This window comes from Vanellus vanellus, assembly GCF_965231255.1.
Source record: "Vanellus vanellus genome assembly, contig: HAP1_SCAFFOLD_67, whole genome shotgun sequence".
Taxonomy (NCBI): Eukaryota; Metazoa; Chordata; class Aves; order Charadriiformes; family Charadriidae; genus Vanellus; species Vanellus vanellus.
The window spans coordinates 683,932-755,639 of NW_028128775.1; the positions used below are offsets into that span (position 1 = coordinate 683,932).

The 71,708-nt window shown below is 48.1% G+C and overlaps 1 protein-coding gene across 1 annotated transcript; it reads left to right on the forward strand.

Moving 5' to 3' along the window:
* Positions 1-8,915: 8,915 nt before the first annotated feature.
* Positions 8,916-41,903, forward strand: LOC309684061 (sentrin-specific protease 2-like; the record flags this gene model as incomplete). The annotated part of the gene is made up of 4 exons (XM_082500022.1): positions 8,916-9,035; positions 9,499-9,579; positions 11,035-11,124; positions 41,898-41,903. The coding sequence occupies 4 exons, from the start codon at positions 8,916-8,918 to the stop codon at positions 41,901-41,903; spliced, it is 297 nt and encodes a 98-aa protein (XP_082356148.1).
* Positions 41,904-71,708: the final 29,805 nt, after the last annotated feature.

Genomic DNA, 71,708 nt, shown 5'->3' on the forward strand with positions numbered 1-71,708 from the left:
GTCAGGGCACCAGCTGGACAGGGGACAAAGGAGGTGGCTGTCCCCATCCCACCATCCCATGGTAGTGGTTGCCCACTCTCCCAAGGTGCCCCAGCAAAGATCTCCTGGAGAGGGGGGACAGGCACCTAAAGGGTGCTGATGTGGGAAGGCGCTGGCTGGGGGAGCTCCGCCGAGAGCTGGCTGAGAGCTCCGCCGAGGAGCTCTATGGTGGGAGAGAAAATGAGGGTCAGTGATGGCCCCAGCATGCCAGACCCTTCCCGGCCACCCCCAGACCCACGCACAGCAGCAAGACACCACCATGGGGCTGGGAGGCAGACGGGGGCTCCCAGTTACCCCCACTCCCCCCACGCTGTCACCTTGCCGCCCGTGTCCCGCATCTGCAGGGGAAAACCACGACACAACTCTCTCCTGCTCTGCATTCCAGCAAGTGCAACCGGATGCTACCTGCAAACCACCACTGCTCAGCTGGAGGACGAGCAGACCCGGCTCCCCTGCCCAGCCTGGACGCCGCTCTCGCTCCCAGCCCTGGAAAAAAAGCCTCTCCAGGACGGGGCTGCAGCAACAGCCGCACATTTCCACCCCACAGGAAACAGCTCGTTAACGAGGGGCGAGCACCGCATTTCAAAGCCCCCTTAGGAGCAAGGCAGCGCCCCAAGAGCCAGCCCAACCCCCCAGCACACAGCTCAGCACTCACCACACGCTCGCCGGCCCCCGCAGCAGCGGCTCGAGCGGGGCTGCCCGCGGCCGGCGGTCGGGCGCCGCTCCGTCACAGCCGCTCACCATGGTGGAACGCCGAACGCAGTCCGCGTCCTTCCAGTCGCGCCGCAGCCATGGCGCAGCCGGATGCAGCGAGCGCAGCTCCCCGCCAGAGGGGCGCAAAGCGCCGTGCGAGCGCGCAGGAAAGGGCTCGGTAAGCCCGGGATTGGCATTCCCTCACCCACCGAGGGCAGAGGAGGCAGGAGGGGGCGCGCGAGAGCCCGCGCCGCCGGCCGCTGTCGCTCGCCTCAGGCCTGCGGGACGCCGAAAGGCTTCTCCGCTCTCCGAGGGGCCCCTCCGCTCTCTGGGAGGCTTCTGGGGGGCCCCTCCGTCTCTGGAGGGCTTCTGGGGGGCCCCTCCGGCCTCCGTGGGGGCCTCTCCCCGAAGGCCTCTTCCCCTCCTCCGGGCACTCCCCGGCCTCCCGGCGCCCAGCTGCCAGCCGGGGCCCGGCTCGGGGCTTCCGGAGAAGGGCAAGCGCCTCCCCCAGACAGAGCAGGGCCGGGCGGGACGGCGCCGGCCCGGCCCCACCGCAGGGCAGGGGCAGAAGCGGGCCGGGCGGCCGCTAACGGCTCCCTCAGGCAGAGCACAGACGGCGGCGCGCCTGCGCGCGCGCACCCACCGCCCCGCCCCTCTCTCCCCCCTCAGCCTCCCCTCCACTAATGGCTGCGGGGGGCCCTCGGCGCCCTCCTCGCCGCCCCCGGCCCCGCCGCCGCGCAAGAGGCCGCCCCCCAGGGCAGCGAGCCGCCCCGCCGCCTCAGGGCCGCCCCCGGGCATCGCCCCGGCGCCCACTCCCCCCCCATCTCCCCGGCCAGAAGCAATGCTATCAGCAGGGGTCGGGGGCATAACAGTTCAAGAGAAATTCCTTTGTGTAAGAAAGACCAAAGAGTTCTTCAAAGGATCCGGCTGTCCTGACATTTGGGGGGGCAAAGAGAGGAAAAAACCCACCTCGGACCAACCTGTGTGCTCCATTCCCAAAGGACAAAGTGATTGAAGTGGGCGTATGCCCGAGTTGCTTTCCCACCTTTTATGTCCTGTCCTCCTTAGACTTTTCTTTGCAACTCAGTGTAGGGATTTCCGAAACGAACTTAATTTGTTGGCGATAGGAAGAAAGGTAAAATGTTGGGAAGCATTAACGGAATGAGCCAAAGAGGCCTAATGTGCTGCAGCGGGATCATTAGCTCTCTGCGAGCGGTCGTTGGCTGGGAGAGGTTGGGGGGTGTTGAGGAGGGCTGCAGTTAGGTGTATGTGCCTGAGATGATCCCAGGGGCGCTTGGAGGGGGAGACCTTTGGGATAGGAAAAGTAACTTGGGAAGTTTGGGCCCTGTGAAGGGAAGTCAGCCTGCTGGGAGCTTCCCTAGGGCTGCAAAACACTGTTGTGTGTGTTCTTTCCTCAGCGTTTGCATAGTTGTGGATGATGATGATGATGAGACTCCGCCGAAAAAGCAAAAATCAGGTATCGCACATTACACAAGTACTGAATATGCCCGATTTTTCTGAGGTTTCGTGTCCCTTGGAAAAGTCTGGCTTTTGTGCTCTGGCATTGTTCCTGAAACGGTGGCTTTTCAAGCTGTTGGCTTCTTGCCTTGTGGCTCTCTATGCCTATAGCCAATGGCTTGAGGGTGTCCGGTAGGGCTTAGCCCTATAGATGACGGACGTTCTCTGCGGTGACTGTGGCAGGGCCCAATACTTTTACTGCCAGCAGGAGATAGCCCAGGTCTCTGGCGCTGAGCCCGCGCCTGTCAGCAGAAAGAGTATCTTAAATCCAAGCTGTGTGCTCCCTCCTGTCTGTATTCGCAATGTACCTCTGTTGGTTTTCTAGCCTGTTCTTATACGGCCTGTCTTTGTTTTTTAGATTATTCCATCTCTGAGCAGAAAGAGAAAGTTGACGTTTCTGCAGTGCTGCAGTTGCCGACCAAGGCAACCAAACGCCCGGCGGCTTCCGTCAGCGAAGATGCTGCTGGCACAGAGTCTGCGGAAGAGGTTAGCGAGGGCTTTGAAATGTTAGGGTCTGTGCAAGGTGCGAGAGCAAGCGGCTCTCCCTACTGCATCTTGAGGTTGAGCCTGCTCTGAGCCTGTACAGCAGTAGGTGGTTCTTTTGCATTTCTAGCAGGCAGCTCTAATGTGGGCTGGGTTTGCCTTACTCAAGCCTGCGTCCTCTGCTCCGGCACTGGCAGCTGCGGGAGGAGCAAACTGTTTGTTGTCTTCCAGATACTTGAGAATGGTTCAAGTTTATAGTTTTAGTGTGTTTGCAAACTGTTATTCTCTTTCTCAAGCTTGTGGTTAAGGAATCAATATACACTACCTGACAAGAAAAACTGCATACTTGCTCTGGATAAACCGCTTTCTGCTCATTATCCACCAGTCCAGGAGAGCGTTCCTGTAGGACTTTGGCTCTGTAAAAATGAGCCACCTTGACTGCCTAGTTTGGTTCAAAGGTGTAGTGCAGTTTTTCTTATTGCCCCATGGGATTAGAGGGCTAAGAGACTGTCGGGCTCTAGTTCTTCGTTCCTGAGAGAGTCGTTAACTCTTATTTGTACAAAATATATTTCTCAAGGGCCGAACTATCACCCTTTGGAATGTTTAGAAGCCGACTGAGTGATAACTCAGTGACAAGACTGTATTCTTTTAATTGCTGCACATATGAGAGCCTGTATTCAAAATTTAAAGCGTACCTGTCAAAGGTCCTGCCAAGATTTGCCGCCTTCTGCAATCTGAACCAGCAAGTCATGGTCCCCAAGTCATAGTAGAGCTGACTAAGCCTCAGGAAGTGTGTTTGCTGGGATTCACATTCAGGTTACACTCACGCTGGTGCTTTTTTGTTGTTTTCTTTTAAGCCTGGGTCCACTTCTTTAGAGCCTTCCACTAAAAGACCACGATTTTCGTCACTCGAGGTAGCCGTGCTGCAAATTGGTAAGGCTGACATCAAGTTATACGACTTGTTTCATTTTCACCCTACCTTGTGTACTGTCCAAGTCTACCCCTAGGGTTCTGTAGGGATTATGGCAGGCACGGGACGAGGCAGCATCTGGGAATACTTGAGCGTGACCTCTGTTTCTTACCCGCATCCTTGCATTGCTTCTGGAGTGGAGCCGGGCGTCGATCTGGTCGTCTCGGTACCAGAGCTGCCTTGGATGCAGTCCTTCCGTTCTGATAGGTCCACTGTTAGCTTGCCAGAAGCAAATTGTTTTCAATGGTCCTTTTAGGTAGTAGATCCTGAGGAGCCTTTTGTATTTCAGGTTTCGGCTGGCAATACCTTGTGCGCGCAACTTGCTGCAGTTGCCGGTGTGAAAACCTGAAAATGTCCTAAAGTGACATAACACAAATCATATGATGATGTGAGAGAGAAAATGACAATTTATCTTTGGTGAAGCTCGTTACTGTAAACTCATAAACCTCTTCAGTTTCCTTTTATACTTACCCATGCCTTACGCTCTTCTCTCGTAGGTCAAATGCCGTGTGGGACCCATGCTCGCTTGACTAAGGAACCACTCTCTCGTCCTGACAAGACAATTCCCCGTCTGAGGTAAAAATCCTTCCGTTTTCTTTGACTTCTTCCCCGAAAGGTTTACTGCCTATGGTAAGGGAGGTCGTCAGCTGCTTCCCCCCTGAAGAACCAATATTAAACTTTTTCTTTAAATCCAGCTACTTAATTGACACAGGAGATTAGCTAGAGATTAAAGGTCTGCGGTAAGAGGAAGCGTTGAACTTGAGAGGAGGCTGAGGACACAATCAACAGCGTATCTTCAAGGCAGTTGTTGTGATTTTCACTTTTACTTCTCTCTACTTCCCCATTAGCCAGTTGAAGACAGCAGGTCTTCATCTGAAAGTCATAAACATCTCGTGTCTGTCTCCATCGTCATCGGTGTACATGCTTGACAAAGCAGGTGGTGGTGGAGGTGCACATTGGAATGTTCTCTTGATACCGTTTCTTTTGCCGTTGATGTTTTGAGCACAAGCCGGAAGGGCAAACAGAGCATCAAAGCTGCTCCAGACAGCTTCTTACCACTGAGGCCACCAGTTAAGGAGTGCGCTGCGCCAGAATCCGCCACTGCAGATGAAAATCCATACCATGAAAATGATACAGAAGAGAGTTTCTCATGTAATTTTGGGTGCGCTGAGTTTAAGCGCACTGCATTTGAGAGCAGGTCAAGACTCTGCTTTGGGCGTCTCATCTGCCAGTCGTTGCTTATTGTGGTTTGGCTCATATTTTGGAGCAGATCTGGAGCCTGAGAAAGAGATTCCTTTCAGAGGAAGCTAAACCAGAGAAGTTCCTGGGGAAGGTGTCTAATGCACTCCAACCGCTACTGAGCATATAGTCCCTGAGGTCAGAGCAGGGCAGGTCTGAAGTAAAATGTCCCAGCAGTATGGATGTTGTGGACATTGCCATTCTCAGCGTCAGCATAACCTTTAACAAATAGATTGAGCAGAATTGGTCAGGGCTGGTTGAAATGAACGCTGTCTTGTCCCACAGAGTAAAGTGGCCTCCTCAGGTTAATGCAGATATTTGTCGGATGTGCAAAGAATATTTTGTTCTTCTTAAAGAAAAACCCCAAAAGCCAGCGTGAATTGGTACGCACTGATAACAAATGCCCCCCGTATAAAAATTGTGATTCTCCTCTGTTGTTTGTTTCATGCCCCAAAGTGTTCAAGCCTCCTCCAAGGAACCAGTGGCGACTGTGAGTCACCGGGAAGAACCAAAATACGGAGGAGACGTCTATCCACGTGCAACACTCAGGACCGGTGAGTATCCCCATGATTCCAATCCGTTCCACTTTGTAGGTAGACGTCAAATCCGAATAGGGCATTTCTTACACACTCGCAGATGACGTTCCGAGTTCAAAGTGCTTGCCAGAATTCGAACTTCCTGACCATACCGTCATCCTTCAAAGTTTTTCCTTTTTTTTTATTTATCACTCAGAAATGGAGAGCTGTGTACATCTGATGGTGATTGAAAGTCGACTTCTTGTTTTCTTACTACTGCTTTTCTGTGCAGGTGTCGAATGTATAGATGTTTGCTGCCCGCAGCGGTCGCAGAGAGGTGATACGATCAGGTAGAGTCTCTTCTAATGATGCTTCTTGTTCCTTTTGGCTCTGCGCGTGTATCTCTTTCAGCCGCTGGTAGAGTCTCGAAGATGACCAACGGTCTTTGATCGTCTCAGTGCTGTGAAAGAGAAGTAGCTAGCTTGCGGCTCCGGAATTGCTTGCAAGCCAGTTGCATCTCCAACACAAGCGAGAGCCGTGCTGCGTGACAAAGAGGGTTGTGCTGGTGTGGTGTTTGCTGTGGGAAGAAAGCCAGTAAGGGTGCGAGTGGTGGCCGTCCCAAGTTGTCCTTGGATGTGCAGAATCCGTTTTTGTTTGTGAGTCGTTCTGCCGAGCCATCAAGGAGCTGACATTTCATTTCTTTCACTTGGAAACTCGCATCCTGAGCATAAGGATTAGAGAGCTTGTAAAGCCTGGTGGGACTTGAGGCAGTTTTGGGGACTTAGAGGATGTGTGGGGTTTGACTAGGAGGGGGAAAAAGGCAGCGTGCAGTTGGGTTTGAGAGACCAGTGGCCTCTCTCAAAGGGGTCTTTTGGTGACAACGCGGATTCTTGTTTTTGAAGCAGGGACATATATCTGGACAACTTTAATGTCTGTGTATTTGTTTGCTCTTCAGAGTCTGTGTGGTTTGAATGACAGTCCTCTCCAAATGGGGATAGTCACTCTCTTGACTGGCCTGTAGAAGGCAAGTAAACATCCTGTGGCTGTCCCATTTGGAATTCGGTGTGCTGGCCTTAGTTTCCCGAAGCTCACTCTGTTTGGATGCAAGTCTAGTTGCAGATGTTCCTGTTACACCTTGCAGTAGAACACCCAGCGTGCAGTGTTTATCAGCAGTAGATCACAAAGCACTCGATAGAGGAAGTGCTGGTTGCTTCTCTGTTTTCTAAATAATGCAACTGATAAAGAGAAGGAAAAGGAGTCTTGTACAAGTAAATGGGAAAAAAAAAAAATTGCAAAGCTCCCAGCTCTTCATTCTATCCCAGTCCTGCTGCTAAGAAAGAACGGTGCTGGAAGTTGAGACGATATTGTCACACGTTGATGTGTGCAACCGGGGCTGTAGTCAGAATAAGCCTTGAAAAAGCCTTTCTTGTCCAGAGGGTGAATTCTTGAGAATTCCATGGGACAAGACGGATACACAGCTCACTTCTCTCTCTCCCTCTCCTGGCAGGTACTGCACACCAGAAGAAAACTCTGCGGAAGAGGAAGGAGCAGCGAAACAAACCATGGCAGGGGTAAGCTTGTGTTTTTCCCAAGGAAAATAGAGCTCTTTGTGATCAGAAACTTCAGCACTCTCCACTTCACATGACTTACTCAACAATATCTGTATTTGCCCAGGTTGTTTTTCCCAGGGAAAGTGGGAGCATTGTTTGATGAGTAGCGCTGTTGCAAAGTGTTTTCCGCTGCCATTAATTTTGTTTCTGGACTATTAGGAGCACACTACACTATAGCATTTTGATTCTTCCCCTTTCATGTGTTGGGTATAGCCTCAAAATCTCTAGCACACAGCCTTAGTTGACCTGCAAAGCTGGACTGGGGTGACTTTAGTCGTATCTTGTTTGCTGGGATGGGAAGTACATCTCTGACTTCCACCTCTGGTCAGGATTGAGGTCAAAAATACAATTTTAATCATGGAAATCATAAATAGTAGTCTCACCCTCAACTTGATAACTACACGTGGAGGCTTTGCTGGGGTTCTTAACGCTAGCCCAAGCCAAACGAGCTCTCTGCCTCTCTTGCCTCCAAGTGCAGCACTCCATGGGTGCACAGTTGGAATGCAGTCGTCAATAAAAAGTAACTTTGGAGTTTGCTGTTTGGATGTGTGTACAAAAACCCTTCCAGTTTACTATATAAGCAAGATTTTCTGTCCTATCCCCAAGCAAACAAATCTGTGCTTGATTGCTAGCTTAACGTCCGTTTGTCTAACAGAGGCAGCGTGGCACTGAAATCTCAGAAGATGCGTTATTCCGAGGACACCCAACACGTGTTCAGTCCAAAAAGTCAGCCAGCCTCAATGTGGAAGGAAAGAAAGTGCCAAGCCTGGGAAAAACAGCGGAACGCTTTCCTCCGCTCACAGAGGTACCACAGCCGACAGTCTGTGAGACAAAAGAGAAGGTTGTGACAGAGCTGCAGGGAACTCCTCTTATTCTCGGTGGTTCTTGAGGCTTTTTGAAATCTGAAGAACTTGCATTGAACCTGTTAGCGAGTGTCTGCGGCTGTGACTTTGCAGTGCGAGGGTCAGCACTAAAGCTGGTTTGAAGGATTTCGTGTGCTCCAGCGCTCCTTCAGTTGTGCTGCCCTGAGGGTTTGTGGGCCTTCTGTTAGCAGGACAAAAAATGAGTCCAGGTTGAACACCAGTCTCCAGAGCAGTGCTAACCCGACTCATCCAGTTATATTGGATGTGCCTCTTGTCCTACCGTGGTGATAGAACCTGAAAGATCAGCTTGTGCTGATCCGTGGTGCCGTCCACCGGGGAGTGGGAGTTCAGTTTCCCCTGCTTGTATGAATTTTGGCTGCTTTTATTCTTCGGAGTTGCAGTCTAATTGAGCTCCCCCCACTTTTTTCTGCCTGTTGAGGATGGACTCGGAAAGGGCGAGCAAATGCAGAGTTTACAAAGTCTGCGGAGTTGATGCTGGGTACAAGGGAAACCGGGTGGTTTTCTTATTTTGCTCGCCCAGATTCAAGCAAGAAGGAGATGCTATTGCAGATCAGAGTATTTTATACCACCATCCGTAGTGGTTTCTTTGCATTCCCCGCTGGGGTTGGCTTAAACCTGGGTATTGCGAGGGCTGCGGCAGCACGTGGGAAAGGGGGTTGCCAGAGTTGTGTTCCATTTTCAGCTGCTTTAGCATGTTTGCTGAGTTTACGGGTTTTATCCCAACGTCCTTGGTGAAAAGAAATGGCAGCAAGCCTGGGCTCTAAAGTTCAAAGTTGGGATGCTGAAGCCAACCAAGCAAGGCAAAAGCGCTATCACTCACTGAGCCAAGAAACCGTCGAAGGCAGTTGCTCTGTCACCTGAGCTGAATTTACAGGCCGTGTTTCAGTGGAAAGCTGCCCCCAGGTCAGCGTGCTCCATGCTCTGTTTCACAAGTCCTTCCCCGTTGAATTGTTCCTTTCAGGCCATGGAGAGAGAGGTCAGTGCCGCATTTGGCAGAGGTGAGCCAGATGAGATCATGAGCAGTGCCTTCAAACTAAAGGTCACTCGTGAGGACATCCGCACGCTCAGGAACCTTTGCTGGCTAAACGATGAGGTAAAACCAGCTGCAGCACAGGGACAGTCTCATTCAGCCTTTATTGAAAAATACCCCTCCGCCCTGTACAGAAGTCCCGTCAACGTTCTTTGACGACCTCCGTGGCAGAGCCTAAAAACCTCTGTACAGGTCTTATTTGAGGTATTGAAGGGTCGATCGTTTCTGGAAGTTCCGTTACTTCTTGTATGACGCAGCTTCCCGGAGTTCGTCCGGGTTTTTGGTGTGGGGGGCAGGTGTTTTGATCAAACTGACGATGTAGCCCCGTGTGAAATTCTGGGAACAAAAGCTGACAGCTGAGGCTGGAGTTCTCTCCGCTGCGTGCTTAAGGGTGGCCAGAACAGAGGTGGTGCTGTATTTTTGGTTGGGGAAGGCATATGTTTACACCTCACGTTTCCTCTTTATGGTACAGGTGGTTAATTTCTACATGGGTCTGCTGATGGAAAGAGGCAAGAAGGAAGGATATCCAGTGGTCCACGCATTCAGTACTTTCTTTTATCCCAAACTAACATCTGGGGGCTATGATGCAGTAAGAAGATGGACCAGAAGTGTCGATGTCTTCAAGCAGGACATCATCTTCGTGCCTGTGAACTTGAAAGCGCACTGGACACTAGCCGTGAGTCCCACGGGCTTTTTCTTTAGAATTGGACGGGGAGCAAAAACTGGCAAGAGAAGTCATTTAGGTGTTGAGGGGTGTGCGGCAGAAGGTTGTGCTTTGTCTAATGGTCACCTTTTAATAACAGGTCATAGATGTCAGGAAGAAGACCATCACGTACTTGGACTCGCTGGGCCAGAAAGGGGACAAGATTTGTCAGACTTTGCTGTAAGTAACCGCTCCGTCACTGCTTTTCTGGTGTGAATGAGGAGAGGGGTTTTAGATTGAGTCCCTGTAAGGCGACTGCCAGTTTTCACGTGGCTTGTAGATAACCAAGCAGGAATCTTGGAGTTGCTTGCTGCGACTTGTCTGGCATCGACTGCTTATCTGCTGTCACAGCGTCCCCTGCACCCAGGGTCTGGGGTGCCTGGATTCTGCCACCTTCCCGTGAGAGGCACAGCCAAATACGCCATAGCCCCGTGGCACACGTGTGCCGACTTTGTTAGTCGGAGCCCAGGATGTGGGATCAAGGCACCCGGTGGAATTACGGCATTACAGTTCCTTGCGTGGTTTGTCTCTTTGTGCTCTGATAACATGTGATTTGGGGCTTTTTGACCTCTCCGAAGCAATGGAATTGTTGGCCTTGTTCTTGACCATTAGCTCACAGCCTCTCCCCGTGTTTGTAAGTTTCAGATTGGGATTTTTCCTCAAAATCAGCCTTAAATCAGCTGCTGTGAGGATCCTCTGACATTTTACTGTCCTGCCGTTTGTCTTCCTGTGATCCTTCAGCCACTTTATTTTGTTGTTGGCCTAAATTACAGAGATGAAAAGGGATTTTTTTTTCCCTTTTGTTTTAACCAGCCAATACCTGCAAAAAGAAAGCCGGGAAAAAAGAAACCTGGAGCTGAATGTTTTGGAGTGGACTCTTCACAGCATGGAGCCACGTGTACGTGAGCACCACTTGGGTTTGAAATGGGAACTGTCAGTGCTTCTTTGGGGCCCAGATCCTGGCACGTGACAAAGAAAGGGCTGAGCTGATGTTTCTCAAGGAGTTAATAGTAAAAAGCGGTCCCTACAGACTGGATTTAAGAAAGGTCACTTAAGAAAAAGGCGGTGCAAACCTCGAGAGGCCTCGCAGGGAGGAGGGCTGCTGCCCCTTCTGGGCCTGCCAAGAATTTGGATCGTAGTGTCCGAGTCCGGGAGGCAGAGGGGAGGGATGGTGAGCAGTGAACTGGGTCTGTTCCTCGTGGGCGGGAGTGGGTATTCGGGATTAGGCAAGTAGGGTCAGGAGTGTGCGGTGAGCGCAGTGTCGGTGTGGGTAATGTGCGCTGCTTCCAAGTTGCTTTTCTTTTGAGACAGAGGGAAATCCTCCATCTTCTTTGCATTCCTTAGGAGATCCCTCAGCAGCTGAATGGAAGCGACTGCGGCGTCTTTATGTGCAAATACGCAGATTACATCGCCAGAGAGAAACCGTTCAACTTTACCCAGGTGAGTGAAGGTCATAAACCCCTCCAGCCCCTTTCGCGCAGGGACAGGAGCCGGGGAGGTTAGGCAGCAGCTCTTCATTGTGTCCGGGGCAGGGGCTGAGGTTTCGTGCCCCGTTTCGGTGCGTAGTTGCTGGGGTCAGAACTTCCAAGTGGCCTGGGCAGGGCAGAGCTGTGGTTCTCCATCCCCGCCTTTGGGAGAGGCTGCCGGTGAGATTCCTCTTGGGCAAGATACTGCCGCCAGCGGGTTTGGCATATCTGGGCTCGGTATCTTTTGGAGAAATGGCTTCTACCCTTTGACCAGTCAAGACAGCGCTTATTTTTATTGATTTCGTTTTAGACCGGTCTTTTATTAGCGTGCTTGTAAGCTGTCGCGCGGTCAAGTCAATCTGGTTTTGTCGGGTTGTCGTGTCACCCTCTTAGGAACCGCGTGGGGTGTTGTACCCAAACGGTTGACAGTTCTTAAAGGGAACTTCATATTAAGGACTCCGCTGGGCGTTTATGCCTGTTTGCCGCCTCTTTCTACCGTGACGTCATTATTTAATGGATTTCTCTTCTCTTTTCAGACTCACATGCCGTACTTCCGCAAGAAGATGGTGTGGGAGATAATCCACCAACAGCTGCTGTGACACATGGACTATTAGAGTTCTTATTTTAATTACGTTTCTTAGACCTTAGTTACTTTTCTTAGACCTTTAGTTAGTTTTCTTAGACCTTTAGTTACATTTCTTAGACAAATTTTCCTCTTTAGGTTATGAAGTAGAAGTTAAGATGGTTTATTCCCCCCACCTCCCTTATTTTGGAGACAGTAACTCTGGGGTTTTGGGTTTTTTTTTTTGCCAACACCACCAACAGCTGCTGTGAGATGTGCACTATTAGAACAACGCTGTGATCACCTCCGGGTGACTCGTTGTTATTGTAGTTACATTTCTTAGACCTCATTTGGAACAGCAGCAGGCACACAAATTTTCCTCTTCAAGTTATGAAGTAGTGGGTTAAGACAGTTCCCCCCCCCCCCCCCCCCTTATTTTGGAGACAGTAACTCTCTTTGAAATTAGCTAACGCACCTTAAGCGAGAGCCAGAAAGATGGGTGTGACCTCGTTAAGGGCAGAGTGAAGAAGGAACATCGTCAACTTCCATGGCTGAGCCGCACGCTCGCGCCTCACAGCGCACGCGACCACATTACAGACAAATGGGAAACATCTGTGGTGGTGGTTACAGTCGTGTTTGCCCAACTTACCTTCCCAAGGACAACGTGCTGAACTACCGTCTCCTCAAAGAGAGTTTTCCTCTGTTTCTGGAATATCTACCATCTACTTGATTCCTAAAACTGGATTTGTCATGACCACGGAAAGAAAGCGTTTACCATCTCTTGATTTCTCACCAAAGCCCCTGTCATTTGGGCTGGTTTGGGGTTGGTTTTTTTTTTTTGCTGTCTCCAGGGAGTTATCTAATGTGAAAAGAGAAGTATTTATTTCTTTATATAATTTAAATATTTATTTTAATAAAAAGAGCCTTAATGGAACGAAACTCTACCTGTGTCCTGGTTTGAGGTAAAACAGAACCAATTTTGTTCTGTTTTACACCCTCCGACTCAAGACAAATCAAAGCTGATGCGAGATATCCTGTGGGTTTGCTTCTGTGAATATGCAGAAGACATGAAGAAGTGGGATGGAGAACCTACCTCAGCCCTACAGGCACAGGTGCTTGAGCTGCAAAATGAAGCCGATAGAAGAAAGGATTCTTACAGGAGGAAGGCTGCTCCGACCTACGGTAGGCGATTCTATGGACCAGGTAGGAACCAATCTGATAATCGTAGGTACTACGGTCAATAGTAGAGGTGCCCTGCCTCCAGCCAGGAGGAGGAGAGGGACAACCGAGTTTATTGGACTGTGTGGATTCGATGGCCTGGCACATGAGAGCCACAAAAGTATAAAGCCCTGGTGGACACTGGTGCACAGCGTGCCCTATTGCCATCGAATCATAAAGGGGCAGAAACTGTCACCATTTCTGGAGTGACAGGCGGATCTCAAGAACTGACTGTATTAGAGGCTGAAGTGAGCCTAACTGGGAATAAATGGGAGAAACACCCCATTGTTACTGGTCCAGATGCTCCGTGCATCCTTGGCATAGACTATCTCAAGAGAGGGTATTTTAAAGACCCAAAAGGGTATCGGTGGGCTTTTGGTATAGCAGCTGTAGAGACTGAGGATGTTACACAGCTGTCTGCCTTACCCGGTCTTTCAGATGACCCTTCTGTTGTGGAACTGCTGAGGGTTGAAGATCAGCAGGTGCAATTGCTACTGCCACGGTGCTTCGACGACAGTATCGCACCAACCGAGACTCCCTGATTCCCATCCATAACCTGATTCGCCGGCTAGAGAGCCAAGGAGTGATCAGCAGAACTCGCTCACCCTTTAACAGCCTGTCGTGGTTTAGGCCAAATCCACCACTGGGGACCTGAGGGACCCCAAATGGGACCGACAGATGCTCCCCTCTACCCCTCTTCAAAGAGAGAGGCAGAGGAGGAAAAAGAGACTTAGGAGTTTAGAAGGAACTAAACTACTTTAATGAAATATTAATAATAAAATAAAAAGAAATAATGAAAAATATATACAAAACTGTATCAAGCTCCCGAGATGACAATCACGTCATCGGCTGGCACTGGGGCAGTCCCAGGCTGGACTCAGTGACGGACGGGAACTGGATTCCGGATCGGCATTCAGGATGGGGATCACAGGCAGACGAACAGAGTCCTCCTCAGACATCGGCCATTGAAGGAAGAGCGCTGACCCTTTGATCCCTCAGCTTTTATACTGAGCATGAGGCAGATGGGATGGAATACCCTGCTGGTCGTTTTTGGGTCACCTGTCCTGTCTGCTCCTCCCTGCAGGTGGGACCCCACTATGCTTTTCCGCTTCCGACCCTCCAACGGGGCAAATAACAAAGTTGTTTGGCCGTGGGGGTTATAGCAATGAGTATAAGCAGAGCCTCTCTGCATCCCACGCCCGGGCATCAGCTGTAACCATTGGTCTGACCTCTCTGAGAGAGTGAACACTGTCTGCACAATATGCAGTTAACTTCAGGAGTTAGAAGAGGCCCAGCTAAGAAGCCAAGTTACTGAACAAAATTGGTTCTGTTTTACCTCAAACCAGGACACAGCCCTATATGGGCAGTGCGAAAGTCTGATGGGCACTGGAGATTAACAGTAGACTATCGTGGCCTGAATGAAGTTACACCACCCCTGAGTGCTGCTGTGCCAGATATGCTACAACTTCAGTATGAACTGGAGTCAAAGGCAGCCCAATGGTATGCTACAATTGACATTGCTCATGCCTTTTTCTCTATTCCTTTAGCAGCAGAGTGCAGGCCACAGTTTGCTTTCACCTGGAGGGTGTCCAGTGCACCTGGAATCGACTGCCCCAGGGGTGGAAACACAGCCCTACTGTTTGCCATGGACTGATCCAGACTGCACTGGAGAAGGGTGGAGCTCCAGAACACCTACAATACATCAATGACATCATTGTGTGGGGTAATTCAGCAGAAGAAGTTTTCCACAAAGGTAGGAAAATAATTAAGATTCTTCTGAAAGCAGGTTTTGCCATTAAAAGAGGCAAGGTCAAGGGACCTGCACGAGAAATCCAGTTTTTGGGAATCAAGTGGCAAGATGGCCGTCGCCAGATCCCAATGGATATAATTAACCGAATAACATCTATGTCCCCACCTACTAACAAAAAGGAAACACGAGCCTTTTTAGGTGTTGTGGGTTTCTGGAGAATGCATATTCCAGGTTATAGCCAGATTGTGAAACCTCTCTATGAAGTGACTCGAAAGAAAAAGGAGTTTGTGTGGGGCCCTGAGCAACGACAAGCCTTTGAGCAAATTAAACAAGAGATTGTGCATGCAGTAGCCCTTGGACCAGTCCGAACTGGACGGAACATTAAAAATGTGCTCTACACCACAGCCGGGGACAATGGCCCTACCTGAAGCCTCTGGCAGAAAGCACCAGGGGAGACTCGAGGTCGACCGCTAGGATTCTGGAGTCGGGGATATAAAGGCTCCGAGGCCAACTATACTCCAACTGAGAAAGAAATCTTGGCAGCATAGGAAGGAGTTAGAGCTGCTTCAGAAGTAACTGGTACTGAGGCACAGCTCCTCCTGGCACCCCCATTACCAGTACTGGGCTGGATGTTCAAGGGTAAAGTTCCTTCTACTCATCATGCCACCGATACTACCCTGGAGTAAGTGGGTTGCCTTAATCACGCAACGAGCTCGAATAGGAAACCCAAATCGCCCAGGAATGGTAGAAGTGATCACAAATTGGCCCGAAGGCAAAGACTTTGGGATGCCACCAGAGGAGGTGGTGACACGTGCTGAGGAAGCTCCACCATATAATGAACTCTCAGATAATGAGAAACAGTATGCCTTGTTTACTGATGGGTCTTGTCGTATTGTAGGAAAACATCGAAGGTGGAAAGCTGCTGTATGGAGTCCTACACGACGAGTCTCGGAAGCTGCTGAAGGACAAGGTGAATCGAGTCAATTTGCAGAGGTAAAAGCCATCCAGCTGGCATTGGACGTTGCTGAACGAGAAAAGTGGCCAATACTCTATCTCTATACTGACTCATGGATGGTGGCAAATGCTCTGTGGGGGTGGCTAAAGCAGTGGAAGCAGAGCAACTGGCAGCGCAGAGGTAAACCCATCTGGGCTGCTGAGCTGTGGCAAGACATTGCCGACCGGCTAGCAAACCTAGTCGTAAAGGTACGTCACGTAGATGCCCATGTACCCATGGGTCGGGCCACTGAGGAACATCAAAACAATCAGCAAGCGGATCAGGCTGCTAAAATTTTCCAGACAGACTTGGACTGGGAACATAAAGGTGAACTATTCTTAGCTCGGTGGGCCCATGACACTTCAGGTCATCAAGGAAGGGATGCAACATATAAATGGGCACGTGACCGAGGCGTGGATTTAACCATGGACGCTATTGCGCAGGGTATCCGTGACTGTGAAACATGCGCCGAAATCAAGCAAGCTAAACAGTTCAAACCTTTGTGGTATGGGGGACGATGGCTGAAATATAAATATGGGGAAGCTTGGCAAGTTGATTACATCACACTCCCTCAAACTCGCCAGGGTAAGCGCTATGTGCTTACAATGGTGGAAGCAAGCACCGGATGGTTGGAAACCTATGCCGTACCTCATGCCACTGCCCGGAATACCATCCTGGGCCTTGAAAGGCAAGTCTTGTGGCGACATGGCACTCCAGAAAGAATTGAGTCAGACAATGGGACTCATTTTAAAAACAATCTTATAAGTAATTGGGCAAAAGAACATGGTATTGAGTGGATATATCATATCCCCTATCACGCACCAGCTTCTGGGAAGATTGAGCGATACAATGGACTGTTAAAAACCACCCTAAAAGCTATAGGAGGTGGAACCTTTAAAAATTGGGACAAGCATTTACAACAAGCTACCTGGTTAGTTAACACCAGGGGATCCTTCAATCGAGCTGGTCCTGCTCAATCAGACCTTTTACATATTGTAGAAGGGGATAAAGTCCCTGTGGTGCATGAAAGGAATTTGTTAGGGAAAACTGTTTGGGTTTTCCCTGCTTCAGGCAAAAGCAAACCCATTCGTGGGACTGTTTTTGCCCAAGGACCTGGATGTACTTGGTGGGTGATGCTGAAGGATGGAGAAGTTCAATGTGTACGTCAAGGGAATTTAACCCTTGGTGAGATTACTCAATCCTGAGCAGTATGATGCTGATCACTACATAATACTAACGGTGTTCAATAAGTGTTTTTCAGAATAACACAGTGGTGATGAAACCTGAGCTAGCTTCATCAAGTGGCGTCCAGCAAGCTCTTCAAGATGAACATGCTACCCCATGGGCACGAACCAGAATGAATTTTGTACCATCTTTCCTGCCCTGAGATGAGATCCAGCAATCATGAACTAAATGGACTTAAAATTTTGTATATAAACATAAACCGTAGATGAGTGACCTGCATATATCCATATCATATATAACTGTGTGTGCGTAAATTTGATGTATAAAAGTAATAGTAATCTGAGCAAGATGCAAATGGTATGGAATAAGGGGTGGAATGTCCTGGTTTGAGGTAAAACAGAACCAATTTTGTTCAGTAACTTCGCTTCTTAGCTGGGCCTCTTCTAACAACTGAAATTAACTGCATATTGTGCAGAAAATGTTCACTCTCTCAGAGTGATAAGACCAATGTTTATAGCTGATGCCCAGGCATGGGATGCAGAGAGGCTCCTGCTTACACTTATTGCCATAACAGCCAAGGCCAACCAACATTGTCATTTGCCACGTTGGAGGGTCGGAAGCGGAAAAGCATAGTGGGGTCCCACCTGGAGGGAGGAGCAGACAGGACAGGTGACCCAAAACTGACCAACAGGGTATTCCATCCCATCTGCCTCATGCTCAGTAGAAAAGCTGAGGGATCAAAGGGTCACGGGTTCTTCCTTCAATGGCCGACGTCTGAGGAGGACTCTGTTTGTCTGCCTGTGATCCCAATCCTGACTCCGGATCCGGAATCCAGTTCCCGTCCGTCACTGAGTCCAGCCTGGGACTGCCCCAGTGCCAGCCGGTGACGTGATTGTCATCTCGGGAGCTTGACACGGTTTTGTATATATTTTTCATTATTTCTTTTTATTTTATTATTAATATTTCATTAAAGTAGTTTAGTTCCTTCTAAACTCCTAAGTCTCTTTTTCCTCCTCTGCCTCTCTCTTTGAAGAGGGGTAGAGGGGAGCATCTGTCGGTCCCGTCTGGGGTCCCTCGGGTCCCCAGTGGTGGATTTGGCCTAAACCACGACATACCCAAAGAACACACAAGTTAAAAACCGCACATGAGGATAACTCATCACTTTCTTATTGAACCAACATTATATTGATTCTGAACAAATAGTCCATGTTTGTAATTTCTGCTTATAGCAACTACCTGAATTTCTGCAAAATCCGTTATTTAACACAAAGTCCTTCAAAACAGATTTGTTCTTCAAAGAAACATTTATATTGCACCTGGTGAAAATCCGGGGGTGGGTGTAGGGCTCTCTGTCATTGCATCCATTTCAGCACTGGGGATTTAGGTGTTGATACCTGGGTGATGGCCTTTGGCTCCAGACCCCATCATGTCTCAGGGGATGGCCCAGTCGTACTGACTAGAGACCAAAAGCGGCGTGGTTTTGAGATGCTGCTCCTAGAGCCAGCTGTTAATGTCTGGAACTGGGTGAAACTGACCTTCAAATATTCAAATATTTTCAAATGTGACTTTGTTTTCCTCTAAAAAATTACTCAGAAACCCGTTAAGAAATAACTGGCAACTTGGCACTTACAGATGTCAGCTGGGATGTTGTTCATACCCAGGATACAAACCCACGTGTCTATTTGTCACCATAATACTGTTATACCTGGACTACTGAATCACCTCCCCTGTTAATTAAAACCAAGAATTTTTAATCTGCTATGCCAGCAAGTTGAAGGCAAAGAAAGGAATTGTATTGGCATTTGAATAGGGTTGCGTATGATTTTTTTTAGCTGTCATTTTAGGGATCTTCCTAAGTGTCAGTGACATGAAAGATGAACTCGCAAACAGCAATTGAGGTTGCCAAGGTCCACAGAGTAAAAGTGTTGCTTTACTTGGGTATTTGCTAGATCAAATCCTTCTAGTAGTAAAAGCGGTGAGTAGGCAGGTGATGATGTAAGAGAAACGAAAAGTAGTGTGTGTGGTGGTGGGAGGAGGTTGGTAGGGCCACGAGTAGCAATATCTGTTGACAGAGCACAACATGTGAGATGGATGAGACCCCCCTCAGACAGATAACATCAGATTACAATGCTGTGTGTGCAGGTGTACTTCCAGTTCATCGTTTCGAATAAATTTTTCAGGCTTGAACACTGGATGCAGGCTATTGAAGTACAGTACTAGTGTACAAGGCAGTATAATATCTGAAAATCAGAGTATTTATGGAAAAAAAAAATTATAATTTGGGATTTTTCCCTCAGTCCATTCTAAGAAGAGCTCTTGTCTACCAGGAGTCCTAGTAGACAGCCGGAACCTGGAACGGGGTAAGACTCCAGGGCAGGGAACCAAGACAGATGTCAGAAATCGGGGGAAGCCAAAGTGAGAGCAAGTCATCGAACCATAGAATAATATAATAGTTTAGGTTGGAAAGGACCTTAAAGATAATCCTGTTCCAAGTCCCCTGCCATGGGCAGGGACACCTCCCACTAGACCAGGTTGCTCAAAGCTCCATGCACCCTGGCCTTGAACACCTCCAGGGATGAGGCATCCACAACTTCTCTGGGCAACCTGGGCCAGTGCTCAGCAACCTCAGAGTGAAAAATTTCTTCCTCATGTCTAATCTAAATCTCCCCTCTTCCAGTTTGAAGCCATTACCCCTCATCCTATCACTACATGCCATTGTAAAAAGTCCCTCTCCAGCCTTCTTGTAGGCCCCCTTCAGATGCTGGAAAGCTGCTGTAAGGTCTCCCCCGAGCCTTCTCTTCTCCAGGCTGAACACCCCCAACTCTCTCAGCCTGTCTTCCCAGCAGAGGTGCTCTGATCATCTTCGTGGCCCTCCTCTGGACCCGCTCCAACAGGTCCATGTCCTTCTTATGTGGAGGCATCCAGAGCTGGACACAATAGTCCAGGTGGGGTCTCAGAAGAATGGAATAGAGAGGCAGAATCCCCTCCCTCGCCCTGCTGGCCACGCTTCTTTTGATGCAGCCCAGGATATGGTTGGCCTTCTGGGCTGTGAGCACACGTTGCCGGCTCATGTTGAGCTTCTCATCGGTCAGCAACCCCAAGTCCTTCTCCTCAGGGCTGCTCTCCATCCATTCTCTGCCCAGCCTGCATTTGTGCTTGGGATTGCCCCAACCCAGGTGCAGGACCCTGCACTTGGCCTTGTTGAACTGCATGAGGTTGGCGTGGGCCCACCTCTCCAGCCTGTCCAGGTCCCTCTGGATGGCATCCCTTCCTTCCAGCGTGTCAACCACTCCAGGCAGCTTGGTGTCAATGAGAAACTTGCTGAAGGCGCACTCAATCCCACTATCCATGTCACCGACAAAGATCCGTTCCCTTTAATCCTGACTCATAAATTCTCTGTCGGCTCCTCATCTATCCCTAGGTGGAGCTCCATGCACTCACTCCAGGTGGTCATGGACATAGAGGGCAACACCCCCTGCTTGTTTCCCCTGCCTGTCCTTCCTAAAGGGCCCGTATCCCTCTATTCCAACACTCCAGTCATAGGTGCCATCCCACCACGTCTCTGTGATGCCAATGAGATCATAGACCTGGAGGTGTGCACACGTCTCTAACTCCTCTTGTTTACTCCCCACGCCGTGTGCGTTTGCATAGAGGCACTTAAGCTGGGTCCCCGTTGAACGTGACTTAGTGGCTGGAGAGGCTGCAGTTCCTTTGTGCTGTTCTCCAGGTGGCCTTCCTTTGAGGTGTTTACCTGTGTTTCCCCATTGGCTCCTATTGCCTCAGGAGCCCCTGGCTCCTCTTCATAAGACTACGAGTGTGCTGCAGTATACCCAGCACATCTTGGAGCAAGAGGCTGAGGGCCCTCGCTCGCGCCCCATCCCTCATACCTTGGAGTGTCGTCCCTTGGCTTGTCACAGCCATCCTGATAACACCCCGCGAGTGTCCCTGCACTGGCCCAGCCTTTCCTGCCCCAGAAAAGCTCCAGAAAGGCCCGGTTTGCTGCCAAAAAGGGGTTCCGCTGCGGCCGTGCCTGTACCAGCACTGCTCATTTCAGCGAGTCGGCATGGCGTGTCATAGACGGATGAAGAAGTGGACTAAACCAGAGTTGTTCCTGGGCCTTATCTCCAGAGCTGTGGACAGGTGTCACCAGAGAACTCCAGAGAGACCTCTAGTCAGAAGCAAACACCTTGAGTTCCTGAAATTCCCCCAGGAAAGGGTAGCCTGTCATATCTGGGCATGTTGAGCCTAACTAACCCCATGGCAAGGGGTTGTGTGCTCTTTCTGTGAGTGCCCATACTGCTTTCAATGCAGTTTCCACTTCCCCCGTGTCGGCGCCAGGCAGCTGGTGCTGCCGTGCCCACCACATAGGCATGACATTGGGTCTGGTGTGAGTCAGAGACTGTGCCTAAGAGGCACTGCGGACAAGGGCATCCTGTAGAAGAGCAATGTTCAACACTCAGAAAGAGAAAATGGACGCAGGCCTTTTTCTTTTTACTGCAATATGGATGAATTCAAAGTTCGTGTGCTGCACAATAACATTGCAAATACGAAAAGTGCATTGATTCGTTTTAATACTTAGAAATCTTGTTAAACGAATTTAAGTTTGATTTGGCATACACTACCCAGGGCTAATAATATCCTATTCTGGACACTGACAAAGGCTCTATCAAGATAAAGTGTTGTATCTTACTTTCTCTGGCATGAAATACAACAAATCAGATCTGCAGGAGTGTTATTGAAATGGGTTTGCTAGGATACACATGCTGCTCCTAGGCAAGCAAGAGATGCGGAAGAATAACAGCAACTGGAATAACAGAAAATGCCCACGCTTCATCTTATTTCTTTGATATTTTTAATATAATGCACAGAATCCTGATTGTATATAGAGCTGCAAATTGGTCAGCTTGAACAGTACAAATAGACTTACCATTTTTCATCATTTTTATTTTCAGTCCGTTGCATTTCCTGGCTCTCAGAAAATGCTATCCCTGTACTGGAATGGTTTTGCTGCAAATATTACGGGTAGATATAAATTCCTAAGGAAAAGAATATCTTTTCTGATTTTCTTCTAATTAAGTGCAAATTATTTTGTGAACTTGATATTCTTTCTCAAAATCTACATTTTGTACTTAGTAAAGAGAATTCTGATTCAGAAAATTGATAGCAAAAGAACGTCTACAAGCCAAAAAAAGGTAATCTTAGCATTGCTAAATCCTCCAAAACTGATGCCATGAGGAGCGATACAGGCCTGCCTATTATTCAGCATGTTTAAACGAGTTTCACAGGTGGGGTCCTGAACTCACTCACTTCAGCCCAGGTATTACTGATTGTGTGTTTCCCTAAGCTGTAAATATCTTAAAAGGTATTGGAAGAAAGAAGGTTTCTGCCTCAAATTAATCTATCCACCAGCTGGAAGAGACAGCCAGCCTTTTTAAAATAGCGTAGAATGGTCAAAATGTTCCTCTTTTCAAAAGGCCTTATTCAACACTGCCTCATCTGTCCAGTCAGAGGAGTGAGTGCCCATGATTCTTCCTACTCTCTGTAGTTGGGAGATGCTCTCGGAAGAGAGCGTCTTTCCTACTTTCTTGTAGTTGGAAGACGTCAACCTCCGCAGAAGATTTTTCCTAAAAGGCACAATCTGTCTATTTAATGATTCCTTCAATATAATGATTTAAAAACTGTACCTGCTGGTCTGAACCTGGACTTGATATTCTAGTTCCCTCCTAATAAAATAAATATAATGTTCTTGTCTGCAGATGCCCCATTGCCACAGGGTGTACAAGAAGGGATTCTGCCTCATCATCAAGAATCACTCAGAAATCAAAAGAATATTTTACTACCCGTTCACCCTCCACTGATTATAAACCTCAATGACGAGGAGGAGGAAGAGGATGACGAAGAGAAAGAGAACTGTAAAGAGTTTTTTTCTCTCTTTTACAAGGAAGCAGAATGGGTTTTTTGGACTCTTGCAGTGTATACATCACAACTGATGTATTATAATAACAATTACATTGTTAGAAAAGAGTTGTTGACAGGTTTTGGAAATAGCTTCCAGCTAATCCTCAAAATATTGGAACTGGTAGTTCCCAGATGTGAGTGAGGCAATGTTTTCTAACTCCTGTGAATTGCCTAGCTGTATATTTCAATGGTGGTACAATTCACTTCTTTTTCATTCAATGAAGTTTAAAATGTGATCCACTATTCAGATGATGTGATCCACCATTCAAAAATTCTCAAAATTTGGGGATGAAATCACAAATTCAGGAGGTACTTCTTTCCCGGGAAACAAACTTTGGAACAGGGGCTCTACACACTCATCACTGAAGGTGAAGTCACAGGTTTGTTTACAAAAGATAGCTGAGTGACTTCAACTTAAATAATTTGTTTGACTGATTTCCTAAACTCTGAAGGCAGTCTCATTTTATTGCAGAAAGTTACTCTCGAGTCTAGCGAAGAGAAACCAGACAAAACTCTTCACTAGATTAACTGCAGTGTCTATATATATATATTTACATTATTATTTATTCCCTTTTTGTGAACTGTAGTTAAACCGTTGACTGTATCTCACTCAGAGATGAGAGATTCATAGTGATGGAATGAATTGCACATTCCCAGAGCGTAAGAGAACAACCTACTCTCCTGCGTGCACCCTGCAAATGACGGTGCTAGTTCTCAGGCAGCCCCGAGCCGCCTTTGCTTTTCCCGCTGTCCTTTGGGTGAGCGGGCAGGGCTGCCTGTTAGGGCCTCCAAACTCGGTTTCAGTCTGAGTTGGCCACGTTAACTTCAACAACAGAAAGAGCAGGGCTTTGCTCGTCTTAGTAGCCTGAACTGAGACAGATAAGGAGTGCTCATTTCACCAGCTCTGCTGGCAGACGTTACAGGACAGTAACTTTGGGCAGAGGTTTTGTGACAAGCGCTCCCTGGGGACATGTTTAGTCACAAGATTTCCTTTTGGGTGTAAATGAAGGACTGTTTTGCAAATAAGGACTGAAGATTTTTTTTAACTCATTTTAAATCAACAAACATTAACTTCTTAATAGGTGTTGTAACTGCAATTCCATTGCACTTGGCAATACCTAATATTACGGAATCATTTTTCTGTCCAGAAGCAGAGGTTGCAGTGAGAAAAGAAACACCCATGACAGAAATGAAATTCATTGTGGTATTTGATTATTAAGAATTATTGAAGGCCTTTGTATAGATAACTAGTAATCTTTTAAAAATCTATCCTATAGATGTTTCTAATTGGGTGCCTAAGACTGCTGCAGATATTGAAGAGGAAAGAGCAATAAAGGAAATGTGCTATAAATCTGGTAAGTATGGAATTAGTCACTCTTTCCTAAACAGCAGTGCTGCCAATATAGTAAACTTTGCATTTTTTTTCCCTCTTGGGATATATTTAGCTGAGTATTACAAGATTCCGTACCCTCACGAACACCAATCAACAAAACCTGTGTCTTCACCTCAGGAAAATGAGCTATTACCCTTGGAAGCGACCGGGCGAGACTTGCAGAAAGGCAAGTACTTTCCATCTTCTCAGACAATGTTTACCAGTTTTTAAATTACTGTTAGAGGGAGAAACTATGACATCATTTGCCCATCCTCCCCGCTTTTTGAACTTGGTGATGATGAAAGATAGCATATTACAAAGAGGATAGAAATACTTTTAATTTTTCCCCATATATATAGGGGATCAGGCCTAGTACCAGGGGATCAGGCCTAGTTACCAGGGGGTGAGGCCTAGTCAGCATGGGTTTATGGAAGGCAGGTCCTGCCAGACGAAACTCATCTCCTTCTACGACAAGATTACCAGAATATTGGACAAGGGAAAGGCTGTTGATATTGTATACCTGGGCTTTCAAAAAGCATTCGATACTGTCCCCCATACAATTCTTGTGGAAAAACTGGCTTCGCACGGCCTGGATGAGCATACGATCCGCTGGATCAAGCACTGGCAGACTGGAAGGTCCCAAAGAGTGGTGCTCAATGGATTTAAATCCAGCTGGCGGACAGTCACAAGTGGTGTGCCTCAGGGCTCAGTGTTGGGACCATTTCTGTTTAATGTCTTTATTGATGATCTCGATAAGGACATAGGGTGTATCATCAGCAAGTTTGCAGATGACACCAAGTTAAGCAGGAGTGTTGATTCCCAGGAGGATAGGGAAGCTCTACAGAGAGACTTAGATAGATTGGATCATTGGGCCAACATCAATGGTATGAGTTTCAACAAGGGCAAGTGCCAGGTCCTGCACTTGGGCCACAATAACCCCATGCAGCGCTACAGGCCTCGGGAAGTGTGGCTGGAAAGCTGCCTGGCAGAAGAGGACCTGGGGGTGTTGGTGGACAGCTGGCTGAACATGAGCTGGCAGTGTGCCCAGGTGGCCAAAAAGGCCAACGGCTTCCTGGCCTGTATCAGGAATAGTGTGGTGAGCAGGACTAGGGAAGTGATCATCCCCCTGTACTTGGCACTGGTGAGGCCCCACCTCGAGGACTGTGTTCAGTTTTGGGCCCCTCACTACAAGAAGGACATTGAGGTGTTGAAGCGTGTCCAGAGAAGGGCTACAAAGCTGATGAGGGGTCTGGAGGACAAATCTTATGAGGAACGACTGAGGGAACTGGGGTTGTTTAGCCTGGGGACAAGGAGGCTGAGGGAAGACCTTATCACCCTCTACAACTACCTGAAAGGAGGGTGTAGAGAGGTGGGAGCTGACCTCTTCTCCCTGGTGAAAACTGATAGGACGAGAGGAAATAGATTCAAGTTATGTCAGGTGAGGTTTAGATTGGATATTAGGAAACATTTTTTTCACTGAAAGGGTTGTTAAACATTGGAATAGGCTGCCCAGGGAGGTGGTGGATTTGCCATCCCTGGAGGTGTTTAAAAAAAGGGTAGATGTGGTAGTCGGGGACATGGTTTAGAAGTGGTTTTGTCAGGGTAGGTTAATGGTTGGACTTGATGATCTTAAAGGACCCTTCCAACTTCAGCGATTCATCGGTTCTATGATACTTTCCTTCATCTTTTTTCCGTTTCCTCTTGATAGTATTTACTATGTCATAAATTTGACAAGAAGCCTACAGGTGGGATTCTGAGTCTTGTATCTTTCTTTTTGGCAATCTTTTTCAGACATAACAATAATTGTACATCTTTCACTTTATTTTTACATTGCTAATAGAGCTTCATGCAATCTAGTACAGTACATCACTGGGGGGGTTTTGCCTTTCTACTTTCCGTTTCCATGGTTTCTCTGGATAATTGTGGTTTTTCACCTGTCACTTCATCAAGAAATTAAGTGGTAAATAATGTAAATAATCATAAGTTAATCAGGTGATTTTATCTTGCCAGTTCCAGTCATCTCTCCTAAGCTGGGTTCTCCTCTTCAGGTGCCTCCCTGCCTTAATTTCCAATACAAGGAACCTTCTTTCAGACAAAGTAACCCCTACTTTCAGATGAATAAATTTAAGTTAAATGAATCCCAACATCACTGGTTCATCTCAGGGATGAAGAGTAGTTGAAGAATAGAATTGTTGATGAAATGTGGACAGATTTGTACAGAGATTACAGAGAAAACATTCTTCAAGTGAAGAATACATCTTATCAAATTTCCAGGTTACAAAAGGATAAAGCATTTAAAAAAAAAAAAAGGTGATCAACATTTTTATCATAGAAACAACCATTACCATTTTCTCTACCTTTATTTTCAGCAGTGCCTGAGCCATGTGGTGGGAAAAGCTCCAAACAAAAGAACCAGCTTGACATAAATAGAAGATTTTGCACCCAAAAGGAAAACTACAGTAATACTTACAAGTTTTGTATAAATTGCAACTTTTGAGATTATTGTGCAATTAGTAATTGGAATTAATGGAAATAGTCTGGAATCAACAGAAAATCAGAGTATTAATGATAATGTTTTTTAACCAAGCGCTACAGAAAATGGTTAGTCATTATGCAGCATGCTCTGATGCAAATCAACTGCCTAGAACAAAACCATCATGTTGCCTTGCCTCTAGTGCTTTCACAAGCAGAGATAAAGGAGGGGATTGGATTATAGACTTGTTGAATCTAAAAGCACTTGATGCCTTTGGGAAGGTTTTCAGCGTGGGAACATTCACTTTGTTCAGGTCAAGGATGTCCGTGGCAGAATTGCCTCATTTGGAAGATCCTGTGAGCCTGATGCAAACACTGCAAGTTACAAATTATCTTTACCAGAGAGAAAGTCTGTATTTAATACCAGCTTGTATGTGAGAGACAATGTAGGATTCACCTGATGCCTTCATTGACACTTCAGCTGATGTAACATTCAATTCACATATCAGACTGAGAGTCTTTCCTGGACCTCTATCTCGTCTCTCATGTAGCCGGAATTAAGAGGCAACGTCTATGTTTTTTTCTATAGACAAATACCCTTCAGGACCTTACAACGCACCAGCTTGGAGGAGAAGAGATCCACATGCAAACCCCTTGTCTAAGTATAAAACAACTCTTCAGGTAACTGCTTGACAGAAGTGTTTACAATTCAGTCTTTTTAGTAAAAGCAACATGCCCCTCCCCACCTAGGAAATGTAAAGGCGCTCTTCAAACTTGCCCAGCCGAAACCCTGCAAGATTGTAAGCAACGCTGAGTAGTCTGAAAGAGCAGTTTTGTTGGTGTGCAGACATGTAATTCTGACTGTATGACTAACCCGTGATTTCTGAGTTTTCACAACATTACTGATATGAAAGCAAAGTACGTCCTTGCCTTTCAAGTGAGGAGCCAGAAGCAGTGGGGTTTGGCTTGTCGCACCGGCCAAAGCACAGCAGAGACTCTATGAGTGCGATCTGTTTGTCTCTGTTCAATTGCTTGTGAAGCGTCTGCAATAGCGGAATGGTGATCAGCCCAGTTTCCAATTCATAAAAGGACTCGGGCTACAAAACATTCCCGAGACACCCTAAGGACCATGGAAACATTTTACAAGTGTCTCAAAAGCAGAGGTTAGAACCTCTATCTCATGTCTCATGTTGAAAGTTTACCTCTTAAAGCGTTTCTGAAAGAGCACATAGTTTTACTCCAACAAATCAGGCACAAAATGTTCTGTCTCTATTTTGACAGCAGAGCCAAGAAGACACAGAAGTGAATAGAAAAGGAGAAGAATACATGGAGAGGAGAAAGAGATGAAGCGAGTACTTCCATTTACAAGAAAAATCTAAACGGAAAGAAGGAAGTTATCAATTGGAAAAACTGGATCCACTGGAAAAAGATGATAAAACTGCAAATTCCAAAAATGAGATGCAGGAAGAACACCACAAAGTTTCAAAACTGATTATAAATTTAAAAAGTATGCTCTGCATGGTCACATATAAATGTCATCAATACATTCACTAAGTTTAGTCTGCTCTGAAAGCTTCCAGTTGAAATGATTGTTACAGACTATGTTTTAATGTATAATTACTAATATGAATAAATACAATTAGTTTTACTTAGCAGTTTCAGAGGACTTTTAACGTAAACAGCAATAGTAATGCATTCTAGGAAGTAGCTGTTTTGGTGTGAAAGCCAGATTCTGAGATGGTTCAGCTGTTTGTCAGATGTTTGGGTGCTCAGTCTCAGTTTGATCTTGAGATTTTGCCATTTTCGCTGGGCATCAGAACTGTGAACTGAAAGAACTTTGCAAGAAAACTTTCCGAATTAACTGAAAAATGCTTTTACATGTATTTTAAAGTACAAAAGACTGGGTAAAGACTGAGAGGAAGAATTGATAAAGGTGTGGAGGGAGCAATGCTGTTGGAGTGCCGTGCTCCCCTTGGCGTGCCTTTTCCAGCCCCACAGTCCCTGGAGCCGGAGGCTTTGTGGCTCTCCGGACCCGAATCCTGACCATAACTGAAACTCGTGGCTGAGGCTGAGCTCCCAAACACTGTGGTGTGGTGGTGCAACACCACCACCACCCCCCGCCCCACTTTGGCCACTCGGTGCTTGGTGCGATTCCCCATCCCTGGGCTACAAACCAACCCAGGAGGTGTGAGGCACATGTATCTGCCAAAGAGAAAGGACCAGAGCGTTAAAGCACCCCTGCAACATGCCTGGCTCCTGCCTCCGGTGTCGCTTGGGACTGTCACTCTCTGACAGCCTACCACATCTGTACCTGGATCATGGCCCAAAAGGGGGCGATACCAGAACTTGCAGATCTGGCAAGTTCTGGACTTGCACAACTAGTGGAAAGTACCAGAATATTCCATCGTCCAGTTGGGCTGGAGTGGAAAAATACCCAATGAAAGTAAATTATCTCAGACCCTATGAGCAGCGATTCTAGCGAGACCCTTAGAGCTCTCCTGGATGGCAGTGAGCTGTGGCCAGCACCTCCCCTGAGTCAGGACACTATTCAGGCAGACACCTCGAGGACTGGAGGGCCGGGGCAAGTCAACCCCCCTCGAGTCCCAGTTATCACCCACTGAGGGATCTCTTGAGATTTTCAGCTGACATGGGCCAAACCTGTACCTGTTGTGGATAATTACTACAAATGATCAATAATACAGCATTGGTCACACATTAAGGAAAGGTATAAGATCAAAAGGTTTCTAGGGTAGAACGCAGCTGCAGCCGGTGTGTGAAGAATCCGCTACATCTGCGATTCCCTGTACAATATTGCTTGCAGAGCAACACGGGGAGTGGAGTGGGGTGGAGACTCCAAGGCCAAACCCTGTGATAATCCAGCAAACATGGGAAAGAGATGGCACCACGGAAGAAAAACAGTGCGAAGGATGGAGCAGAGTGGAGACACTGCAGCTAAACCCCTGTGATAAACTGGGAACTTGAGGGCCAAACGGAGCCCTTGAAGGTCTTATAGAACTGATAAACTGCTACTTGTTCCGCTGAGCCAACGATCTGTCATTTTTTTGATGAAATGTTGTCCTTTGGTGAACTTTGCTCGTTATAATGTCATTATAATACCAAAACACACCTCCATCCCAAAAGCTACACGTCTCAAAGGTGCGACCACTCCTGCTTGAGTCTGCTCCCTGAATTGTTCGTAAACTATGCCTTTAAATGCGAGGCGAGAAAATTTTACACCAACCGTAATGAAAGTATTTATGACTCGAGTCACTCAAACTCCACCTTGAAGATAAAAAAAAAGTGTAAAAATAGCCCAAGAAAGGGGGGATGTGAGGGAAGACACCATCATGGACTTCTGGGACCAGTCGACGGCCTGAGCCTCTCTTCCCCCCATAAGGACGCTCGTGGGTAAGATGCAAACACTTGGCTGTACCAAGTGCTTCCCCAGGAAACCTAGAGATCTCTACAGAGTGGTTTTATAGCTTAGCGCATTTCTAACTGAGCTGTATTACTGACATCTGTAGTATTCACACGGGCTTTGCAGACAGTCACTGTCACCGGCAATCCAAAGGAACTCGTGTCTCTGTTGTTTGAGCAAACTGCACTGTGTAGGCAGCTCGTCGTTTGGGTTTCTCACGCAACGCGACCGAAGCGTGGCCATGTTAGTTCATGAGCACGACGGGGCTGAAGGTGCAGTGCGCTATTAGTGTACCCAGAACTGTAACAGTTTGATATATATTAAATGTGCCTGGACTGATAGTGGTGAATTGGGCATCACTCAGAATTTAACCCCATCTCTGGGGCAGCCCCACGGCCTCCTGCGAGGCCGGGAGCAGCGTTTCCCTCAGGGCTGGAACTCCCCCCTTCCCCCAACCCCATTCCTGGGCAGCCTTTTCCTCCCTCCCACCTTCTCCCCACATCTCAGCGCTGGGGCAGCCCCACAGGTCTTCCAGGGCTGGGAAAACACTCCTGCCCTTTCTCTTCCTACGGGTTTTGAGAAGAAGAGGCCCCGTCTCCCCAGCCCACACGTGGGGTCTGGGCAGCTCCATGCCTTGTGTTTGAACCGGGAATTGGGATGTTTCAGTTTTCTTCTGTGATCAGGCATGGTTGTTAAAGGCAAGTTGTAGTGGTTAGGGTTTGGTGGGTGAGGAACAGCAAATCTTATTGAACTTTTCCTCTTTTTAGGTTTTGTTTAGGGGTCTCATTGTCCTCACACCCTCGAGTTCTGCTCCAGGTCAAGCGAAGCCCCATCGAACTGGCCCTAAGGGCAGCAGTGGCCATGGACCAGCATCCCTTTGGCATGGAGAACATGGTTTATTTTGAGGTGAATCTCCCTGTTTTTTTCAAAAGCAAGGGGCTGGTTTGTAGCGAGGCTTAAAACCCCGGTTTGTGCCTAAATGTGGGGCTGATTTCAACCTCAGGGGCTGCGACTCCGTCCATCTCCGACTCACAGCCCTGGCTGCACTGTCAGCGTTCTCTTGTATTTTGGAGGTTTTTTTACAGATCGGCAGCAGCCGGGGATATTTAGCAGCTGTGTATTGGTGGCAGAATCCATGTCGTTATGTGTGTGATCTGTGCTCAGATCTGGAGGGACAGTGAAGAGATAACAACCGGTGGCGCTGTCAGTCACGTCCTCTGGGAGAGACGGTCAGGGCCGTTTGTAGCTGTCCCACCTCAACTGCGAGATCTGTCTCTGGAGCTTCTGGTCCCAAAGCTGCTCTTAAGGCAGAGAGAGCGATAGCGGATAACCTGCCTTTTTTTCGGTGCCTTTTCTGGGTCTCCAGTCTGTCTGCTCTGTTTGCCCTCTGCCTTGGATCGCACCTTTTCTCCCTTCTTGATGGAAACTGACTTTCTGTTGCGTTTTGTTGCATTTCTAGTGACAAATCTGCTCAACTTCGCCTGCTCCAACGTTGTGCCGGGGGAAAGAGCCAACCTCAAGCATGCCTTGCACCGCCTGCATGACGCTCTGGTAAGAAGCAGCTATTTTTCAATTCCTACCGGACTAGGACAGCCTTTAGCACTGGGGTGAGCTGGGAGTCGCTCCCGAGTTTTCTGTTCCGCAGGCTCGAATCCCTTTGCTAAAGGGGCAGAGTTCTTGCGTGCTGCCTGTTGGCCGCCATCTGCGTTAAGGTCTCGTGCGGTGACAGACGCCATGTATCAATAGGAGCTTGTTTTGTCTCTTGTCAATTCTGTGACAATTGGGAGAATAGAAGTCCTCCTACTCCCAGTGCTGGGAATGAAGGAATATTCGCTAAAACCCGAGGTCTGCCCCAGAGAAACGTCCTGTGCTTGACAACTGCACCGTCCCTGGGCGCTCCTTGCTGCTTTGGGCTCAAACCGATGGAAACTTTCAAAGGCGCCCAGGGGGAGCGGAGCTAAGGGCAGCTGGAGGGTTCCCCCTGCCCCGCAGAATTCTGGCGGTATTGTTTGACTTTAAACCCAAAGCTCTGTGTTTTCTGACGTGGGGAGACCCTCCCGCCGAGTCGCGAGGTTGGGACCAGACCCTCTTTCCTTTCTCACCTCCTCTGGGAGAGGAGTCCCAGTGTGGCTGTATCCAGCCTCAGCTTCCGACTGGGAAGGAGAGTCCGGAGCCCCGTCTCTGCCCCAGAGTGGCTTTGTTCCAGCTCAAGCTGGGTATCTCCGAAGAGAGAGCCCTCTCGCTTGTCTTCTGGTGCCTTAGAAGGTCTATTCCCTGAGGTGTTCAGGCACCTCTGTGTTCTGCATGCACCGACTTTTTGTCCCAGCAATTTGTTTAATAGCTGCTTTTCCTCTGCGCCGATTGGAGCGACAATGCAGTGGGGATTGTTTCTACTCGTGCAGTTTCACCCTCCTCCCATCTAATCCGCACTTGGGTCTCCTCTGTCTCCTGCTGACTTCAGCTGGAACGCTTTCTCGCTCTCTTTGAAGGCCCTTTCCTCGAATTACAGGCTTGCTCCGCTTAATCTTGTTGTGGAAGAATCCCAGCGTTTATCTCTTTTCACTATGAAGAGGTTCCACTAAAGTTCCTTTTTGCGGTTTGCGGTCCGAGGGCTTCCACGCTGCAGTCACTCGTGCCAAGCAACATCACTCATTCCCAGCAAAGCTGCTCAAGTTTCAATCCACCATAATTTTAAGCAATCACACCGTTAATTCTCCTATTTTAATCCCCAACAATCTCTCTTGTTTAACCAGCAAGGTCCCACCAGCCAGGGGTACCGGCAGAAACTGTGTAGTACCACGCAGCAAAACACAGCAGAAACTCACAAAATAAAACTAATGAAACGTGGTCTAAGAAACTAAAAAAAGAAATTAAAAATTTCCCTTTGTTTTCTCCCTTCCAGGGTGTTTGGGAAGGTCAATGGGAGGAATCCTCACATGAAATGCCATCACCCGCGGGACGATTGGAAGGCCCTGACAGTTTTTTTAAAGGGAGGCGAAGCCAAGAGAAGCCCAGATGGTGACCTCCTCCAGCTGGCAACTGGGCAACTGTCATCTCAGACCACCAACGAGGTCAATTTACTCTGTTTAGAAAACCCCAACGACCTCTAGCATGGGGGCAGCACCTGAGCTCTGCAGAGGATCCACCACCACGAGGTCGCCCCCATTCCAGAAAGACCCAGAAGAAGCGAACAGCAGAGAAATTGTTATCGTATTTAATAGCGTTTCCCCCTTAGGTGATAGTCCCGTGTAGGTTTTAGGTCTTCGTTAGCCATCTTTTAGGTCTTAGTTTTAGGCTTTAGTGTTCTTCTGATAGGAGTAAGGTTTGGTTTTCTTCTGATAGGAGTAAGGTTTGGTTTTCAGGAATCATGAAATTTTCAGAGTTGGAAGGGACCTCTAGAGATCATCTAGTCCAGCTCCCCAGCTAAAGCAGGATTCCCCAGAGCACATGACTCAGGACTGCATCCAGGCGGGTCTTGAAGATCTCCAGAGAAGGGGACTCCACAACCTCCCTGGGCAGCCTGATCCAGTGCTCGATCACCCTAACCTTAAAGAAGGTTTTTTCTTGTATTTGAATGGAACTTCCAACTTGTGCCCATTGCCGTGTCACTGGGAACCACTGAAAAGAGCCTGGCTCCATCCTCCTTCAACCCACCCTTTAGATACTTAGAAGCAATAAGAAGGTCTCCCCTCAGCCTTCTCTTCTCCACGCCAAAGAGTCCCAGCTCTCTCAGCCTTTCCTCATAAGGGAGATGCTCCCATCCCTTAATCATCTAAGCTGCCCTATGCTGGACTCTCTCCGGTAGTTCCCCATCTCTCTTGAAGTGGGGAGCCCAAAACTGGACACATTATTCCAGTTGTGGCTTCACCAGTGCAGAGTAGAGGGGGAGAATGACCTCCCTCCACCTACTGGCCCCAGTCAGATTCAACACTTGGCTCCAAATAGGCTGGAAAACTGTCCTTACCCCAATGCACCTCAGAAATCAATCTGCATGAACAGGGATCTGTCACTCTCTGCAAACTCATCACCAGGGGAGCTGGAAAAATATTTATAAAATCTATAGCTACTTAGAGTCCAGACGATAAAAAGCACAGCACAGGTCCCATGAGAGAAACTGCAATGGGAAGAGGTCTTGGTTTGATTAGGTTGCTGGATAACAGCTTCAAGTTAAGGGATTTCTTGAGCTACCGCAACCATTTGCTGATTGTCCTCCTCTTCCTTCCCCCTTGCTCTTCTCCTCACAAATCAATGGCAAAGGACACAAAGGGACAGACTTCCTTCATTGCATCCAAATGCCCCAGTGCCTTACAGGAACACATTTTAAGGAAAAGAGCAAGAGAAGTGACTGACAACATGGAAGAAGACTGGGCAATAATCCATTAAAAAAAAACCCAGACAATTAAACGACACCAGAAAATGCAATTGAAATGCCTCCTCTCTTCTTTGGCACTTGGGAAACTTCATCTGGACTCTTCTGTCCCCCTCCTGGTTTCCACAGCCCAAGAAAAGACTTGCTGTGGGCCCAGCCCAAAGCCTTTGGGATGGTGAGGGGCACACAAGAGGCAGGCAGAGGGAGCTGCCTCTGGTCTGCATCAAGAAGAGGAGGCTCGGGGTGGACCCAACTGGTGACTACAGCTGAACAGAAGAAATCCCAGCTAGATAAAAAGGAAAAGATTGTCACCATGAGGCTCCTCAGACACAGCACAAGGGCCCAGAGGGGTTGTGAAGCCTGTCCTTGAGGGTACCCAAACATGACTGAACTAAGTCCCAAGCAACGGGATCCAGCTGGGGCTGCTCTGAGCAGAAGCTTGGACTGAATACCTCCAAGCGTCTCTACCAACCTCTATGCTTCTGTGGTTCTTCGAAGGTGAGCTGTCCTGCCTTCCCCAGATGGGCAGCGACAGCCACAACCTTGTGGAAGGCGGCCTGTCACACTACCACCCAGGCCCCTACTTCAGATGAAGAGCCACTATCAAGCACGGGGGGCTTTGCCACTTGCAGGGCACTGGGTCGGTGGGAGGGCACTGAGGACCCCCAGCCCTCCTGGAACACTGTTGCTACCATGTTGTTGAGACCCCAGCCACGGGATGAGGAGAGAGTTGGAGCCCAGGGCTCATGAGGGGAGCTGGAAGGTGGTCCCTATGCCCAAGGGGTGGCCCTTCTCTCGGGCAAGCAACATGGCGGGCAGCAGCGAGCCCCAGGAAAGAGGCTTTCGGCCCCCTCGACCCTCCTCCTCTTCCCACATTTGGGCATGTTTCAGGCCACAGCCCCCCCCCGCCCAAACATACCATAGTTGGCCACACGCATCAGCCACAGTCCCAATCAACATCACAATGGCTTCCTGATGTCATCAGCCACCTCACACTGCCTGTTCTTGGGGACCTATAAATGCAGGGGTACCTGCAGCTGGCCCACAGTTTGCCGAGCTTCCAGGCCCTCAGATGCCAAGCATGCTTGGAAGGAAGAGGAGCTGGAGCAGCGAGGCGCATGGCTGCCCACCTTTGTGTGGAACGCCGCAGAGCCGCTCCCCGCAACCGCAGAGGAGGCAGGCTCATCCCAGGAGGAGGAAGCTCAATGAGCAGAGGCTGCACACCACTCCTGATGGCACAAGCGCGGATGACCTCGATATTATAATCAGAGGCATGGAGCGCTTGACCATAAGCTCACCAGGAGATGACACAAGCGCGGCTGACCTCGATATTATAATCAGAGGCATGGAGCGCCTGACCATAAGCTCACCAGAAGACGGCGTGGAGCCCAAGCGCATCTGCCTGCCACGGAACAGCCAGGGCAGTGAGGCAGATGGCTGTCCACTTTGGCCACAGAGCCACTCCCTGCAACCAGGGAGGAGGAAGGCACCTGCCAGGAGGAGAAAGCGCAAGCAGCGGAGGAGGAATGTCACTCCTCATGGCACAGGTGCGAGTGACCTCGCTTCCGCGATCAACGGCACACAGCGCATGGCTGTAAGCCCACGAGAGAACGGCGTGGAGCCCAAGCGCATCTGCCTGCCACGGAGCAGCCGGCGCAGGGAGGCGGATAGGTGCTCAGCTTGGCATGGGATGCCACAGAGCCGCTTCCAGCAACCATGGAGGAGGAAAGCGCCTCCCAGGAGGAGGAAGCGCAATCGGAGGAGGAGGAGGAGGAGCAACATCATCACCCCCCATGGCATAATTGTGACCGCCCTTGCTTCTGCAATCAAAAGCATGCAATCAACAGCATGCAATGAATGTATGTCTTTAACTTATTAAATTGGGTTGGTGAATGTAAAAGTTCTGGGACTGCTCTTGCTGTTTGTGCCGTAACTAATTTAAGCAATTAAAACTCGTTCCGCTGGGTTGGTGGTGCTGTTATGGTTGGAGAGACCCATAACAATTTATTTTCATTTAGGCAATCATTCTATCACCCTATGAGCTGAGCCCTCCCCACCCGGGAAAGGGAATCGGGTAAAACAAGGCAAACCGGGAGCTGAAGTATAAACACATTTAGTAGAGTTAGATTAGGTAATTAACATTAACAGCACATTCTCCTTTTGCTCCTCATCACTTGTACGTAAAAAGAACTGAAAATCAAAGAAGCGGCATTGTGTTCACACCTCCTCCCTAAGCCCGCTCCTCACTGCGGGTGCTGCCAAAGCGATGCCAAAAGGTGGGAGTTTGGGGAAAATACCTTGCACAGTATTGAAATACAGGTCCGAAAGCCCCGTATGTGGATTTAAACCGCTGCTACCCCACGGAAGGGCTCCACGTGCAGTTTCCTGCTGCGAGTCTCACTGCTGTTCCGCACCGCTTCCAAAAAGTTCTGATGCAAGAAGAGAATGTGGCGCAGGTTCTCTGGTGCCAGGACAGCGTGCCGATGCTCCAGGGTGCTTTCCCCGGCAGTGAAGGCCTGGTCTGGCAGGAGGGCGGTGGCGGGGATGGCGAGGTACTGCCGGCTCAGCCGCCCCGTTGCCGGGAAGCGATGCTCGTTGCTATGCCACCAGTGCAGCGGCTGGTGCTGCGCTTGCAGAGGGGCTCCAGGATGTAGTTTTCCAGTTGCTGGTGGATCTCGGGGTTCTCTCCATGGTGTCCTTCCCCAAAAGGATGTCGTAGCTGCTCTGAGACGGGGCGCTGGCGCATGGGTCCTTGCGAGCAGGCAGCTGGCTGCTGGCATCTGCGCCTGTGGCTTTGGAATCCGAGTTTGTCACCCCAAACTGGGTGGCAGATGGGGACTGTCAGTTGCAAACCCGCAACAGCGTGGTTCTCACTGGCTGGTGCAGCTCACTTCTCAGGCTGGGGCTGAGAAACCGCATCTCCTGGAAGCGCTGCCCAAATCAGAGGCCTCTTTGAGTCGGGGGTCCCTTTTTTGGTTTCCTGGTTTGTGCTGGACGGGCCCTTGAGGACACTGCGTGTCCGCTGCGGTGTCCTGGTGCTGTAGTAAAATCCCCAACATGGGTTCAATTACAGCATGTCTGCCTTTACCAAAGACAGCAAACTCTCCTTTGGAGCAGGGAATTTGAACCCTCGCTTTGAATTGGACCTTTGAAACCATCTTCACGAATGGAACCGGAATATTAAGATTTAATTTGAAAAAGGAAAGGGAATTTGGATTAGGGAAATGGAAGGTTCTGGGGAATGATTCTGAAAATTGGTGTTGGCATATTAACGAGACCCAGCAACCTGTATTGGTTAAGCAAACAGGACCATGTGATCGATTCCCTCGGGGAATGCAGTTCCCTTCAGTGTGGAAGACTGCAGAACATGGAGAATGGCATTACGTGCAATCTACTCCTTGGTGTATGGATTGGACAGGGAATCAGTCAAAAGAGAAGATAGGAAAAATTAATTTGCCTCCTGCTTGGATGGCAGAAATCTACGAGAGGCAATAGAAGTCGGATGGTTGAACAAGATCTTGAAGGCTTTGAGTTTGCCCGGACCAGATGGCTGCAAAGCCTATTGTGAAACCCAATCATTTTTGTGATCGTAGTGATTTTTGTTTGTGTTTTGTTTGGATGTCTTAAGAGTATCGTTAACAAGCAATTATCTCAACCTTATGTATTAGTGATATGGGATAGGAAATGAGGCTCACTGAAGTACAGAAAGACTTGGCTAAGTCTCAAAGGGAGGGAATTGTTGTAGTAAAATCGACATAAACCAGGAAAATTAAATGTAAAATGTAATTGAAGCAACAGAGGAAACCTGCTGCTGCTCAAGCCCTAGATACTGCCCCAACTCTATTTATTTACCTAATCTCAAAATAGAGAAATAATTAGTAGACACAATTTCTCTATGATTCAGTTAAGGAACTACCCAGCAGACAGTGTAGCACTGTTGATAAGCAGGGCATTCCTATCAAGAGAGCGACGAACTGTAGGCCTGGTCAGCAAACCCAGAAACCCACTTGAAACTGCCGAGATCAGAGGAAAAGCAGGTAAAAGGGAGTTCCGGCAGGGGGAGATGGTGGCCACCCACTCATTGACCACCTCCCCAAACGATACCACCTATTAAAAACATAAGAGTGGAAAAAGAAGACAGAGTCTGCGCACTCATTTACGTGGGAAGCAAAGAAATCTCGACCAATCATTAGAGGGAATGACAGTGAATATGTATTAATTGTTTGAATATGTAATAATCAATGTGTAAAAGTGGAGATTTTTGGAACTAAGGTGTGAGCGCTCCCGTTTTGGGACAAGCACCCATTTCTGCTATTAATGGCATAAACTTAGAAATACCTCTGCTCTGTGTGTTTTACTGGCTTGCCCAGCAGGTAAAGAGCCCAGATTTGGGAGGACAGTGGGGTGTCCGTAAGGGGTCCTGGGCGGCGCTTATGGGGTCCTGGGGGGGACTCCTGCAGGCCATAGGGAGTCTGGGGCAGCCCTTCAAGGATCTGGGGGTCCCCTCTGGTGCCTCTGGGGAGGCTTTTGTGGCTGGAGAGGGCCGAGCTGGTTTCAAGAGGTGCTTCCTCCCTTTCTCCAGCCCACCCAGCTCCCCTGACACCACCCTGCCCCCCAGGTTGGTGGGTGCCAGCAGTGCCAGCCTGTCCCACTGGGTCGGGCACTGAGGGGGGCACAGCCCCAGCCGCGGGACGGGAGGAGGAACCACAGCACCAGGGATAAAACGTTGGTCTCTATTTCTTTAACATTTCCCATGGGGGGCACCCCAGGGTTCCGCGGCTGCACCACAGCTGGTGCCAGGAGGGACTGCAACGCCCCCCCCGTGGAAAGATTAATAAAAATGATCAATAATACAGCATTGGTCACACGTTAAGGAAAGGGATACAATCAAAAGGCTTCTGTGTGAGCCGACTCGGGCAGGACGCAGGAACGACCACAAGACCACGGATGAAAGACAAAGAACAAATGTGATCTCAATACCTCGCGAATCGGGGAGTCTCCGCAGCAACGCCCGGGCAGAGGGACACAAGTAGGGGATGCAGGTGCCACAGGGCGGGAGAAAGTCCTTGTTAGCAGCAGCGTGAGCTCCAACTCGCTGTTCTCGCCTGCTTTTCAAGGGTTCAAGCAGGCATAGCTTTCCAGTGCGCTTTGATCTTCTTCAACACCAAAGCAGTGATCTCCTGTATGCCAGATAAGGTGTCCCTGAGCCCATCCCAGGCTCACGGTATCTAAGTGCGGATATTCCACTTGAGAGCACACATGGGGCTGAACAACAATTAGTGTGACAGATGTGTTGTCCAGCACCCCAGGTGCGCGGCGCTTGAGCAGTCCTCCTCACCAATCTTCTGTTACTTTCCCACATTCCACCCCCTCGCTCAAGAGACCGCTTCTGCTGGGGCTGACAAAGTTGGAAATGTTCATTCAAACTTGTGGGGTGTAATACAGAGTAATTTACAGAGGCATGAAATAAACACACATAGAAAAAGGAATAAAATAGCCAAAAAGAAGGCTACATATGAAGACAACTCTTAAAAACTAAACTAATTCAGAACTTGAGTATCATTTTTGTAGGAGTGCAGAGGCTTCCTAGTATTGCCAGTTAGCGAAACTGGAAAGCCACTGTTACGAGAGACTTTCAGACAGTTCTGAAATGATTTTTGCCAGTCAGTGTAAAGCAGCTTCCTTGAATGGAATACCTCGTTGGTCAGTTTTGGGTCACCTGTCCTGCCCGCTCCTCCCCACAGGTGCGACACCTCTATGCTTTTCTGCTTAGAATCATAGAATCACAGAATTGTCTAGGTTGGAAGAGACCCTTGGGATCATCGAGTCCAACCATCTACCCTACTCTACAAAGTTCTCCCCTACACCATATCCCCCAACACCACATCTAAACGTCTCTTAAACACATCCAGGGATGGTGACTCAACCACCTCCCTGGGCAGTCTATTCCAATGCCCAACCACTCTTGCTGTGAAAAATTCTTTCCTAATGTTCAGTCTAACTCTACCCTGTTGGAGCTTGAAGCCATTCCCTCTTGTTCTGTCATTAATTACCTGTGAGAAGAGACCAGCACCAACCTCTCTACAGTGCCCTTTCAAATAGTTGTAGAGAGTGATGAGGTCTCCCCTCAGCCTCCTCCTCCTCAAACTAAACAGACCCAGCTCCTTCAACCGCTCTTCGTATGATTTGTTTGCTAGGCCCTTCACCAGCTTCGTTGCCCTCCTCTGCACTCCCTCCAGCACCTCGATATCTCTCTTGTATTGAGGTGCCCAAAACTGGACACAATACTCGAGGTAACCTCCCTGGTATCGAGGTTAGACTGACAGGTCTGTAGTTACCTGGATCCTCCTTTTTGCCTTTCCTATAGATGGGTGTTACATTTGCCACCCTCCGGTCCATTGGGACCTCCCCAATTAGCCATGACTTCCTGTAAATCATGGAAAGCGGTTTGGCAAGCACGTCTGCCAACTCTTTCAGCACTCTTGGTTGTAGCCCATCCAGTCCCATAGACTTGTGTGCATCAAAGTTACGAGAGAGGGCACCAAAGCCCTCTGGGGTGCATCAGCCCCTCCAGCGTGCTCCAACACTCCTCTCCGCTGCGTGTGGCTGCTGCGGCAGGAGTAGGATGGGCTTTACGGCACTGCTTTTGCCTGGGACGGAGTTAGTTTGCTCCACAGCAGCCCAAATGGTGCCCTGTTTTGGATCCGTGACCAAAACAGTCCTGATAACACAACGCAGTTTTAGCTGTCGATGAACAGGGCTTGCACAGCAGCAAGGCCTTCTCTGCCTCTCATGCTGACCCACCAGTAACTAGCCTGGGGGTGGACAAGAAGCTGGGAGAGGACACAGACGGGACAGCTGACCCCAACTGACCAAAAGGATATCCCACGCCATAGAACGTCGTGCTCAGCAATAAAAGTTGGGGAAAGATAGAGCAAGGTGTTGGGGGAAGGTCTGTTGAAGGCTATGGCATTTGTCCTTCCAAGTGACTGTTATGCGTGATGGAGCCCTGAACATAATGAGTAGCAAAAGGTGCAGTTGCTCTAAATTTTGGCATCTGTTGTCATCTCAGTTGGACAAAGGAATTTCCCAACAACCTCCAAGGAGATGACCCCAGGTGTTGCTCCATCTCTCAGAGTTGCTCCCTTAGAGCTTGCAGTTACCTGCACGTACCCTGGACCAACTCAGTACCTCCCATGTCACCAGGTGTTTGTGTCTGAGCAGCTCACCACTGCCCTCCACCTCCAGTCATTAGCAGCAGAGCCCAGACAAGGAGCTCCCACCAGGGCGGCTGTGTTGTGCACATCTGAGCTGAGGCAAGAGGAATCCCACCTCCTTTGACTGATTTGTGGTGTGCATGGGAGGGAACCGAGTCCCCTCCTGTCCCCAGGACTGAAAACACCAGAGGAGGTGCCTCAATTGACGCAGCTGAGTCCCTTCCCTCCACAGGGGTAAAGGAGATCCCTCCCTGGCACTGTCCAAATGTCCTGCCTAACGATGGGACACGTTGCAAGGCAATTCTCATGCCCAGCTGCTTTCCTGGAAGGAGAAATGACACTGCTGGAAAGAAGCCTTTGACCGCGGCTGAGGAAGGGAACATCAGTGATTCCTTCCGCAAAAGGAGCAAGGAGACAATTCTGAGAGAATGAGGTAACTTCAGAAGGCGGCCACCCAGCAACCCAGAAAACCAATAAGAAATCAAGAGACCACCAACCAGAATGAAGCGATTGCACTTGGGCATTGGGTGATGGGCGGTATTTTCTGGGGAATCTGTCTGTAAGGGTATAATTGGGGTGCGCAATCTGCAGTAGGGGTCCCTCCCTGGAGGCAACAGCTCGAACTGCTCTGTGTGTCGGGTAAATAAACCACTGAGTTACTCAGCGAACTGGCGACTCGTCTTCTGCGGGGGGCAACCTGGGGCTGAGCCCTGTTGGGGTGGCACACACATAATTCCTACCACAGTCTCGCTGGCGGCTGTGTAATTCCTGAAACAACAAGCCAGAGGCTTCTCCTGCCCTAACACCTACTCAAACACAGATGACATTACAAGCAGCTGCACAAGCCAGGTCCTGCTCCTGCCCTCAGGCAGGCACCTCTTCAGGCACATGGGACAGCACAAGCACATGAACAAGCCAGGTGTGACCTTCTACACTATCACCTACTCACCCAGCTGTGGCAGCACAAGCAGCTGCACAAGCCAGGGCCTTCTCCTGCCTTAAATCCTGCTCAGCCACCAGTGACCTCACAAGCACCTGCACAGCAGGAGCACCCTTACTGCCAACCCCCAAGATTTTGCCCCTCCATCTCCCTCTCCATCCCTGTCTCCCACTTCCCCAGGCTCTCCCCTCTCCCAGGCACCTTTCTCACCCACTCCATGACATCCCAACATCTCTGGCTGTCGCTGTGTTTGTGTGGCAGATTGTACCACAGAAGCATTGTCCCAGCCACATCACCTGCATCTCCTTCTGCTCTCATCATTACTGCGCCAGCTGTCTGATGAGCTTTTGCACCTCATGCACCCTCTCATCCTGTCTCCCTTCTGCTCTTAAACCTGCAAGAGAAGTGACAGCCAGGCGGTGCCCCCTCTGTGGCATCTTACCAGCACCTGCCTGAGATGCACAGCTGGTGGGAACTGTCACCATCAGCCCCAGCATGGCAGGAAGTCTTCTCTTGGCACAGAAACAGCTCTGGCCATGCTTCGTGCGTACCATGCTTCCTGAAGGAGAACCACAGCACTCAGTGCCTCCTGGGAAGAGCTGATTTGAAGGCAGCTTTGCTGCAGGTCCCCAGGCCGCTCCAGGGGTTCTTCCACTCCTCCGTCTCAGCCACAGGTCCTGCATCTGGCTCCTTCCAGCAGGATTTTGCAGAGCCTGTTCCAGCTGTGAGCACCGGGCCAAGGGCTCGGGGCACAAACAGCCCCCACCCCTGAAGGCCCAGCCCACAATGCGACTCTGTCCCCAAACTACTACACCTGCCAAACAGGCTCTCCCGCTACCGCAAGGATCTTCCCTTTTAAGAAGAGCTTACGTAGTCGCACACCATGAGAGGGCGATTTGGGCTTCAGTCCCAGAACAAAAGAATTCCCATTACAGAATCTCAGCCAACACCTCCAGGAGCCTCTTGTCAGCGACCCACAAACACTGTGTTGCAAAGAAAGATGACAGCTGATACAAAGTATCTTTTCCTCCACAAATCTTTGTTTCCCTCCTACCCTCAGACTAAACCAGTAATAATCAGACAATTATACTGTCATTATCACTGGTCTGAAACCCCTCCAAACCATCACTCACAGATGTCAACGTGGACATCTCTGCCTGACAAGAGACGACCGGCCCCAAAACTGGATCTTAGGGTGTCCTGGCTCTACTGAAGCCAAACCATTTAGAATAAGGATACAAACAAGTTTCAGAGAAAGCAGCATAGTTAGTGAAAGAGGTGAGAAATGTGATCTTTCTCAGCCACCCCTAATTTCACAGGAAGTTTCGAGAGTTTTTGTTTTTTTTCTTTTTTAATCACTGCCCAGCACAAGTGAAAAAGCACACACCCGCTCTTTTAAGGAGAACGAAAAACCACAAGAGTAAGACTGTCGAGATCTGAGCAGCTCAACCACTGCCACAGCATTTTCTGTCCCTATGAGCAGTCGTGCCCCATTCTGAGTGTCCTGGTTTGAGGTAAAACAGAACCAATTTTGTTTAGTTACTTCGCTTCTTAGCTGGGCCTCTTCTAACTCCTGAAGTTAACTGCATATTGTGCAGACAGTTCACTCTCTCAGAATGATAAGGCCAATTGTTTACAGCTGATGCCTGGGCATGGGATGCAGAGAGGCTCCTGCTTACACTTATTGCCATAACATCCAAGGCCAACCAACTTTGTTATTTGCCACGTTGGAGGTCGGAAGCGGAAAAGCGTAGTGGGGTCCCACCTGTAGGGAGGAGCGGACAGAACAGGTGACCCAAAACTGATCAACAGGGTATTCCATCCCATCTACCTCATGCTCAGTATAAAAGCTGAGGGATCAAAGGGTCAGCGCTCTTCCTTCAATGGCCGACGTCTGAGGAGGACTCTGTTCGTCTGCCTGTGATCCCCATCCGTAATCCATTTCTGGAATCCAGTTCCCGTCCGTCACTGAGTCCAGCCTGGGACTGCCCCAGTGCCAGCTGGTGTTGCGATTGTCATCTCAGGAGCTTGATACAGTTTTGTATATATTTTTCATTATTGCTTTTTATTTTATTATTAATATTTCATTAAAGTAGTTTAGTTCCTTCTAAACTCATAAGTCTCTTTCCTCCTCTGCCTCTCTCTTTGAAGAAGGGTAGAGGGGAGCATCTGTCGGTCCCATCTTGGGTTCCCCAGGTCACCAGTAGTGGATTAAGGCCTAAACCACGACATTGAGCCACTCAGAGAGCGCCCACAAGGACCATCTCACTCACCGCCTTAATCACAACTAGCGGTGGCCTCAGCACCCTGAAGCTGTTTTCTGTCACTGCACACATGGAGTTCATACGGCCTTTCTTGACGCAGCCTCCTTCCTCATGGGACTTCCCACTGAGTACCAAGATGGCAGCTCTACACTGTACGTCCACAGAGCAGCTTCCACCCACTGTCCCCTGCTCACAGCAAGAACAAACAGCCCTGTCCTCTCCCCTGCCCATCTCCACGCTCGCGGCCCGAGAATTCCTGACGTGCTGCTCAAGGCCATGACGGCGGTCACGCTGTGCCTGCACCCACATCCCTGTTCTTCATCCCCAGGGACACTGCCCGGCCCTGTGGATTCCCACCTGCCTACAGCAGCTGTTGCCCTCTCTCTCACCAGCGTTTTGGAAAAGCACCCTATTTCTTCTGAAGACCTGCTCTGACCTCCCTACAGGACAGGCCCAGAGGCCATGCCTGTGGCTGGTAAAGTGGCTGTGGCTTGATGAAGTAAGGCGGGGAGCCAGCAGAACTGCCACCTTGGATTTCCGAAGGGCAGACTTTAGACTCTTTAGGAGAATGGTCGAGAGTGTCCCTAGGGAGGCAGTTTTGAAGAGCAAAGGTGACCAGGAAGGCTAGGCATACTTCAAGCAGGTGCTCTTAGAAGCACAGGAGAAGGCCATCCCCGTGTCTGGAAAAACAAGCAGACGGGGAAGAAGACCAGCCTGGCTAAATAGAGAGCTTTGGTTGGACCTCAGGAAAAAAAGGAAAGTTTACATTCTCTGGAAAAGGGGGTTGGCAACTTATGAGGACTATCAAGATATAACAAAGCTATGTAGGGGGGAAATGAGAAGGGCCAAAGCTCAATCAGAACTCAGCTTGGCCACTGCAGTTAAAGACAATAAGAAGAGATTCTTTGAGTATATCAATAGAAAAAGGAAGACTAGGGAAAATGTAGGCCCACTGGCGAATGAGACAGGTGCCCTAGTGGTGGAAGACACAGAGAAGGCAGAGTTCCTGAATGCCGCCTTTTCTTCGGTCTTCACTGCTAAAGCTGTCCCTCACTAATCCCATACTCTGAAGGCAAAGGAGAAGGTCTGGAGAGAGGAAGATTTTCCCTCAGTTGAGGAGGACCGGGTCAGAGACCACTTGGCCAAGCTGGACATTCATAAGTCCATGGGCCCTGACGAGATGCACCCGCGAGTGCTGAGAGAGCTGGCAGATGTTATTGCTAGACCACTCTCCATCGTCTTTGAAAGGTCATGGAGAACAGGAGAGGTGCCTGAGGACTGGAGGAAGGCTGACATCACTCCGATCTTCAAAAAAGGCAAGAAGGAGGACCCAGGGAACTACAGACCAGTTAGTCTCACCTCTGTCCCTGGGAAAGTAATGGAGCGACTCATTCTGGATGTCATCTCCAAACACGTTGAGGAACAGGAAGTTATTGGAAGTGGTCAACATGGATTTACCAAGGGCAAATCATGCTTGACCAATCTGATAGCTTTCTATGATGTTCTAACTGTTTGGCTGGATGAGGGGAGAGTCGTAGATGTCATCTACCTTGACTTTAGCAAGGCTTTTGACACTGTCTCCCACAACATCCTCATTGGGAAGCTGAGGAAGTATGGGCTAGATGAGGTGACAGTGAGGTGGATTGAGAGTTGGCTGCGGGACAGAACTCAGAGGGTTGTGATCAGTGGCACAGAGTCTAGTTGGAGGCCTGTAACCAGTGGTGTCCCCCAGGGGTCAATACTCGGTCCAATTTTGTTTAATATATTCATTAATGACCTGGATGAGGGGACAGAGTGTATCCTCAGCAAGTTTGCTGATGATACCAAACTGGGTGGAGTGGCTGACACCCCAGAGGGCCGTGCTGCCATCCAGCGTGACCTGGACAGGCTGGAGAGCTGGGCAGAGAAGAACCTAATGAGGTTCAAGAAAAGCAAGTGCAAGGTCCTGCACCTGGGGAGGAAGAATGTAAAGCACCAGTATCGGTTAGGGGAGGACCTGCTGGGAAGTAGCTCTGAGGAGAAGTAGCTCTGGGGGTCCTGGTAGACAGTAAATTATCCATGACCCAGCAATGTGCCCTTGTTGCCAAAAAGGCCAATGGAATCCTGGGCTGCATAGGGAAGAGTGTGGCCAGTAGGTCAAAGGAGGTCATTCTCCCCCTCTACTCTGCACTGGTGAGGCCACAACTGGAATACTGTGTCCAGTTTTGGGCTCCCCAGCTCAAGAGGGACAGGGAACTGCTGGAGCGAGTCCAGCGAAGGGCAACTAAGATGATTCAGGGATTGGAGCATCTCCCGTATGAGGAAAGGCTGAGAGAGCTGGGACTCTTTAGCCTGGAGAAGAGAAGGTTAAGGGGAGACCTTATTATGGCGTACAAGTATCTAAAGGGTGGGTTGAAGGAGGATGGAGCCAGGCTCTTTTCAATGGTTCCCAGTGAAAGGACGAGGGGTAATGGGCACAAGTTAGAACACAGGAAGTTCCGTTCAAATACAGGGAAACACTTCTTTAGGGTGAGGGTGTCAGAGCACTGGAACAGGCTGCCCAGGGAGGTTGTGGAGTCCCCTTCCCTGGAGCTTTTCAAGACCCACCTGGATGCAGTCCTGAGTGATGTGCTCTGGGCAATCCTGCTTTGGCAGGGGAGTTGGACTAGATGATCTCTAGAGGTCCCTTCCAACTCTGAAAACTCCGTGATTCCAATACAGAATTGCGCAGGCATGAAAAATACCCCGTGATTCAACTTGTTTCACTCCTTTAAGACAAGGCTTGTAGCTACAAGACAGTTGAGACAATTTAAAACCAGAACTAACCTGCAGTCCCCCTTTGACTGTCAGAACTGTCTTTCTCAGTTCTTTGTATTTCTTTCTTCCCTCCGGAGTACATATCAAGATTTTCCTGACTCAAAGAAACAAGAAAGGTCAGTCACAAACACACAGAAAAGCAGACACCCACCAACTTGGGGACTGCACAGGAGCACTCTCATGGTCCTGCCTATATGCACAAAATTACATTAAGGCACCATTCGCCTACACAGCAAGCAATTCCAGCTCAAAGTCCAGCAGCACTCACAGCCACATATCCCACACACCCCTCCCTCCCCTCAGGCCCTCCCCTCCTCAGGCCCCTCGGCCCCGCCCCCGGATGGCTGTGACTGACAGCCCAACACCGGCTCCGCTGATTGGCTCAGCCCTGGCCAATGGCACGCAAGGGAAGACGCCGTGGTGAACCAGTGGAGGAAGGCTCCCTCACAGCCTGCCCGGGCCTCAGGTACCCGTCGGCGGCCTGAGCCTCTCTTCCCCCCAGAAGGGCGCTCCTGGGTAAGATTCGAACACTTCCCCGGGACACTTAGAGATCTCCACAGAGTGGTTTTATAGCTTAGCGCATTTGTAACGGAGCTGCATTACTGACGTCTGTAGTATTCGCACGGGCTTTGCAGACAGTCACTGTCACCGGCAATCCAAAAGAAGTCGTGTCTCTGTTGTTTAAGCAAACAGAGTGTTAAGGAAAACACTCCTGCCCTTTCTCTTCCTGTGGGTTTTGAGAAGAAGAGGCCCCGTGTCCCCAGCCCACACGTGGGGTCTGGGCAGCTCCATGCCTTGTGTTTGAACCGGGAATTGGGATGTTTCAGTTTTCTTCTGTGATCAGGCCTGGTTGTGAAAAGGCCAGTTGTAGTGGTTAGGGTTTGATGGGTGAGGAACAGTAAATCTTATTGAACTTTTCCTTTTTTTAGGTTTTGTTTAGGGGGCTCGTTGTTTTCACGCCCTCGAGTTCTGCTCCAGGTCAAGCGAAGCCCCATGGAACTGGCCCTAAGGGTGGTGGCGGCCATGGACCAGCGCCCCTTTGGCGTCGAGAACGTGGTTGATTTCGAGGTGAATCTCCCTGTTTTTTTCAAAAGCGGGGGTCTGGTTTGTAGCGAGGCTTAAAACCCCGGGTTGTGCCTAAACGTGGGGCTGATTTCAACCTCGGGGGCTGCGACTTCTTCCATCTCCGACTCACATCCCTGGCAGCACCGTCAGCGCACCGGGCTCAACGTTCTCTTGTATTTTTAAGGGTTTTTTACAGATCGGCAGCAGCCGGGGATATTTAGCAGCTGTGTATTGGTGGCACAATCTGTGTCATGAAAAGATCTTAGGGGTACAGAGGTGAATAAGTGGGGTTTTTTTGTACCTCAAAAATGTTTCTTGTTTCTTTGTACCTGTAAAAAGATGTTCAAATCGATAAGGCTGAAGAAGACGGTAACAATCATAACACCTCTGTTTTGCAGGAACTTCTCTATCATAAAATTACACCCTAGACAGGAATGTGTTCTGTTGGTTTGTTTTTTGTTATGAGTCCTTGCAACCTGCTCTCCAGCTGGAAGTGGGAAATGCAAAGGCATTAAAATGATAGATTTGCTAAATATGTTGCAAAGGTCTGTATTACTGGCTTTCCCTGAAGCGGGGAAAATACATCCTGTTTAATTGTTGTTTGCATTTGAAATTCTCTGTGAAATGGATTAAGCAGTATGGGCTTCTTTTTGTGGGTCTGCCCTTGGAAGGAGAGCGCCTTTAGGAAAAGGCTTTTCTGGAGGGGACAGAGAACTTAATTGCTGATGGCTATAAAAGCGCGCCCTGTTTGGTGGCCTGAAAACAAAACCCGTGAAAATCCATGACTGAAAAATGAGACTTTCTCCTAATGATCGGGGCTGCTGTTTCTACTGATTCGCCCATGAATAACAGCTCGTTCCTTACTCGTGGCTGAGGACCCTTGAATTGTTTCCCAAAGCCTAAGGCAGCGGGAAGTGCTGGGGTTGTCAGATCACTGCAAATCAAATAAACCAGAGCGGTTTGGAGTTGTCTCGTTCCCTCTGTCTTTTCCCAAGAAAGAGGGGTGGAAGAATGGTAGAATTTGTTACATTGAAGGTCAGTGGTAATCCAAAGCTGCAGAGCGAGCTCGGTGCCCGTGGAAGGGGAACTGCGCTCTCAAGTGGAAATACTTGGTGTCTCGTTGCCTGTGGGACAGAAAGGGACATCAAGAGTCAACCAAACGACTTTCTCGCCTTCAGAGATGAGGCTCTGGAGGTCACAGTTAATTAAAGGTAGTTGTGGAAGTGTGCCTTACTGAGCAACATGCTGCGTCTGGTTCGGGGACTAAATATCTCCAAAGTTTGGGGTTGGTTTAAGTGCTTTTTGGTTATTAGCTGGATGTCACTCTTCCAAGCGCCTCTTGCGCTCTCCACAGGGGTTTGCTGCTGCCTCCTGCGTTGGGCCGAGGGGACCGGCAGCCCTCAGGACAGGGAATTTCTCAGGTGCGGAGGTTAAACCCGGTGCGTGCTGCTTAAAAACTGCTCTGATGTTACTGCGGCGGTCCCAATGTGAAATCTGTTGGCTTAGGGGAGCCTGAGATTTGCATTCCTCGTAACTGCGGGGGATTTTGGGGAGCCTGGGTGGTACAATCCCCTTCCTGCTCCCAGATTCCTGTCGCTGACCTGGCAGCGGGTGGTTGGAAGAACTGATGCCCGCAGCGGCTGAGGGTCGACCTGATCCCGTCATTGCTGGAGCTCGTGAGCCGAGGAATGGGAGCGTGGCCCGTTTCCATCATGGCTTGTGAGGGAAATAATGCGGTTTGATATAGTTGCGGTGTGGAAATGGCGATTCCTCTTTACACGTGTGCTTACAGGGTGCACGCAGGTGTTTCTTAATGCCTGCGAAGCTTTATGAGATTGGTTAATGAGCGTTGCTTTGCTGTGCAAGTGCAAAGTGTTATTTTCATGGAGAAACCAACTCAGATGTTCCCTTTATTTTTCTTTTCTTAAAGGCAGAATGACTATTTTAAAGCTTTCCTTGCAGGCAGAATAACATCTGCTTTTGAGGATTGTTTCTTTCCCTGCAGGGTGGAAAAATCTACAGCCTCGCTAAGGCTGCAGAGGAAGAAAACTCATCAGTTTTCTAGAGAAAACTGCAGTTTGGAGGGGGGGGGGGGTGGTCTGCCAGAGCGCCTTTTAGCACCTAGTCAGGCACATTTCTTTTCTCTCAGGGCTGAGATGTAACATAGCCTTTTCATTTGGCTGGGTTTTGGTTGTATGAATTAATGGGTGTTTCAGTGAGAACTACAAGACCTAATTTCTGAGTCTCCCTCCTAAGAATTGTTGAGGGACGGAAGCGGGACAGGGAGGTAACCCGAGTGAAACGCTGAAGGCTTTTAAGGATGGAATGACGAATGGCGGGGCTTGTTCTGGTCACACACTATGACAATAAAAGGCCACAAGTTCCCCGTGGAGGTAAAGAACCGACAATTTGAGAGAGCGTTAATGGATTTGCCTCATCGAAAGGTTACCCGGGCAATACGGGGGTCACTCTCCATCTCATTCCTGGTGAGCTGCCTGCCTGTAAAGACCACCATTGCATTATAATCACAGAGGCAGGCCCTGAATTGAGGTTTGGGAAGCCATTAGCTAATTTTATGGTAATTCTTTTTTTTGCAGAGTGAGTCTGTGACTCGGATCTCTCTGCTGCGGATGAGACACGTTCTTCCCTCTGCTTTCGCAATGTCCGCTTTCCTTGGGCGCAGGGACCGCACAGCCCTCTGCATGTTTCTCGGTAAGTAAATTGTGGCTGTGCCGCCTTCCTGCCCGGCCTGGGGAGCTTGTCCTTTACTGAGTGAGAAAGCAAGTTTTGCCCTGGAAGAAATAAAGAGATTTTTATACTCTCTGTCCTTCTGTGCAGCAGTGCCGTCCCAATGCAGCCTCGGGAGAGGTGCCTTTCCTCCAGCTCTTGAACCATGGCAGGGAAGGCACCTGCTCTCTCATTCAGATGGACGAATTTCATTGTTCTTCGGCAATAAATGAAAGTGGTGACAATTGTTACCTGGTCCACCCTGCCCTGGGGGTCTGCCCACTCTTCCCTTTCCCTGTGGGAAGGCTCCGAGGATCTCCCGGGCTATAGGAACAGGCAGGCAGTAAGGATGCTGTGCTGGGAAGCTTTGACTGCCTTTGCTGTCTTCCTCCTGTGGATGGAAAGATCGATCCGCAGCACTTTGGAGCTCACCTTCCCCAAAAGCTCAGGTTGCCTTTTGTTATCCAGAAACGATGCATTTTTCTGTGCAGGAAACAGGACTATTCAGAAATTCCAGCACAGTATGGAAGAAAAACACGTTTGGAGTTTTAATGCAGGTCATTCTTTTTTGGTGTTCTGGTTAAAAATTGACGTCTGTAACTTTGAAACTAATATTTGTATGCTTCTGTCAATGGGTACAATTCACATAGCCGCTCAAAGGAGAAGGGATCTTAACCACCTCCCTTATTTCAGGCTGTATCATGATACAGCTCTTCTGCTGCTGGCCATCAGTCTCGGAGTAGATCTTGCCATTTCGATCAGGTTTTGAGGAAGAAATACCCAATTTTCTTGCCTGATGGGGCACAAAAGGGCTCGAAGGGCATCACGGTAATGCTATTGGTGTCAAGACGCGGCTGTGGGAGTTGTTAGAGGGCAGTTGGTGATGCTCTGCTGAGAAATAACTGCCGTACCTGACGCGTCCCTTCCTTCAAAGCGGCTGCGTGCTATCATGCTGTTCCCAACTTGCCTTCCTCACCTCCTCTGCCTTATCGATTTCAGATACGTCAACATGAGCAGCGACTTTCAGACGGAGATCCAAGATCTGCAGGACAGTTCCCGGTTGGAAGAGGAGGAAGAGGGAGCGTTGCTGGAGTGGAAGCCCTGGGGAGACATCGAAACAAACCTGGATACCTGCTCCAAGATTGTGCCAGGGGAAAGAGCCAACCTCGAGCATGCCTTGCACCGCCTGCATGACGCTCTGGTAAGAAGCAGCTGTTTTTGAATTCCTACTGGTCTAGGACAGCCTTTGGCACTGGGGTGAGCTGGGAGTCACTCCCAAGTTTTCTGTTCCGCAGGCTCGAATTTCTTTGCTAAAGGGGCAGAGTTAAGGTCTCGTGGGTTGACAGACGCCATGTATCAATAGGAGCTTGTTTTGTCTCTTGTCAATTCTGTGACAATTGGGAGAATAGAAGTCCTCCTACTCCCAGTGCTGGGAATGAAGGAATATTAGCTAAAACCCGAGGTCTACCCCGGAGAAATGTCCTGTCCTTGAGAACTGCACCGTCCCTGGGTGCTCCTTGCTGAGCAAACGCCTCCAGCCTGACCCCGGTGAAGCCCCGAGCGGGTCTGCTTTGCTCCCTCTTCTTCGAAGAAGGGATTTCACACCGCTGACGTGTGGCAGAGGACTCGGCATCTGCTGCGTTTGCATGAGGAGGCTCTACCTGCAGCAGGGATGAGCCCAAAAGGACTCCAGCAGTGAGCAGTCTTCTCCTGGAGGTGGTGACTGGTGGAGTGCCACAGCTTGGTTCCCAGAGATCTCCGCAGGTTCTGGTTTCTTTATTTAACAAGCAGTGCTTTTTTATATTCTCTTACCCAGGTGCTTATCTATGCATATATTCTAGCATTCTACTTTTGCCCGATACGCTCTCACATCACACAGTGTTCATGCTCTGGTCAAAGCCAGGATGTTTGCCAACCCTTATCCTTTTACTTAGCTCTTCTCAGGACTCCCCAGTCTCTTCAAGGGTACATGGATATCTGCTCAACGTCGATGTTAAACTTGCATTCTGATCCCTCGGACCAGCCGAGGTTTCCCACAATTCCCCCTTTTTGTATTTGTGCTACAAATGCCGCCCCCATCACCCGCTGCAGGGCCCTTTGCAGTAGGGAGATGAGACATGGCACCATCATTAGCACAACTACAACTATCAACAATATTATTAATCCTGCTTTGACCACTGAAACCAGCCATCCCGAGAGTCCCCAGTTTTGCAAAAGGTGATCAAAAGAGAAGAACCCATCCTCTTCCTTTAATTTTTTCATTCATTCCATTAACTCTTGTATGCGCGCATGAATGGATTGAGAATGGTCCGATAAGTTCATGCAGCACATCCCATCAAAATCTTGACAACCATGACCTTGAGCCAGCAACAAAAAATCTATTGCAGCTCGATTCTGCAGTGTGGCATGTCTGACTGAGTCTACATCTAGTAGTAAACTACTAAAAGCTGAAGATGTAGCATTAGATTGCTTAGCCAGCCAACACCCAAGCTTGTTAAGCATAGCGAGTGCTTTAGCTGATGCCACTCTGGGGCCTAAAAAGGATGCCATGATTATTTCTCCAGGGTTCCAAAATTGTACATTGTCATCGCAGCTATTTTTGAATGCATGAGCACTTCATTTTGGGCACCTATAGTGTTACACAATCATAGATGTATTTGGTGTTAGTAAGGTTAATCTTCCTAAACTACAGGGTCCCCGTTTTATATGAGAGGGGATACCAGGCCATGCTCTATCTCCACAAATGAGAAAGATTCCCGCTGGCAAGCTAAGAGAATGATTAGTAGATTTAGAGATATTAGTTGATGTGTAGTTGCACCAAGCAGATTCATTTCCATAAACAATCAGACTAGAATTAATACATTGAATGTTTGACTGATTTTTGCCACTATAATTAAAATACAAGCAGTAATCCATTTTAACAGAACCCAGTAATTCTAGTTCTTGTGGTTTGAGGTTACTGTATTGCAGATAGGGTACCCAGGCATCCCAATTATCAACTACGTCACACCCTTTTGTCAAGTGCTTCAGAGACTCTAACTCCGGCACAGGCCAGGTGTCTAAGGGCTGTCCCAGCAGACATGTTGAGAAAGGATTTTCTGGTGATGAGGTTGACAAACAAAGTGTGTCCTGGCCCGTTAAGTTTGCTAGGGTGACCCACACATTAGTCTTTGCTTGTGCGGGCATCCAAAATCCCGAGACAGGAGTAACTAGAGTCACGCATGCCAGGATCAAGTGCAAAGCCTTCATCCTGTGAGTTCATGTGAGGAGTCATTGTCTGTAGACTTTAGGTATGGACGAATATACCTGGACGGCACCCACTGTGGTCCGTGATCTGTGGAGACACAAGCATAACCTCTTCCCCACGTGATCAAGTCATGCGGACCCAACCACTGTCCTGTCCTGAGGTCTCGCAGCAGCACTTTTGCTCCAGGACCCACCCGTTCCTGGGTCACAAGGGAACCAAAGTGCCGAAGAAGGGGTGGCATCGCAGCAGGAGTATCGTCAGCAAGCTGCAAAAAGTTTAATACATATACAGCTTTAGTTAATCGTGCTTCAGGGGTTTCCCTTATCATTCCCCCTTTTTGTTTTTGTAAAAGGCGTTTTAGAGTCCCGTGTGCACGCTCAACAATACTCTGACCCGTGGGTGAGTGGGGGATGCCTGTGACATGTGTCACGCCCCAGAGTTGTAGAAAACAAGCTACCTTTTGCGATACATAAGCAGGACTGTTATCAGTTTTGATCTGTTGTGGGACACCTAAAACAGAAAATGCACGCTGCCAATGGCGTAAGGCATCTCGAGCTGATTCTCCAGTGTGAGCAGTGGCTACGAGGGCAGAAGAAAAGGTATCCATTGATACATGTATATACTTCAAATGGCCGAATTCAGTAATATGTGTGACATCAGTTTGCCAAAGCTGTAAAGCGCATAATCCTCGTGGATTGGTGCCATAATATACAGGTACATGTTCATCTTGACAACCAGAGCAGGCCGCAATAATATTGCGGGCTTCAGTAATACTAAGATTAAACTGACGTTTCAAAGCATGATGTCCCTGATGATAAAAACTATGCGATGCTATCGCTTGCTGTTTAACATTGGGCACAGGTCCCAGGGCCACTGCAGACACTAAAGCATCAGCTTGTGCATTGCCTTCTACAATAAATCCTGGTAACTGGGTATGACTTTTAATGTGCATCACATAATATTCCTGCTGTCGCCTCTGCATTGTTATCCATAACAGTTTCAATACATCAAACAGTAATTCATTAGTTACATTACCTAAAACAGCTTTATCTAAACGTTGTACCAGAGCGGCCACATAAGCTGAATCTGTCACAATGTTGACTGGGCCGGGGAAACTCTGAAACACCATGGTCATTGCTCGTAGTTCTACGACTTGGGGCGAACCTTCTTGATGTTCGATCTTGTGTCGCCATTGTGTTCCTTGTCTCCAGACAATGGCAGCTTTTCCAGTTTTTCCTGACCCATCTGTGAACACCGTGGGGCCCTCCACTGGGTTTCTACGACTGAGATTTTTTTTTTTCCCAAAGGTTATTTTTGTGCCCAATTTAATCAGTGGGTGTGAAGGTAAATGGTCAACGCTTTTGCTACAGACCATTGACAAATTGTAGGCGAGTTTTTCATACCTTGTGGCAACACTTTCCGCTGATACCTTTTGGTAGGCTCCATGTTATTCACAGAGGGAACAGTAAATGCAAATTTTTCTTTGTCTTGTTCTGCCAGAGGGGTGGTAAAAAAAAATTTTTTTTAAATCTATTTCAACAATTTCCCACCCCGTAGGTGTCATAGTAGGCGAAGGTAATCCCGGTTGTAGTGCTCCCATTGTTGCCATGACATCATTAATCTTTCTCAAATCACGCAACAGTCTCCATTTCCCCGATTTCTTTTTGATAACAAATACTGGGGTATTCCAAGGGCTATGTGAGGCCTCTATGTGTTCTGCAACAAGTTGTTCCATTACCAGAGACTGCAGGGCCTTTAATTTCTCTTGGCCAAGGGGCCACTGATCAACCCACACCGGTTTTTCTGTTAGCCATTTTAGAGCTAAAGTGGGTTGAGAAACACCCTGCAATACAGTGGCCCCGACTAAAAATCTGTAGTTATGCGAACTCCCCATTGGCCTAAGCAGTCCCTTCCCCATAGGTTTAAAGGAGTTGAGGTCACATATGGCCGCACTGTAGCCCTTTGCCCTTCTGAGTTTACAATCACAATAGGGTTAGTGGACATATAACTGTTGGCAACTCCTCCGAGTCCTGCCCCTCCCAAGGCATTGGAGGTTAATGGCCAAGCAACAGGCCACTCCCGTAAAGAGATGATCGTCACATCTGCTCCAGTGTCTAATAATCCAGTCAATCGGATCTTCTTGGGGGTGGCATCATTAAGTTCAAGAACACAATGCATTTGTGGGCATTGATTAGATACTCTCTGCACCCAATAGACTTGTGGCTTTCCTGTAGAGCCAAAACCACCATTACCACGTGTAACGTTGTTTGTTCGTGGAACACAACTTTGAAATGGGATTAACTGAGCAAGTCGAGTTCCCTTCTCAATAGTCACAGGTGGTGTAGCTGTTGATACCATGGCACATATTTGTCCTGTGTAATCAGCATCAATCACTCCAACATGTACCATGAGGCCTTGTAAGGTGGTACTAGATCTTCCTATCAGTAAGGCACTTAAACCTTTGCCAATTGGTCCCCAAGCGTCCAGGGGCACCTTGTGTACCTCTTTCGTACTTATTGTCACTGCGTCGGCAGTAGATACATCCATCCATCCCGGCTTCCCCTCTTGTCTCTCCTGATAGCCTGTCACAGAGGGTTGCTCTTGCACTACTCCCAGGAACGGATTGTTGAGGCGGGGTATTTGTGTCTGCGCACACCCTTTCGTGCTCTTCTTGCCGTTTCCCGATGGTATAGGTTGCCCATTAAAGTGATATTTTGAGTGACATTGCTTAGCACTATGTCCCATTCTTCCACATCGATGACACATCATGCTTGCAGCACCTCCTGTACTCTGCTTTTGAGGGCCAGTTCTCTGTGGCTTCTTTCTATTATTATCCATTAACAGCTCTGCCCGCTGTCCTCAGCTTCACTGGGCTCTGTCCCCACGACTGTTTCCAGTTGTCTTCTTCCTTAAAATCATGTCGGGGTCACCAGCTGTTGTTGGGATGGACACAACACTGGACATCAAGTTGCAGCAATCCAATTTCTTTATTTAACAAGCAGTGCTTTTTTATATTCTTTTACCCAGGTGCTTATCTATGCATATATTCAGCATTCTACTTTTGCCCGATACGCTCTCACATCACACGCTGTTCATGCTCTGGTCAAAGCCAGGATGTTTGCCAACCCTTATCCTTTTACTTAGCTCTTCTCAGGACTCCCCAGTCTCTTAAAGGGTACACAGATATCTGCTCAAGGTCAATGTTAAACTCGCATTCTTATCCCGAGGACCAGCCGAGGTTTCCCACAGATGCACGCAAGTCTATGGCACCGGATGGGCTACACCCAAGAGTGCTGAAAGAGTTGGCAGACGTGCTCGCCAAACAGCTTTCCATCATTTACAGGAAGTCATGGCTAACTGGGGAGGTCCCAATGGACTGGAGGGTGGCAAGTGTAACACCCATCTATAAGAAAGGCAAAAAGGAGGATCCAGGTAACTATAGACCTGTCAGTCTAACCTTGATACCAGGGAAGGTCATGGAGCAGGTCATCTTGAGTGCCATCAAAACCCACATAATGGGCAACCAGGGGATCAGGCCTAGTCAGCATGGGTTTATGGAAGGCAGGTCCTGCCAGACGAACCTTATCTCCTTCTATGACAAGATAACCAGAATATTGGATGAGGGAAAGGCTGTTGATATTGTATGCCTGGACTTTCGAAAAGCATTCGATACTGTCCCCCATACAATTCTCGTGGAAAAACTGGCTTCGCAGGGCCTGGATGAACATACGATCCGCTGGATCAAGCACTGGCTGACTGGAAGGTCCCAAAGAGTGGTGCTCAGTGGATTTAAATCCAGCTGGCGGCCAGTCACAAGTGGTGTGCCTGAGGGCTCAGTGTTGGGACCATTTCTGTTCAACGTCTTTATTGATGATCTCGATAAGGACATAGGGTGTATCATCAGCAAGTTTGCAGATGACACCAAGTTAAGCAGGAGTGTTGATTCCCAGGAGGATAGGGGAGCTCTACAGAGAGACTTAGATTGGATCATTGGGCCAACATCAATGGTATGAGTTTCAACAAGGGCAAGTGCCAGGTCCTGCACTTGGGCCACAATAACCCCGTGCAGTGCTACAGGCTTGGGGAGGTGTGGCTGGAAAGCTGCCTGGCAGAAAGAGACCTGGGTGTTCTAATTGACAAGGGGCTGAATATGAGCCGGCAGTGTGCCCAGGTGGCCAAGAAAGCCACCGGCATCCTGGCTCGTATTAGAAACAGCGTGGCCAGCAGAAGTAGGGAGGTGATTGTGCCCCTGTACTCAGCACTGGTGAGGCCACACCTCGAGTATTGTGTCCAGTTTTGGGCACCTCAATACAAGAGAGATATCGAGGTGCTGGAGGGAGTGCAGAGGAGGGCAACGAAGCTGGTGAAGGGCCTAGCAAACAAATCATACGAAGAGCGGTTGAAGGAGCTGGGTCTGTTTAGTTTGAGGAGGAGGAGGCTGAGGGGAGACTTCATCACTCTCTACAACTATTTGAAAGGGCACTGTAGAGAGGTTGGTGCTGGTCTCTTCTCACAGGTAATTAATGACAGAACAAGAGGGAATGGCTTCAAGCTCCAACAGGGTAGAGTTAGACTGAACATTAGGAAAGAATTTTTCACAGCAAGAGTGGTCGGGCATTGGAATAGACTGCCCAGGGAGGCGGTTGAGTCACCATCCCTGGATGTGTTAGAGACATTTAGATGTGGTGTTGGGGGATATGGTGTAGGGGAGAACTTTGTAGAGTAGGGTAGATGGTTGGACTCGATGATCCCAAGGGTCTCTTCCAACCTAGACAATTCTATGATTCTATGATTCTATATATATTGTCACGCACGTGGTGACTCCCTGCAGCAATTGAGTGTAGATGGAAAAGGTGGAAATGGGCTGTTAACCATTCGTGTAATTTCCTGAGATATACAACATACGTCTTTCATAGAGTTTTTCTTCATGATCAAGATTTGTGTAGTCTAAGTTTAGCCACCCTAAGGTTAGAAATGTAGTATAAATTTCTCATGTAGGCTCTCTGTTGGAAAGGGAGAGATATAGGCACTCTTTTGGGGCTATTTATTGAATCATAAGACAGTGCCAAAGACAGGTGAGAGGACTCACTTTCCCAGAGGTGCTCCGCGCTCTCTGCTGGCTGTCTTGAGTGTCTACAGGATTAGATGCAGTGATACACCAAACTTTTATATTACTAAATGTAGATTAAATAAATACCCCCTTGAAGTGTCTTGTAAAAGGTAGTAACAAGAGAGTTCCATTTTGTTTTGAATGTTGGGCTTTATCCAACATAATTAAGGTCAGAGGAAGACAAGCTAATAAATATTTACCTCCCTTAATATGTTTATCCTTATTCTTGGCCATGTGGCATGACTGAAGAAAATATAATTAGTTTATTCAATGAATCAGTAACAATATAATTCCACTATAGGAGGGAGAGTTATGTTCTTAATATGACAAGACACCAGAGTAATCAGTAGATTAGGCATGAAGAATTGCTGGGCAGAAACATGACCTGCCACTTTTAATAAAAAAGAATATTATTGTTTGTTTTGTGTAAATGTGCGGGATAAAATCTTGATAATACTGTTCTATGTAAAGCAGATTTGAGTAGGATGATGTGCTGATAAAAATTGGGAATGGAAAATCTGTCTCAATTTTGAATAATACAGACAAGTGAAGTCACATTTTTTCGACTGATCATTTTTGCCAGCCTAAATTGTTAAATAGAATTGGGCAACATTATTTTCTTCTCATTTCTACATTTAAAATGTTTGTTATTAACATAGTTTTGATAAGCTATTTCTGGCAAGCACGTCAATATATTTAGACTATAAACAAGGAAATCAGTAACAATATATGAATATCACTTTTAAGATATATCTTCATTTATAACTACTTACATTCCGAGAAAAGGATAGAGATGAGAAAAAATTCTAGAATGAAATCTCTCTTTATACCCATATTTATAGAAAGCTTTCGAAGTGGACTGTTTATCTAACTTTTTGTGAGCCTTAGTGAATCATCTATTTGGTTTCGTGGTATTCTTTGCATATTTTTATTCATTACCGTTATAAACTTCATGTAATTATAAGAAGAGCAGAGTCTTTGCATTGTTCTCATTTCTCAGGGTGCTCTTGAGTACAGATGACTCTGTGAGACTTCTTTCCTATAGGAGGTGATTGCTCTGTGGCAGAGAGGAACACATGTGTTGAAGGGAAAAGATGCGAGGCACTACCTCGGGAAAGAGAAGCAATTGCATCAAAGTAGCCCAACGTGAAAGGTACCTAATTATGATGTATTTCATGATTTTTAGATGAGATTACTTTTCTTTGCCTGCAAATGCGCTGGACGCTATACACTCTCCATAAAACCAATCTGAAGTGAAATTTTCTTTCATTGCAAGACGGCAGAAGTTGTTCTATGTTATGTACCAGTTCTGCTTCTTTTAGCCAGTCTGCACCCTCTGTTAAATTCAATGTGAGCAGGATCAGTCCCTGAGTTCCCAAAAGCTTTGACGTCCACATGTTTGAGCATGTGATGTGCTGTGCATTTTCCACTTCCATCGGGTGAAACAGCTTTGCATGTAGTTGATATCTCACAGAACACGGGCCTTACAGAACCAGTCAGACTACGGTCGAGGAAAGAGCATAACCCTCCATAAAGTGCACTTAGAAGCTAGTCACATACAGCAAATTAAAATACTGACACCTAAGTACCTTGGTGGATAGGCTTCATCCTTTTCACAAGAGAATTCTAGAGTAGATTTGGCAGTGTATAAAATGTATCAATCTGATTACTGCAGGTAAATTTTCACCTGATATTACTTTGCAGTTTTGGAGCAAAAAGAAAAAAAGGACAGAGTTTGGCTTTCAGCCACCCCATAAACTGAAGCAGAAGTCCACAATTTCTGCTGCATTCTGGCCTGAACTGAGAGGAACTAACTGCTTAATTTACATGAGCAGGAGAAAAGGAAGAACAGGCAGAGTAGCAGGGGCCGGGTGAAGAGCACTGTGGCTACTTTATAGTGCCAAAGTAAAACCACATCACCAACAAAGAGGTCAACGTAAAGATGATGAAACTGCTTCTTCTGCACCTTACGTGAGGGAAACTGGAAGAAAGGCTTATTTCAATTCTTCAGAACCTCGAAGAGCAGCACATGTACCATACTGTCACCGTCACCTCAAAACCAAAGTTCAGTGGACCTACAGGTGGGTTCCTGCTTGCACGAGATTCTCAAAATGCCTCAAATGTATCTGTCTGTGTTGTGCTGCTTTTGATTTTGCCCCTGCAAGTGACTTTTAAGTTATTTCTGCCTAAATACGGGCAAGAGTAAATTTGATCCATCACAATTTTCAGAAGCAGATAGCAGCGGTATGCATTGGGAGAAATGTAAAGCTTTATAAAGCTTTACAGTTAGTCAGACAGTTCATGAACAATAATTTAGCCACCTTCATAGCAGGAATTCATGTCTCTGCCAACAAAAAAAGGATGAATGCAATGATTTGCCAATGTGCACTAACATACTCATCCCCACTTTTTACAGCATCTTTTATGTGATTTACTCTTTTGAAATATGTAATAAGCTGTGGATTAGTCCACCTTTAAATTCTCATTTTAATTGATATCTAAATATTGATAGCAATAGTACTAGTTTTGCAGTAAAATTTCAGTTTCCTCTCAAGCAATGTTTCTTGTTCAACTTTTTTCCTCCCAGCAGGGGATGAAAGAATGCTTGCTTTGCATGGTATTTTTCCACAGCTAGGATTTCTCTGGAGTCTTTATTATGATGGATTTGTGACTGTTTTCATTATTTAGGATTATTTTTCATCTTGAATAAACAAGGGCTCGGGTCTTACTCAAATTTCTGTTATTGATTTAAATGTACTCTAAATGTTTGTGATTTATACTGTTGTTTTTTTCACATGATTTATGTTGGATGGAGGACTGAATTCATTCTTCCTGCCATTCATGCAGCCATCGGGGAAAAAGAGCGGCCTAGCTGAACAGGGAGCTAGGGTTGCAACTTAGGGAAATAAAGAGGATTTATGGACTTTGGAAGGAAGGGCAGGCCGCTCAAGAGGACTACAAAGAGGTAGTGAGGCTATGTAGGGAAAAAATCAGGAGGGCCAAAGCCCAGCTGGAAGTAAACATGGCTTCTGTTGTCAAGGTCAACAAAAAAAGTTTCTATAAATATATTAGCATTAAAAAGAGGACTAATCTCTCTCCTCTAGTAGATGGGGCCGGTAACATAGTGACCAAGGATGAGGAACAGGCTGAGGTACTTAATGCCGCCTTTGCCTCAGTCTTCAGCAGTAGGACCAGTCGTTCCCTGAGTACCCAGACCCCTGAGCGAGAAGACAGGGATGGGAAGCAGAACGAAGCCCCTGTAATCCAAAGGGAAATGGTGAGGGACATGCTTCAGCACCTGGAGGTACACAAATCAATGGGGCCGGATGGGATCCACTCAAGGGTACTGAAGGAGCTGGTGGAAGCGCTCACCAGGTCACTTTGCATCATTTATGAGCAGTGCGGGATAACTGGGGAGGTCCAAGCTGACTGGAGGTTGGCAAACGTGACACCCATCCACAAGAAGGGCCGGAAGGAGGATCCAGGGAACTACAGGCCAGTCAGTCTGACCTCGGTGCCTGGGAAGGTCATGGAACAGATCATCCTCAGTGCCATTACACGGCACATGCCGGAGAACGGGGTGATCAGGCCCAGTCAGCATGGGTTTGTGAAAGGCAGGTCATGCCTGACAAACCTGATCTCCTCCTATGATAAGATGACCCACTTAGTGGATGAGGGAAAAGCTGTGGATGGTATTGACCTGGATGTTTGCAAAGCTTTTGACACCGTTTCCCGCAGCATTCTCCTGGCTGCTCATGGCCTGGACAGGTGTCCTCTTCACTGGCTGGATGGCCGTGCCCAGAGAGTGGTGGTGAATGGAGTTAAATCCAGTTGGTGTCCGGTCACAAGTGGTGTCCCCCAGGGCTCGGTGCTGGGGCCAGTTCTCTTTAATATCTTTATCAATGATCTGGATGAGGGGATCGAATGCACTGTCAGTAAGTTCGCAGATGACACTAAGCTAGGCGGGTGTGTTGATCTGCTTGAGGGTAGGACGCCTCTGCAGAGGGATCTGGACAGGCTGGACCAATGGCGCGAGGCCAATAGTATGAGGTTCAAGAAGGCCAAGTGCCGGGTCCTGCACTTGGGTCACAACAACCCCATGCAGCGCTACAGACTGGGGGCAGAGTGGCTGGAAAGCTGCCCGGCAGAAAAGGACCTGGGGGTGTTGGTGGACAGCTGGCTGAACATGAGCCGGCAGTGTGCCCAGGTGGCCAAGAAGGCCAACAGCTTCCTGGCCTGTATCAGGAATAGTGTGGTGAGCAGAACTAGGGAAGTGATCATCCCCCTGTACTCAGCACTGGTGAGGCCCCACCTCGAGGACTGTGTTCAGTTTTGGGCCCCTCACTACAAGAAGGACATTGAGGTGTTGAAGCATGTCCAGAGAAGGGCTACAAAGCTGATGAGGGGTCTGGAGGACAAATCTTATGAGGAACGACTGAGGGAACTGGGGTTGTTTAGCCTGGGGACAAGGAGGCTGAGGGGAGACCTTATCACCCTCTACAACTACCTGAAAGGAGGGTGTAGAGAGGTGGGAGATGATCTCTTCTCCCTGGTGAAAACTGATAGGACGAGAGGAAATGGATTCAAGTTATGTCAGGTGAGGTTTAGATTGGATATTAGGAAACATTTTTTTCACTGAAAGGGTTGTTAAACATTGGAATAGGCTCCCCAGGGAGGTGGTGGATTCGCCATCCCTGGAGGTGTTTAAAAAAAGGGTAGATGTGGTAGTCGGGGACATGGTTTAGAAGTGGTTTTGTCAGGGTAGGTTAATGGTTGGACTTGATGATCTTAAAGGAGCCTTCCAACTTCAGCGATTCTACGATTCTATGATATTTTCCTTCATCTTTTTTCCGTTTCCTCTTGATAGTATGTACTATGTCATAAATTTGACAAGAAGCCTACAGGTGGGATTCTGAGTCTTGTATCTTTCTTTTTGGCAATCTTTTTCAGACATAACAATAATTATACATCTTTCCCTTTATTTTTACATTGCTAATAGAGCTTCATGCAATCTAGTACAGTACATCACTGGGGTTTTTTTTGCCTTTCTACTTTCCGTTTCCATGGTTTCTCTGGATAATTGTGGTTTTTCATCTGTCACTTCATCAAGAAATTAAGTGGTAAATAATGTAAATAATCATAAGTTAATCAGGTGATTTTATCTTGCCAGTTCCAGTCATCTCTCCTAAGCTGGGTTCTCCTCTTCAGGTGCCTCCCTGCCTTAATTTCCAATACAAGGAACCTTCTTTCAAAGTAACCCCTACTTTCAGATGAATAAATTTAAGTTAAATGAATCCCAACATCACTGGTTCATCTCAGGGATGAAGAGTAGTTGAAGAATAGAATTTCTGTGTTGATGAAATGTGCACAGATTTGTACAGAGATTACAGAGAAAACATTCTTCAAGTGAAGAATACATCTTATCAAATTTCCAGGTTACAAAAGGATAAAGCATTTAAAAAAAAAAAAAGGTGATCAGCTTTTTTATCATAGAAACAACCATTACCATTTTCTCTACCTTTATTTTCAGCAGTGCCTGAGCCATGTGGTGGGAAAAGCTCCAAACAAAAGAACCAGCTTGACATAAATAGAAGATTTTGCACCCAAATGGAAAACTACAGTAATACTTACACGTTTTGTATAAATTGCAACTTTTGAGATTATTGTGCAATTAGTAATTGGAATTAATGGAAATAGTCTGGAATCAACAGAAAATCAGAGTATTAATGATAATGTTTTTTAACCAAGCGTTACAGAAAATGGTTAGTCATTATGCAGCATGCTCTGATGCAAATCAACTGCCTAGAACAAAACCATCATGTTGCCTTGCCTCTAGTGCTTTCACAAGCAGAGATAAAGGAGGGGATTGGATTATAGACTTGTTGAATCTAAAAGCACCTGATGCCTTTGGGAAGGTTTTCAGCATGGGAACATTCACTTTGTTCAGGTCAAGGATGTCTGTGGCAGAATTGCCTCATTTGGAAGATCCTGTGAGCCTGATGCAAAAACTGTAAGTTACAAATTATCTTTACCAGAGAGAAAGTCTGTATTTAATACCAGCTTGTATGTGAGAGACAATGTAGGATTCACCTGATGCCTTCATTGACACTTCAGCTGATGTAACATTCAATTCATGTATCAGACTGAGAGTCTTTCCTGGACCTCTATCTCGTGTCTCATGTAGCCGGAATTAAGAGGCAACGAGGCAACGTCTATGTTTTTTTCTATAGACAAATGCCCTTCAGGACCTTACAACGCACCAGCTTGGAGGAGAAGAAATCCACATGCAAACCCCTTGTCTAAGTATAAAACAACTATTCAGGTAACTGTTTGACAGAAGTGTTTACAATTCAGTCTTTTTAGTAAAAGCAACATGCCCCTCCCCACCTAGGAAATGTAAAGGCGCTCTTCAAACTTGCCCAGCCGAAACCCTGCAAGATTGTAAGCAACGCTGAGTAGTCTGAAAGAGCAGTTTTGTTGGTGTGCAGACATGTAATTCTGCCTGTATGACTAACCCGTGATTTCTGAGTTTTCACAACATTACTGATATGAAAGCAAAGTACGTCCTTGCCTTTCAAGTGAGGAGCCAGAAGCAGTGGGGTTTGGCTTGTCGCACTGGCCAAAGCACAGCAGAGACTCTATGAGTGCGATCTGTTTGTCTCTGTTCAATTGCTTGTGAAGCGTCTGCAATAGCGGAACGATGATCAGCCCAGTTTCCAATTCATAAAAGGACTCAGGCTACAAAACATTCCCGAGACACCCTAAGGACCATGGAAACATTTTACAAGTGTCTCAAAAGCAGAGGTTAGAACCTCTATCTCATGCCTCATGTTGAAAGTTTACCTCTTAAAGCGTTTCTGAAAGAGCACATAGTTTTACTCCAACAAATCATGCACAAAATGTTCTGTCTCTATTTTGACAGCAGAGCCAAGAAGACACAGAAGTGAATAGAAAAGGAGAAGAATACATGGAGAGGAGAAAGAGATGAAGCGAGTACTTCAATTTACAAGAAAAATCTAAATGGAAAGAAGGAAGTTATCAATTGGAAAAACTGGATCCACTGGAAAAAGATGATAAAACTGCAAATTCCAAAAATGAGATGTGGGAAGAACACCACAAAGTTTCAAAACTGATTACAAATTTTAAAAGTATGCTCTGCATGGTCACATATAAATGTCATCAATACATTCACTAAGTTTAGTCTGCTCTGAAAGCTTCCAGTTGAAATGATTGTTACAGACTATGTTTTAATGTATAATTACTAATATGAATAAATACGATTAGTTTTACTTAGCAGTTTCAGAGGACTTTTAACGTAAACAGCAATAGTAATGCATTCTAGGAAGTAGCTGTTTTGGTGTGAAAGCCAGATTCTGAGATGGTTCAGCTGTTTGTCAGATGTTTGGGTGCTCAGTCTCAGTTTGATCTTGAGATTTTGCCATTTTCGCTGGGCATCAGAACTGTGAACTGAAAGAACTTCACAAGAAAACTTTCCGAATTAACTGAAAAATGCTTTTACATGTATTTTAAAGTACAAAAGACTGGGTAAAGACTGAGAGGAAGAATTGATAAAGGTGTGGAGGGAGCAATGCTGTTGGAGTGCCGTGCTCCCCTTGGCGTGCCTTTTCCAGCCCCACAGTCCCTGGAGCCGGAGGCTTTGTGGCTCTCCGGACGCGAATCCTGACCATAACTGAAACTTGCGGCTGAGGCTGAGCTTCCAAACACTGTGGTGTGGTGGTGCAACACTACCACCACCCCCCGCCCCACTTTGGCCACTCGGTGCTTGGTGCGATTCCCCATCCCTGGGCTACAAACCAACCCAGGAGGTGTCAGGCACATGTATCTGCCAAAGAGAAAGGACCAGAGCGTTAAGGCACCCCTGCAACATGCCTGGCTCCTGCCTCCGGTGTCGCTTGGGACTGTCACCCTCTGACAGCCTACCACATCTGTACCTGGGTCATGGCCCAAAAGGAAAAATACCCAATGAAAGTAAATTATCTCAGACCCTATAAGCAGTGATTCTTGCGAGACCCTTAGAGCTCTCCTGGATGGCAGTGAGCTGTGGCCAGCACCTCCCCTGAGTCAGGACACTATTCAGGCAGACACCCCGAGGACTGGAGGGCCGGGGCAAGTCAACCCCCCTCAAGTCCCAGTTATCAACCACTGAGGGATTTCTTGAGATTTTCAGCTGACATGGGCCAAACCTGTACCTGTTGTGGAATAATTACTACAAATGATCAATAATACAGCATTGGTCACATATTAAGGAAAGGTATAAGATCAAAAGGTTTCTAGGGTAGAACGCAGCTGCAGCCGGTGTGTGAAGAATCCGCTACATCTGCGATTCCCTGTACAATACTGCTTGCAGAGCAACACGGGGAGTGGAGTGGGGTGGAGACTCCAAGGCCAAACCCTGTGATAATCCAGCAAACATGGGAAAGAGATGGCACCACGGAAGAAAAACAGTGCGAAGGATGGAGCAGAGTGGAGACACTGCAGCTAAAACCCTGTGATAAACTGGGAACTTGAGGGCCAAACGGAGCCCTCGAAGGTCTTATGGAACTGATAAACTGCTACTTGTTCCGCTGAGCCAACAATCTGTCATTTTTTTTGATGAAATTCTGTCCTTTGGTGAACTTTGCTCGTTATAATGTCATTATAATACCAAAACACACCTCCATCCCAAAAGCTACACGTCTCCAAGGTGCGACCACTCCTGCTTGAGTCTGGCCCCTGAATTGTTCGTAAACTATACCTTTAAATGCGAGGTGAGAAAATTTTACACCAACCGTAATGAAAGTATTTATGACTCGAGCCACTCAAACTCCACCTTGAAGATAAAAAAAAAGTATAAAAATAGCCCAAGAAAGGGGGGATGTGAGGGAAGACACCATCGTGGACTTCTGGGACCAGTCGACAGCCTGAGCCTCTCTTCCCCCCATAAGGACGCTCGTGGGTAAGATGCAAACACTTGGCTGTACCAAGTGCTTCCCCAGGAAACCTAGAGATCTCTACAGAGTGGTTTTGTAGCTTAGCGCATTTCTAACCGAGCTGTATTACTGACATCTGTAGTATTCGCAGGGGCTTTGCAGACAGTCACTGTCACCGGCAATCCAAAAGAACTCATGTCTCTCTTGTTTGAGCAAACTGCACTGTGTAGGCAGCTCGTCGTTTGGGTTTCTCACGCAACGCGACCGAAGCGTGGCCGTGTTAGTTCATGAGCACGACTGGGCTGAAGGTGCAGTGCGCTATTAGTGTACCCAGAACCGTAACAGTTTGATATATATTAAACGTGCCTGGGCTGATAGTGGTGAATTGGGCATCACTCAGAATTTAACCCCATCTCTGGGGCGGCCCCACGGCCTCCTGCGAGGCCGGGAGCAGCGTTTCCCTCAGGGCTGGAGCCCCCTCCTTCCCCCAACCCCACTCCTGGGCAGAATTTCCTCCCTCCCACCTTCTCCCCACACCTCAGCGCTGGGGCAGCCCCACAGGTCTTCCAGGGCTGGGAAAACACTCCTGCCCTTTCTCTTCCTGCAGGTTTTGAGAAGAAGAGGCCCCGTCTCCCCAGCCCACACGTGGGGTCTGGGCAGCTCCACGCCTTGTGTTTGAACCGGGAATTGGGATGTTTCAGTTTTCTTCTGTGATCAGGCCTGGTTGTGAAAGGGCCAGTTGTAGTGGTTAGGGTTTGATGGGTGAGGAACAGCAAATCTTATTGAACTTTTCCTTTTTTTAGGTTTTGTTTAGGGGGCTCGTTGTCCTCACACCCTCGAGTTCTGCTCCAGGTCAAGCGAAGCCCCATGGAACTAGCCCTAAGGGCGGCAGTGGCCATGGACCAGCACTCCTTTGGCATGGAGAACATGGTTTATTTCAAGGTGAATCCCCCTGTTTTTTTCAAAAGGGGGGGGCTGGTTTGTAGCGAGGCTTAAAACCCCGGTTTGTGCCTAAACGTGGGGCTGATTTCAACCTCAGGGGCTGCGACTCCTTCCATCTCCGACTCACAGCCCTGGCTGCACTGTCACCGCACCGGGCTCAGCATTCTCTTGTATTTTGGAGGTTTTTTTACAGATCGGCAGCAGCTGGGGATATTTAGCAGCTGTGTATTGGTGGCAGAATCCATGTCGTTATGTGTGTGATCTGTGCTCAGATCTGGAGGGACAGTGAAGAGATAACAACCGGTGGCGCTGTCAGTCACGTCCTCTGGGAGAGATGGTCAGGGCCATTTGTAGCTGTCCCACCTCAACTGCGAGATCTGTCTCTGGAGCTGCCAGTGCCAAAGCTGCTCTTAAGGCAGAGAGAGCGATAGCGGATAACCTGCCTTTTTTTTGGTGCCTTTTCTGGGTCTCCAGTCTGTCTGCTCTGTTTGCCCTCTGCCTTGGATCGCACCTTTTCTCCTTTCTTGACGGAAACTGACTTTCTGTTGGGTTTTGTTGCATTTCTAGTAACAAATCTGCTCGACTTCGCCTGCTCCAACATTGTGCCAGGGAAAAGAGCCAACCTTGAGCATGCCTTGCACCGCCTGCATGACGCTCTGGTAAGAAGCAGCTATTTTTGAATTCCTACCGGACTAGGACAGCCTTTGCCACTAGGGTGAGCTGGGAGTCGCTCCTGAGTTTTCTTTTCCGCAGGCTCGAATCCCTTTGCTAAAGGGGCAGAGTTCTTGCGTGCTGCCTGTTGGCCGCCATCTGCGTTAAGGTCTCGTGGACTGACAGACGCCATGTATCAATAGGAGCTTGTTTTGTCTCTTGTCAGTTCTGTGACAATTGGGAGAATAGAAGTCCTCCTACTCCCAGTGCTGGGAATGAAGGAATATTCGCTAAAACCCGAGGTCTGCCCCAGAGAAACGTCCTGTGCTTGACAACTGCACCGTCCCTGGGCGCTCCTTGCTGAGCAAATACCTCCAGCCTGACCCTGGTGAAGCCCCAAGCAGGTCTGCTTTGCTCCCTCTTCTTCGAAGAAGGGATTTCACAGTGCTGAGCTGCGGCAGAGGACTCGGCGTCTGCTGCGTCTGCACGAGGAGGCGCTACCTGCAGCAGGGATGAGCCCAAAAGGACTCGAGCAGCGAGCAGTCTTCTCCCAGAGGTGGTGGCCGGTGGGGTGCCACAGCTTGGTACGCGGAGATCTCCGCAGGTTCTGGTTTCTTAAAACACATCAGTGCAGATTAAGGAAATATTCCCATCAACTCCCGTGTGGGGAGGTGACCCCGACGCGCTGTTGCTGAGCATCGACTGAGCACCGTCTTCCCACAGTGGGCTGAAGAGTTGACCTTTTGGCCCCTCCTGAGGGGGAATCTAAGTCTTGTTCTCTGAACTCCCGCAGGAGGGTCTGGAGATGCTGCAGTCTGGGGCACCCCGGCGACCTGAATCCCATCCCCTGGCTGATTATCATTACGCAGGTAAACTGGAAGCAGAGCTTGTTCCTTCTCCAGGAATGCGAGCAGGTACTGCTGTTCCCTTTGTTCTGATTCAAAAATGTTGTTTTTAGAAATGAGCGAGCAATGGTTTGTGTTCTTTGGGGTGGGGAAAACAGTCTTTTTAATCTATTCTGGTGGGGTTTTGGCATGGGGAATTCCTCGTCCCTGTGTTCCAGCCCACTGTTTTCCTGTGTGGTGACGCCCCACACCACTGTACACTCCTCCATTCCTTCGTACGCCGGCTTTATGGCGTTCAGGGCTTGCTCTGCTGGCAGCCGTAACTGCTTCTGCTAAAGAACTCCCTGTAGAGTTAGCTAATTTCTCTTTAAGGAGGAGAGATTTTGATGTATGAGGAATAAATGGTGCGGGTTTCCTTGAGGCTGCAAGTGGTCTAATGATTTGCACATGGCTGTTCATTCCCAGGCTCAGACACTTGGACGCCTCTCGAGGAGCAGTTGTTTAAAGAGGCCTTTTCTGTACACCA